Source organism: Myxocyprinus asiaticus, chromosome 36 (assembly GCF_019703515.2).
Source record: "Myxocyprinus asiaticus isolate MX2 ecotype Aquarium Trade chromosome 36, UBuf_Myxa_2, whole genome shotgun sequence".
Classification (NCBI taxonomy): Eukaryota; Metazoa; Chordata; class Actinopteri; order Cypriniformes; family Catostomidae; genus Myxocyprinus; species Myxocyprinus asiaticus.
The window spans coordinates 4,885,360-4,957,448 of record NC_059379.1 but is presented as its reverse complement, the minus strand read 5'-3'; the positions used below and the strand labels follow the sequence as shown (position 1 = coordinate 4,957,448).

Genomic DNA, 72,089 nt, shown 5'->3' with positions numbered 1-72,089 from the left:
TACAGTTCTGAAACAATCTTGACCTACAGTAAAAGAGTTTAGAGTCACTCAGTTTAACTTTGTAGACTGCATTTTTTATGTTGCACTCACTAAGCCTTGCCTGTCCTATACATTCAGACTAACCTGCCAAACAGTTCTGAAACCTGAAGATGGTTTGCCAAGTCTCTAGGATTAAGACATGGAAGTCCATTCTCTGTCCAGTTGCTGGGGACTGGAATGTTGTTCCTTTTTGCCAGTTCAAATGCCAGCTCACAACATGTCTTTGTAGTGAGGCCATAGAACCTGTCAGAACCTGTTTTTTGTTTTTTTTTATGTGGTCTGCATCTTCCCTAAATATCTTCTTCGCCTCAGAGGTTCCTTTGTATCCAGCTGTTAATGTCTTCCCATCCTCTGCGCCTTTTGTAGATATCTGCGAAGTGATGACCTATCAATATTTTTTTCTTTTGACACTTTTCTGATGGATTTTCCTCCCTTGACTTCAGCAACCGCACTCTTTAACTCCTCTAGGGGTGTGGAGCCCCTATCTGTTTTTCTACTGTAATTACGTGGCATGACAGCTAACATGAAATATAATGTCAGTTATTCATTGTTAGGGTGCAACACTAATTTAATCGCCAAATATTTTAATTTAACTTCATGAAAACATGAGGGGGTAAGGTGAACCACTGGTTGAACTTACCTCCAAGGCTCTGGCTCATTTTGCCCCACAGCCACCATTTTGGGAAAAGTATCTAGCAACCCAGAGCTACACTTTTGCTAATTCACTCAAATGTTTTTACACACTGCCAGTTCATCAGCATATCTGATATAACTTTTTAAACTGAGATAAATTACTTTTGATGTGAGATTGATTATACCTGATATGCCAAAAAAAAAAAAAAACTTTGACTGGCAAAAAAACAGTTTTTTGTGAAAACATATGCTTACCACTTCATCCACATGGTTCTTCCTTCCACAGCACGATGAAAATTAACTAAAACTAAATTTAAGGTCACATGACAAAAATTGTGTATGGTTGCACAGATACTGGTGGTGGGTCAATTTACCCACTGGCTCATCTTACCCCACTCTCCCCTACATCAAGTGCCATTCAAAATAAAAGAAGTACATAAAATTTGCATGCGCGGTACATGCTAAATACTAGTAAAATTAACCTTAAAATAAAAATATAGTAATCCCATAGTTATAAAACCTATTTTATTATTATAATACTAATATAATATGAATGTTAATACCTATTATGAAGTTCAGTGCAAACAAATAACATAACGGTCAACCTATTAAACATTAATGTAGGCGAGAGTGGTCTAATATTAATGTTGAATGAAACTTTTAATAGTATGGTAAACTTTATCATTTAAAATTTCACGCATTAATTCAGTATACTTTCCTTCATGCAATCTCTCAGTCCTAAACCAACACAGCTCCAATCACTACTACAATTGAAGACGAAATAATTCTCGTTTGCGTCATTAAAACGTCATGTTCCGCGTCACTGAAATATGGCCAGCATTTCATTTTAGCTTCTGTTTCCAAGGTGCCTCCGGAAATTGACGCTCCATCGACAATGCCTTTTTGTACTCACCGTGTGCGCGCGTTAACTCTGGGTCATACCTGCCAACACTCCCGATTTTACTGGGGTTCTCCTGTTTTTCCACCCTTCCTCCTCCTTGATTTACTCCCGATTTACAATTTCTCCCGATAAACTCACGATTTTCCGCATCCACACTTTGCTCATGAGAATGTATTAGACCCTCCATGTAGGGTTGTCACCACTGATATTCAATTTATATCAGTGACCACTGATATAAACTGAATTTCAGTGGTAACTGACGTGCACAGAACGGGGGCTACAGGGGCACAAGCCCCTGCCCCTTTCCTTCAGAAATGTAAAGGTGCCATTTAAAGCAGAGGTGCCTTTAAGAGCGATGAGACTGTCTTTCTCCATGTGAAGGTGTCTTTACAAGGCTACAGCACAACAAAAGTGAGGGTCCTTTCCAATGTGTTCTACGTTACAAATATTATAGTATTAAAAACTTCCCGTTAAAAGATAAAGCACAATGTACACAATTTATTCACTTTTGAATGCAAATCTGCAGAGTGTGAGACTGGAAATGTCAGAGTAAAGAAGATTTGTCAGGTAAACTAAAGACTGCAGTTAACCATAATAATGCTTTTTAAGTACAATATTGTGCATAATCTGAACATCCATGCCCACTGTGTCGCTATTAAAAGGGCAGGCATGCGCTGATAGCCTCTGAAACTTACCGTTACCTGAAATAAACTAACCCTGGAACATGACCTGCTCCGGAGCAAGTTATGTTCAGAGAGTAAGTTGCTATGGCAACTTACGTACATACCCTGAAAGTTACCTCAGTTTTTGGAACCGAAAGTTGAGGTTATCCACTTACTTTGAGTAAACTTACCTGTGTACGTTGCTTAACCTGCTTTCTGGAATACCCCACTGGGAGTGTTGCTAGAGCAGGCACTGTAGATAGTGACTGAAGTTTGTGTGCACTTAAAATAGTTTGTTATGCATCTCCACTGCTTAAGGCAATGCAATGAACTTTTCAGTTTAGGTCAGGGAACCTGTGATGGTAGGTGGTGATTATGCATGAGTATAAACAGTTTTTACCGTATGTCTCAGTTCATGTATGAATGAATTTCTGAGTGCGTTACTGTAAGTCATGATGTTAAAATGCTTAAAAGATTTCCTCAGCAGAACCATCAGGTTATCACAGGAGCGCCGAAATCACCCCAAGCCACAGGTGTGTGTGTGTGTGTGTAAGAGACAGATAATGGCCAATTTACACTTTTGGCTGAAAGCCAGATGAGGTGTGTTTCAACTCCCCCAAACCAATGACTGCTGATCAATATTAATGTCTCTTTAATCACAATAAGTGAGTTCATCCTGTCCCGAAGTGCTAAGAAGAATCCCTCTGTATGAAGGGCGGAAGGTTCACATTAAAGCGAGTGGACATGATCGAGAATGGTACATCAATCATTTCTGTCCTCATTGGAGTGGTCACATTTCCAGGATAACTCAAATAAAGAAGCAAAGAACTGTGCAAAACTAAAAACCTGCATGTGCAAATCCACATTGGATGATTTTACATGTCAAACCATTTAATTGACAGACAAGTTAAAGAAAAACCTGAATGCTTTTTATGTTGATTATGAAATTTCAATTAAGTGGTCTTAACTTAGTATTAGCATCAATCTCAGGTTACCGGATCACAAGTGGTCAAAGCAAAATTTGTCCGTAAACGTGGTCCAAAATGGTTTTTAATCTGAACATTTAAACCACATTCGGAAGTAGTAAGACATAAGAAGAATAAATGCATGTGCCCACATTGCACTTGTAGTGTAAATGCGAGTGTGTCTTGATGCGTTCTGGACAACAGCAAAGGTGTCCTACTACACATAATCATTGCATCAAAACAAGGGTTTTAAACCTCTGTCAGTTACATACATTGCATTCAGAAAGTATTCAGACCCCTTCATTTTTTTTCTTCATATTTTTTATGTTGTAGCCTTGTGCTAAATTGCTTTAAATTATTATTTTTCACATCAGTCTACACTCCATACCCCATAATGACAAAGCTAAAATTGATTTTTGATAACTTTACAAATGTATTAAAAAGAAAAACTGAAATATCACACTGACATAAGTATTCAGACCCTTAACTCAGTACTTAGTTTTAGCACCTTTGGGAGCGATTACAGCCTCAAGTCTTTTTGGGTATGATGCGACAAGCTTTGCGCACCTGGATTTGGGGATTTTCGGCCATTCTTTTCTGCAGATCCTCTCAAGCTCAATATTATTGATTTTGATTCTGGTAGCATCATGCTGTGGGGGTGTTTTTCAGCGGCAGTGACTGGGGGACTGGTCAGGGTTGAAGGAGAGCTGAACGCAGAGATATCCTTAATGAAAACCTGATCCAGAGCACTCAGGACCAAAGGGTCATTGTCCTGTTGGAAGGTGAACCTTCAGCCCAGTCTAAGCACACAGCCAAGACAACGCAAAAGTGGCTAAGGGACAACTCTGTGAATGTCCTTGAGAGGCTCAGCCAGAGCCCAGACTTGAACCCAATTGAACATCTCTGGAGAGACCTGAAAATGGCTGTCCACTGACGGTCTCCATCCAACCTGACAGAGCTTGAGAGGATCTGCAGAGAAGAATGGCAGAAAATCACCAAATCCAGGTGTGCAAAGCCTGTCGCATCATACCCAAAAAACCTTGAAGCTGGAATCGCTTGAATGTGGCACACCGGAGGAATGAACATTTGTTGAGATGACCATGGTCAAAAAAGACTGTAAGTTGCAGAATATTGTGTGTTGTGTAGCTGTGCTGAATACTGTTACACTGTTCTAAATACATAGTCATAGTGAGAAAATGCACATTTATAGTTCAGATTTTCTAAATGATGAATAGGATGAGTTATTGCTGTCTTACAAGTTTTAACCTGATATTACACAGCTAATTAAAATACTAGATTGTGATTCATTAATTTTTTGTATACAATTGAACAAGCTTGGGCCTCATATTCCACACTCAAAACCAATAGGTTGTAGCATACTGCAAAAACTCAAACGTATATTTTTATAATTTCTATATCTCAGTTTTTCAGATCTCAATTTACCAGTCTAGTTATGTTCCACCACTCATCTATTGTCACAAGACGAGATAGACAGGGACTAGCTTGTTCAGGACAGCCAGCACCAGTTATTGTACCTTAAATGCAAACTGAAGTCACTTATTTCTGAATTTCTAAAAAAAAAAAATTGTCAAGCTTATAGCCCTCTCATTATTCTGCTTGTTCTGTTCAAAACAAATCACTAATATGCAGAGCATTGCTGTATCTTGTGTAGGGTAAACTTGGCCATTTTAATAAAGGGTTCATTTGTTTCAGCATTTGTGAAAGTGTCCTTGATTTATTTACACATATATATATATATATATATATAATGCATGACTCACATATTGCTCCATAGTAGCTCTAGTACTGCTCATTTTCTTCTCCTAAGGAGAAAAAAATGAGCCATTAATGAGACTGAGCAAGATATCTCCCTCAAGTCTCAACTATGGCTGCTGCTGCTAAATGCTCTGTCTCACCTATTTCTCCTAGTGAATTTTAGGAGCAACGTATGAGAAACAGGTCAGACAACACTGAAACTAAAATGAGGCTGAAATGAGAATCACAATTTTGTCTCCTGAGCTTTAGAAGATCAACCATTGAGCAATACAATTTTCCTCTGGGATAGTTCGATGGCCTTGAAGTTCTGATGAAGCCGGTGTGTCGATTTCGGCAAATATCGACTATGCACGTTGATTGATGATGGAAAGACCAGCGGAGTCCTGGAAACGGCTGCAGTAGTAGTTTGCAACTTCTACATTCTAGAGACTTCACTGCCTTAAAGAACAAGAACACCCACGAAGGGCCTGGTGGTCTCAAGAGAGTTTCCCTTAGGAACTAATGCGATGCAACACGAGAACGCAAACTTTTCCAAAGAGAAGAGCCAAATGTGGAATGTTCTTGCTAGTTGTTGGGGTTCTCTTCAGCTGATGGTCAAGATACTATCAGTGTTGTCCTTTTTTCACAAGACAGTTGATAATCAGACTGACAGATTCCATGGCTTTTTTGGACTCAACTCATTTACACCAGGTTTTTGTAGACTTTTTGCATCTTCTCAGCAGAGTCCTTAATTTAGGTCTGAAGAATTTCCATAATTTCTCAATCTTCTTGTGCTTCCAAGCTCATCAGGTCCCACACCATTTACTTTCACAGTATTGCCTCCATATTTTAAAAGGAAATGGTGACTGAGACTGTCAGTCTCTAACATCCTAATATCTTTTGGGTTCCACAAAATAAAGTATTTTCAGTACAACAAGTTTCCTTAAGTTGGAGCTGCAATTCTAATCTTGAAATATCTGCTTGTCTTGGTATAATATGAAAGCATTACGTGACTAAAGAGTTCTTTGAATGCTTGCTGCTGTTGCAGTGGTGGACTCAAGAGCACAACGGTAGAAGTATGCCATCTCAAGTCCCATTCAAAAACCTCACAATAAATTACTAAAGCAGTAACGTAACGAAAGCTCCGCAAACGGTTGAAGGCATGCAACATAACTAAGGGATACATTTGAGTGGAAACTCACAAGGATATGCATTCATAAACCTTTATTGCATTTAATATTTTTAGCATAATAAAAAGGATGTTGCAGGTACAGATGGAGAAGTCAGCCCCTTAACCCCTTTACCGAGTATTGGCCAGAAGCAGAGCTTTTGGACAGTCTGTAGACAGGAGCACTCTGGCTATAGGTCAGACTATAGCCACCTGAGATGTCAGATGTTGAGCCACTGGACAGTCTCTGGCCTAGAACAATTAGATCATAGGTACAAATCTTGTTAAGGCCCCTGATGGAGACTAAATGCATCAGTAAGAATCTACAAAGAATCCGATTAACTGAAAGTCAAAATAAACTCCATTTACAGGAAATAATATCTTCAAGTGCAAGATTGACCAGAGAACATACCATCAGACACCACTTGGACAGCTGACCCAGGAGAAGTCATTGTGTCTGTGGGCTGAGGAAATGAAGCAGAGAGCCCAGGTGACATCTGGCTACCAATTGTGGAGCCAGATCCAACCCAAGAGGATCCACCTGCTTGACTGTACTGTTTGGACACAGGCATGGTTACATCTAGGGACAGAGAAGCAGGGACATACTGGCTGGAGATGCCTGGAGTCTGAAGTGCACCATCGGTAGAGCGACTTCCTCCCTGCATAGACGCATACAGACTGGATGGTGCCAGGGGAGCGCCAGCCCTTCTCTGGGAACTCGATGCATACAGGCTGTAGGAGCTCGGATCACTGATGGACTGGCTAGAAACACCTAGAGGGGAACCAAGCTTAGCATATGCAGGGGACCCAACAGTATACAGACTAGAGGCACTTGGAGACTGGGGGAACCAGCCAGATGAACTTTTGACACTGGGAGGAAGTGGCACAAATTGGTTAGGACCTCCTGTTGAGGGGGAAAACCTACTGGGAGTAGGAGAGCTACGTGAAGGAGACATGCTCAGTGATGCAGCTGTACTAGAGGTCTGAACACCTTGGGGAAACATCGAGGAAGGCTTCCAACTTGGCATCTGGGGAGGGAAGTACGCACTTTGAGGTGCTTGGCTAGACTGGCTGACAGCACCTTGGGGTGATGGCACAGACACACTAGTGTACTGAAAAGAACCTGGGACAAACTGACTTTGTCTGCCTGGAGACAAAAGGGTTGAGCTACTGGAAGTGCTACCCTGTCTGGAAGCCAACTGATACACACTCAGAGCACTGGCAGACTGAACCTTAACACTCGGAGTGGAGGACATTGGTTTGGTTAACTGGGTAGCTACTCCAGGGGCATACAGACCCAATATACCTTTAGACTGGCTAGAATATGCCCCATCAGGGCTACTCACTCTTGGAAGAGTGAGAAACTGACTGGAAGCTCCCATTTGAGGCCTGGAACGATCTGGAGAGGTCAGCCCAAAACTCGTAGAGAAAGACTGCTCACTTCTAGACTGGCTAGAAATGATGGGCGAGGAGCCTAGCTTAGTATAGGAGTCAGGGGTATACTGACTAGAGCTACTTTGAGACTGGGGGGAAAGCCACTGTAACTACCACGTTGTACCTGTGGGGAAGCAAAACCTCCTGGGGATGGAGAAGAAAACCTGAGAATCTGAGAGCTTGGAGAAGAGCTGCTCTGTGATAGCCCAGAGTCACCCTGGGAGACAGAAGTATACAAGCTCTGGTCAGTGGTGGACTGGCTAGAAACACCTAGTGGGGAACCCAAAGAACCAGGCTTGGCATATGCAGGAGACCCAACAGGATACAGACTAGAGACTCTCTGGGACTGGGGAGACAGACCACTGTAATGGCCACTTTCTCCCAATGGTGAAGCAAAACCTCCTGGGTATGGTGGAGAAAACCTATTTAGAGACAAAGCGCTCCGATATGGAACACTGCTCTGTGACACAGCAGTACCGGAGGTCTGTGAACTTCTGAAAGGCTTCCATTGAGATGGTTGGCTCAAAGACACTGAGGGACTACTTGGGGTAGTGTGGGGGTACGGACTAGACACAGGCACTTTTGCATGCAGGGAAGGAGATGCAGGAACATACTGGCTAGGTGCACCTGGAGGCTGGAGAGATAAGCCATTGGTGTAGCCATATTCTCCACGTGTGGGCACTTTACGAACATAACCTGCCAACTGAGCACCAGCCCTGCTTTGGGAGCTCTGGACATTAGCAGACTGGCTAGAAACACCCAGGGGTGGGTAACTAAGCTTGGTATAGGCAGTGGACCCAGGGGTATATGGACTTAAGGTGCTTTGAGATTGGAGGGACAGGCCACTGGAACTGCCACTTCCTCCCTTTGTGGAAACAAATTTACTAGAACCTCCTGTTGAGGACAGGGAAGACCCACTGGGACTCTTAAAGCTTTGGAATAAAGAGCTGCTCTGTGATGGCCCAGATTCACCCTGGGAGACAGATGTATAAGGTCTCCGATCACTGGTTGACTGGCTAGAAACTAGGGTTGAGGAACCAAGACTAGTATATGCAGAAGCCCCAGGAATATACTGGCTTGTGATAACTGGAGACTGATGGCGAAGACCACTGAAACTGCCACTTCCTCCCCGTGTAGAAACCAAAGGACCAGAAACTCCTGCCAATTGTGGCCTAGAGCTGCCCTGAGAAGTATATTGGGTGGGGGAACCCAGTCTGCTTGTGATCTGGCTGGCAAATTTCCCAGGCGAAGAGAAAAGCCTTGTATATGCTGGAGATCCAGAGGCATGTCGAACTGAAGTGCCCCGAGACTGGGAAAACAAGACACTGTAAGGGCTGCTCCCTCCCTGGAAGGTGAGGGACTGACTGGAGTCATTGGTTTGAGGCAGTGTGCCAACCTGGGAAGTGTACTGGAAACTCGGATTGCTAATAGACTGGCTAAAAAGACTCAGGGGTGAGGTCATATTCTCTGTAGTGATGGAAGATCGAGAGACATACTGATCAGAGCTGCTCTGGGAGTCTGCTGAATGCAAGCTTTGATCAACAGTGGACTGGCTAGAGGCATCAGGGGGTGAGAAACTAAGCTTTGAAGAGACTGCTGCATACTGACTAGAGGGACTTCCAGGCTGGATGAAGCCACTAGAACTACCATTTCCTCCTTGTGTGGAAACAAGTTGGCCAGGATCTACTGCTTGTGGCCCCAGGTGGTCCTGAGTCAAAGTATACTGGCTGTAGGTACCCTGTCCACTGGCAGACTGGTTGGCTATATCCTGGACACCTGAACTGGAGGAAAGTTGTACTAGGGATGCAGCATCATCTGGGTTGTATTGATTCTGGGCCCAGGAAGCAGAAACAGAGCCACTTTGGGTAAGAGGCATTGATCCATAACTATTTGAAGCACCACCTTGAGCATACTGGCTTGAATAAGACAGAGACCTGCTGGGAACCAGGTTCCCAGGAAGCACATTGGAGACCACTTCAACAGGAATGCTCCCAGCTGTTGGAGCCTCCAAAGACTGGACTCCCCGAGGTCCAAAGGCTAATGGAGATTGAACATGTTGTATCCACTCTAGAAAACAAAGTAATAAGAGTGAGAGAGAACACACCCTTTAAAGGGTGTTTCTAAACAGAAGTTCAATACCCACCTACATGTCCAACAGCATGTTCCCAAACAAGCATGATGATTAATATCAAGTGGACACTACAGGAAAAAAAAAAAAAAAAAAAGAAAAACCCCAGATGAATAAAGTCCTTTTGCACATTTCCCATCAATATTTCAAAATGAGTAATGCATCCAAGTTCAAACAAACCTTTTCCACCCCAGAGCCATTGCAGAAAACCAGTATATACACAAATCTACTTTGCCAACAGTTGTGTTGTTCTTATCCAAACTACAAACCAACACATCTACTGATGGTCAAACAATTGTCTTATATAAGACCTTGTCTGTCCAATTAGATCACATGACCAATTACACAAAATACTGTTCACCTGTGACCACTTTGTTGGCTATACAATCATCGTATTTGACCAAAAGAATTTATATTTACCTGTCTCATTTTTTAGCAACCATTAGACATGCTTTTCAAAAAATCTGACCATTAAAATAACGTTACTGAGTTTAAAATACACAGTTAAATTTAAAGGAGTATTTATGTGTGTTTCTTTGCAAGTGGTAAATAATTACATATAGTGGGTGCTGCTGAGAACCTCAAAAAACACTTTGTGTTTCATGGTAATTTCCCCATTTGGCCAGAAAAAAAGAAAAAAGAAAAAAAAACTTGACCTATCAAATAGCTGGTAAAATGAACCAATATTAAAGGCTAAATATATGATGTGATGTTTTGAGAGTCATCAGAGCAATATATTGCACACACACTGCAGATAACATGAGGATTGCTACCAAAAACTCCACTCAATTTATAAGTAGATCTGTTTTACGAGACAGTTCATTTGACTAATCTGACATTTTCATTAAATTACATGGCCTGCATGTTATCTACAGATGACATGTAATATCAATGTATGGCCATATGCTTGTTCTTAGTCAGGGTCAGGATGCAAATTATTTTGGCATTAGAGGAATGGTTTATGTGTGTGGGTATTGCAGAACGCATGTTAAGCGAATTACCTGGGTAAGTTTACTCAGAGGGAGCGGATAACCTCAGCTTTCAGTTCCAAAAACTGAGGTAACTTTCAGGGTATGTTAGTAGCCATAGCAGCTTACTCTCTGAACATAACTTGCTCCAGAGTAGGTTATGTTTCTCAGTTAGTTTATTTCAAGTAGATGTCAGTACATTTCAGAAGTTGTCAGCGCATGCGTGCCCTTCTGATAGCGACACAGTTGGCGTGGATGTTCACATTATACACAATATTATACTTTAAAAGCAATATTACGGTAAACTACAATCTTTACCTCACAAATCTTCTTTACTTCTTTACTTTACGCAGAATTGCATTCAAAAGTGAACAAATTGTGTACATTGTCCCAGATAGCAAGCACATTTGCGCCGATTCCGGCAGAAGTGCAGCACTGTCTGCGAAAAGGTAACTGGCCAGAGCTGTGCATACTGTACTCACAACTCCTGGCTGACAGACGGCTTTTCCCATGTGGGACAATCTCGGCTGAAAGCAGTTCTACGATGCAGATCCATACTCATGGTGTAGTTATGTATATCTACTTGCGGCCCGAGTCCGACACGTCACAAGCGGTCCACTGCTAAAATTACCAACTGATGGTTTTGGCGGTTACTCACATAACCCAGCTATCTTTAATACTCGGATCCTGCTAGTTGTGGATGCAGCAGGTATAACCTGACTCTTTTTTGAGAGGATCAAAATCAGTTGCAAAAAGTTAAGTCATGGTACTTTATGTTCAGTTTCCATTCTTGTTTTAACTATCAAGTGGAAAATAAATTTCTATATCTATATAGCCTAACGTTAGCTGTGATAGCCTGATAGGAGAAAGAATATAACTTTAGAAACCCGTTCAGTCTGTTCAGATTGTTACACCAACTGTTGTTGTGTATCTTTAGAAAAACATTCCTCAAATTACAATATATTAATTTTAATTAGCTATCTAACTTTGTACAATGACTACTGAACTTTATAGCTAACTAATTGACTTTCCACGAGCAGGGTTATATTAGCTATCTCGTTCGTTGCTGTCTCGTTTGTTAACGTTAGCTGAAATGATCTTGAATTAGCTAGCATTCTGTAATTAATCAATTCAGTAATTACATTTATTATACTTCACTGGAAAGTTGAATCTTGTGTGGATTATTTTGTGTAGGCTCCAATGATGTTGGATGTTGAGTTAGACAAGACAAGTGTATCCTATTGCTGCCAGAAGTTAATGTCTTTGATTTTTCTACATACAGGTGCATCTCAATCAATTAGAATGTCGTGGAAAAGTTCATTTATTTCAGTAATTCAACTCAAATTGTGAAACTCGTGTATTCAATAAATTCAGTGCACACAGACTGAAGTAGTTTAAGTCTTTGGTTCTTTTAATTGTGATGATTTTGGCTCACATTTAACAAAAACCCACCAATTCACTATCTCAACAGGTTAGAATACATCATAAGACCAATAAAAAAAAACATTTTTAGTGAATTGTTGGCCTTCTGGAAAGTATGTTCATTTACTGTATATGTACTCAATACTTGGTAGGGGCTCCTTTTGCTTTAATTACTGCCTCAATTCGGCGTGGCATGGAGGTGATCAGTTTGTGGCACTGCTGAGGTGGTATGGAAGCCCAGGTTTCTTTGACAGTGGCCTTCAGCTCATCTGCATTTTTTGGTCTCTTGTTTCTCATTTTCCTCTTGACAATAGCCCATAGATTCTCTATGGGGTTCAGGTCTTGTGAGTTTGCTGGCCAGTCAAGCACACCAACACCATGGTCATTTAACCAACTTTTGGTGCTTTTGGCAGTGTGGGCAGGCGCCAAATCCTGCTGGAAAATGAAATCAGCATCTTTCAGCAGAAGGAAGCATGAAGTGCTCCAAAATTTTTTGGTAAACGGGTTTTCAAAAGACACAATGGACCAACACCAGCAGATGACATTGCACCCCAAATCATCACAGACTGTGGAAACTTAACACTGGACTTCAAGCAACTTGGGCTATGAGCTTCTCCACCCTTCCTCCAGACTCTAGGACCTTGGTTTCCAAATGAAATACAATACTTGCTCTCATCTGAAAAGAGGACTTTGGATCACTGGGCAACAGTCCAGTTCTTCTTCTCCTTAGCCCAGGTAAGACGCCTCTGACGTTGTCTGTGGTTCAGGAGTGGCTTAACAAGAGGAATACGACAACTGTAGCCAAATTCCTTGACACGTCTGTGTGTGGTGGCTCTTGACGCCTTGACCCCAGCCTCAGTCCATTCCTTGTGAAGTTCACCCAAATTCTTGAATCGATTTTGCTTGACAATCATAAGGCTGCGGTTCTCTCGGTTGGTTGTGCATCTTTTTCTTCCACACTTTTCCCTTCCACTCAACTTTCTGTTAACATGCTTGGATACAGCACTCTGTGAACAGCCAGCTTCTTTGGCAATGAATGTTTGTGGCTTACTCTCCTTGTGAAGGGTGTCAATGATTGTCTTCTGGACAACTGTCAGATCAGCAGTCTTCCCCATGATTGTGTAGCCTAGTGAACCAAACTGAGAGACCATTTTGAAGGCTCAGGAAACCTTTGCAGGTGTTTTGAGTTGATTATCTGATTGGCATGTCACTATATTCTAATTTTTTGAGATAGTGAATTGGTGGGTTTTTGTTAAATGTGAGCCAAAATCATCACAATTAAAAGAACCAAAGACTTAAACTACTTCAGTCTGTGTGCATTGAATTTATTTAATACACGAGTTTCACAATTTGAGTTGAATTACTGAAATAAATGAACTTTTCCACGACATTCTAATTTATTGAGATGCACCTGTATGTTCATTAGATGCTGTCCGAAAGTATCCCTTGACATTGAGGACAACAAATACAGTAATAGAGTCCGTAATAAAAAAAACGGTGGCTGCAGCTGGCTTCAGACCGCGAAGGAGAAAGGAAGAGACGCAACAAGGAGTAATAACCTGCCCTTACCATGCACTCACACACTTACATTAATAAAATCAGTAAATTGATCAAATGAATTGTAATGGATAAAATCAGTAATTGATCAAATCAGTCAGTGCATTTTACTAGTAAACATCCCTGTTTTGAGTGTACAAGTAGAAAATATATCCACCCCATTCCTAGTCTATTTCTGTTCTACATGTTAAAAGAACTGTTTTTTTAAAAGTTAATTTATGCTATAGGTAAATTTATGCCTTGTTAAAAATAAATGAATGTGTTTAATGTTAGTATTCACAGAGCTGCTTTTAAGGGTTGCAACATCATTTTGTAGCATTTTACTATTCTCTGAACTGACAGCTGATGAACTTAAAAATCATTCATTTAAAGGAATAATTCACCCAAAAACGAAAATTCAGCTCACCCTCATGCCATCCCAGATGTGTATAACTTTCTTTCTTCAAAAGAACACAAACAAAGATTTTTTAGAAGAATATCTCAGCTCTGTAGGTCCATACAATGCAAGTAAATGGTGGTCAGAACTCAGAAGGTCCGAAAATGACATAAAGGAAACGTGGAAGTAATCCAGTGGTTAAATCCATATCTTCAGAACCGATATAACAGGTGTGGGTGAGAAACAGGTAAATATTTAAGTCCTTTTTTTACTATAAATCTACACTTTAACTTTTACTTTTACATCTGAAAGTCACATGTGAAGCCTGTTTAGTTTCACTTGCACATCTTAAAGTGAAAGTGGAGATTTAGGGCAAAATAAAACAACAACAAAAAAAAAAAAAAAAAAAAAAAAATTAAATATTGTTTTCTCACCCACACCTGTTATATTGCTTCAGAAGATATTAACCACTGGAGTCTTATGGATTACTTTTATGTTTCCTTTGTGTTTTTGGAGCTACAAAGGTCTATTCACCATTCACTTGCATTGTATGGATCTAATGAGCTGAGATATTTTCTAAAAATCTCCGTTTGTGTTCAGCAGAAGAAAGAAAGTCATGCACATCTGGGATGGCATGAGGGTGAGAAAATGATGGGAGAATTTTCATTATGGGGTGAACTATTCCTTTAAACTGCTTTGCACATCTCTGTATTGACAACTGATGAACTTCAACAAAAATAAAAATAATTCATTTCAGCTGATTGTTGTCATTTTATTTGAATATCACAGCCCAGTTAACATTATCAGGCCACATCTGAACTACAGTATAAGGTCAATATTATTAGCTTTCTTTGGGCCACATCTGGTCTACACCAGTTCCTCCTTCAATTCACACACTCTGGGCCACATTTGGGCCAGAACCATTCATTTAACAATCTCTGGGTCACACTCATAATTTCTACTCCAATAGTGCATGGGCCAGATCTGGCCCACACCCATAAGTTCTGCTCACTTTACAGTGTGTGGGCCAGATTAGGGCCGAGGACCCAGGCATATACTGGGCTAGAACTAAAACAAGTATGTTGCTAACTGGAGTGCTTAACTTTTATTGGGAAGTTTTTAATACTGTTATAATTTTAACATAGAACACATGGAAAGGCCTCACCACCCTTCACTGTAAAGACCGGGCTTTATGTATTTATATTTAGCCCTTCTAATATATATATATATATATATATATATATATATATATATATATATATATATAAATGTCATATAATAAAATTATTATAGCACCCACATTGTATTTACAGTTCCTTCAGTCAATAAATATTAATGTTATTTATAAAATGACACTCCATAGTATCAACATGCAGGTAATATCTGCCAATTAAAAGCTTAAGCAATTAATCACTTGTTCTTCACTAACTAGATAATATGTGATCTTTTCATGGACCACAGGTATAGCAGAGGTTAAAGATTTTATTTCTTATCAATTTAATTCATGTACCGTATATACAAATGCACACATTTCCAGACTTGTTCATTGTACTCTATTATCTGAAAATACAAATGAGACATGCTGTCATTTAGAGTCACCTACAGTGTCCTCCTTTAGCTGGTGGTCAAGTGATTTAATGAAAAGATGTCTTTCTGATGCTCAGCCTCCTCTACTCCATTAGAAGCTGTACATGGTCCTTCTCTAAATTCCATTTTTATTCTGCCTTTCAATATGGACCTTTTACAGCTCCCTGTTAACAAGGAAGAGATGAGTTACTTTACCCTAATGCTGAGATCATGAACATCTATAATGCATAATCAAGCACATAATCTTCAATTAAAACAACATCATTTCATTCAGTACCAAGTTGCTGGAGGTAGATGGACCCTACTGTACATGAATGCCATGGCCTTTTAGGGGACAAGACAACAAGCAAGTTTTAATGCCACATCAAATAAGAAAAGAACATAAAGGACATGTAACTCCTATCACAGTCCACCTCTGTTACAGCAGAGCTTCATCTTATAATGCACATGAATAATCATGTGTGGCGTACAGAAAAACATTACATTAAATCTATGGAACATAATGACAACTGTTGGAGATTCTACAATTGAAAGAGGGTCTGTTAATACAATGACACTATCAGCAACTATGGGAAATGGATGATGATATGATAATTAAAAGTAAGTTTTCAGAAACCCCAAATGTTTAACTGGGTAGGGGAGAGTGGGGTAAGATGAGCCATTTTTTGCTTAAGTCTACCAATAGCCAAGGGAATATGAGACAGGAATAAAACTAATGCATACACCACAATTTCAGGATGTGTGCCATCAATTAAAACCTTAGCAGTCTGCCTAACTCAAACAGACAACAAAATATGGGGTCCCAAAGAAAAGTGGTCTTGTGGCTCAACTTGCCTCATGTTAGGGGTAAGTTGAGCCATCTGAGAGAACAGTTAGGCCTACTAACTATTGTATTAACCAGATTTTAAAGTAGAACTCTAACTATAATGAAATCCCCCATTCTGCTGATATTATTGGTGTTCATGAAATAAATATTACAATTAATTTGTCTACAGTTCTGAAACAATCTTGACCTACAGTAAAAGAGTTTAGAGTCACTCAGTTTAACTTTGTAGACTGCATTTTTTATGTTGCACTCACTAAGCCTTGCCTGTCCTATACATTCAGACTAACCTGCCAAACAGTTCTGAAACCTGAAGATGGTTTGCCAAGTCTCTAGGATTAAGACATGGAAGTCCATTCTCTGTCCAGTTGCTGGGGACTGGAATGTTGTTCCTTTTGCCAGTTCAAATGCCAGCTCACAACATGTCTTTGTAGTGAGGCCATAGAACCTGTCAGAACCTGTTTTTTGTTTTTTTTTATGTGGTCTGCATCTTCCCTAAATATCTTCTTCGCCTCAGAGGTTCCTTTGTATCCAGCTGTTAATGTCTTCCCATCCTCTGCGCCTTTTGTAGATATCTGCGAAGTGATGACCTATCAATATTTTTTTCTTTTGACACTTTTCTGATGGATTTTCCTCCCTTGACTTCAGCAACCGCACTCTTTAACTCCTCTAGGGGTGTGGAGCCCCTATCTGTTTTTCTACTGTAATTACGTGGCATGACAGCTAACATGAAATATAATGTCAGTTATTCATTGTTAGGGTGCAACACTAATTTAATCGCCAAATATTTTAATTTAACTTCATGAAAACATGAGGGGGTAAGGTGAACCACTGGTTGAACTTACCTCCAAGGCTCTGGCTCATTTTGCCCCACAGCCACCATTTTGGGAAAAGTATCTAGCAACCCAGAGCTACACTTTTGCTAATTCACTCAAATGTTTTTACACACTGCCAGTTCATCAGCATATCTGATATAACTTTTTAAACTGAGATAAATTACTTTTGATGTGAGATTGATTATACCTGATATGCCAAAAAAAAAAAAAAAACTTTGACTGGCAAAAAAACAGTTTTTTGTGAAAACATATGCTTACCACTTCATCCACATGGTTCTTCCTTCCACAGCACGATGAAAATTAACTAAAACTAAATTTAAGGTCACATGACAAAAATTGTGTATGGTTGCACAGATACTGGTGGTGGGTCAATTTACCCACTGGCTCATCTTACCCCACTCTCCCCTACATCAAGTGCCATTCAAAATAAAAGAAGTACATAAAATTTGCATGCGCGGTACATGCTAAATACTAGTAAAATTAACCTTAAAATAAAAATATAGTAATCCCATAGTTATAAAACCTATTTTATTATTATAATACTAATATAATATGAATGTTAATACCTATTATGAAGTTCAGTGCAAACAAATAACATAACGGTCAACCTATTAAACATTAATGTAGGCGAGAGTGACCACTGATATAAACTGAATTTCAGTGGTAACTGACGTGCACAGAACGGGGGCTACAGGGGCACAAGCCCCTGCCCCTTTCCTTCAGAAATGTAAAGGTGCCATTTAAAGCAGAGGTGCCTTTAAGAGCGATGAGACTGTCTTTCTCCATGTGAAGGTGTCTTTACAAGGCTACAGCACAACAAAAGTGAGGGTCCTTTCCAATGTGTTCTACGTTACAAATATTATAGTATTAAAAACTTCCCGTTAAAAGATAAAGCACAATGTACACAATTTATTCACTTTTGAATGCAAATCTGCAGAGTGTGAGACTGGAAATGTCAGAGTAAAGAAGATTTGTCAGGTAAACTAAAGACTGCAGTTAACCATAATAATGCTTTTTAAGTACAATATTGTGCATAATCTGAACATCCATGCCCACTGTGTCGCTATTAAAAGGGCAGGCATGCGCTGATAGCCTCTGAAACTTACCGTTACCTGAAATAAACTAACCCTGGAACATGACCTGCTCCGGAGCAAGTTATGTTCAGAGAGTAAGTTGCTATGGCAACTTACGTACATACCCTGAAAGTTACCTCAGTTTTTGGAACCGAAAGTTGAGGTTATCCACTTACTTTGAGTAAACTTACCTGTGTACGTTGCTTAACCTGCTTTCTGGAATACCCCACTGGGAGTGTTGCTAGAGCAGGCACTGTAGATAGTGACTGAAGTTTGTGTGCACTTAAAATAGTTTGTTATGCATCTCCACTGCTTAAGGCAATGCAATGAACTTTTCAGTTTAGGTCAGGGAACCTGTGATGGTAGGTGGTGATTATGCATGAGTATAAACAGTTTTTACCGTATGTCTCAGTTCATGTATGAATGAATTTCTGAGTGCGTTACTGTAAGTCATGATGTTAAAATGCTTAAAAGATTTCCTCAGCAGAACCATCAGGTTATCACAGGAGCGCCGAAATCACCCCAAGCCACAGGTGTGTGTGTGTGTGTGTAAGAGACAGATAATGGCCAATTTACACTTTTGGCTGAAAGCCAGATGAGGTGTGTTTCAACTCCCCCAAACCAATGACTGCTGATCAATATTAATGTCTCTTTAATCACAATAAGTGAGTTCATCCTGTCCCGAAGTGCTAAGAAGAATCCCTCTGTATGAAGGGCGGAAGGTTCACATTAAAGCGAGTGGACATGATCGAGAATGGTACATCAATCATTTCTGTCCTCATTGGAGTGGTCACATTTCCAGGATAACTCAAATAAAGAAGCAAAGAACTGTGCAAAACTAAAAACCTGCATGTGCAAATCCACATTGGATGATTTTACATGTCAAACCATTTAATTGACAGACAAGTTAAAGAAAAACCTGAATGCTTTTTATGTTGATTATGAAATTTCAATTAAGTGGTCTTAACTTAGTATTAGCATCAATCTCAGGTTACCGGATCACAAGTGGTCAAAGCAAAATTTGTCCGTAAACGTGGTCCAAAATGGTTTTTAATCTGAACATTTAAACCACATTCGGAAGTAGTAAGACATAAGAAGAATAAATGCATGTGCCCACATTGCACTTGTAGTGTAAATGCGAGTGTGTCTTGATGCGTTCTGGACAACAGCAAAGGTGTCCTACTACACATAATCATTGCATCAAAACAAGGGTTTTAAACCTCTGTCAGTTACATACATTGCATTCAGAAAGTATTCAGACCCCTTCATTTTTTTCTTCATATTTTTTATGTTGTAGCCTTGTGCTAAATTGCTTTAAATTATTATTTTTCACATCAGTCTACACTCCATACCCCATAATGACAAAGCTAAAATTGATTTTTGATAACTTTACAAATGTATTAAAAAGAAAAACTGAAATATCACACTGACATAAGTATTCAGACCCTTAACTCAGTACTTAGTTTTAGCACCTTTGGGAGCGATTACAGCCTCAAGTCTTTTTGGGTATGATGCGACAAGCTTTGCGCACCTGGATTTGGGGATTTTCGGCCATTCTTTTCTGCAGATCCTCTCAAGCTCAATATTATTGATTTTGATTCTGGTAGCATCATGCTGTGGGGGTGTTTTTCAGCGGCAGTGACTGGGGGACTGGTCAGGGTTGAAGGAGAGCTGAACGCAGAGATATCCTTAATGAAAACCTGATCCAGAGCACTCAGGACCAAAGGGTCATTGTCCTGTTGGAAGGTGAACCTTCAGCCCAGTCTAAGCACACAGCCAAGACAACGCAAAAGTGGCTAAGGGACAACTCTGTGAATGTCCTTGAGAGGCTCAGCCAGAGCCCAGACTTGAACCCAATTGAACATCTCTGGAGAGACCTGAAAATGGCTGTCCACTGACGGTCTCCATCCAACCTGACAGAGCTTGAGAGGATCTGCAGAGAAGAATGGCAGAAAATCACCAAATCCAGGTGTGCAAAGCCTGTCGCATCATACCCAAAAAACCTTGAAGCTGGAATCGCTTGAATGTGGCACACCGGAGGAATGAACATTTGTTGAGATGACCATGGTCAAAAAAGACTGTAAGTTGCAGAATATTGTGTGTTGTGTAGCTGTGCTGAATACTGTTACACTGTTCTAAATACATAGTCATAGTGAGAAAATGCACATTTATAGTTCAGATTTTCTAAATGATGAATAGGATGAGTTATTGCTGTCTTACAAGTTTTAACCTGATATTACACAGCTAATTAAAATACTAGATTGTGATTCATTAATTTTTTGTATACAATTGAACAAGCTTGGGCCTCATATTCCACACTCAAAACCAATAGGTTGTAGCATACTGCAAAAACTCAAACGTATATTTTTATAATTTCTATATCTCAGTTTTTCAGATCTCAATTTACCAGTCTAGTTATGTTCCACCACTCATCTATTGTCACAAGACGAGATAGACAGGGACTAGCTTGTTCAGGACAGCCAGCACCAGTTATTGTACCTTAAATGCAAACTGAAGTCACTTATTTCTGAATTTCTAAAAAAAAAAAATTGTCAAGCTTATAGCCCTCTCATTATTCTGCTTGTTCTGTTCAAAACAAATCACTAATATGCAGAGCATTGCTGTATCTTGTGTAGGGTAAACTTGGCCATTTTAATAAAGGGTTCATTTGTTTCAGCATTTGTGAAAGTGTCCTTGATTTATTTACACATATATATATATATATATATATAATGCATGACTCACATATTGCTCCATAGTAGCTCTAGTACTGCTCATTTTCTTCTCCTAAGGAGAAAAAAATGAGCCATTAATGAGACTGAGCAAGATATCTCCCTCAAGTCTCAACTATGGCTGCTGCTGCTAAATGCTCTGTCTCACCTATTTCTCCTAGTGAATTTTAGGAGCAACGTATGAGAAACAGGTCAGACAACACTGAAACTAAAATGAGGCTGAAATGAGAATCACAATTTTGTCTCCTGAGCTTTAGAAGATCAACCATTGAGCAATACAATTTTCCTCTGGGATAGTTCGATGGCCTTGAAGTTCTGATGAAGCCGGTGTGTCGATTTCGGCAAATATCGACTATGCACGTTGATTGATGATGGAAAGACCAGCGGAGTCCTGGAAACGGCTGCAGTAGTAGTTTGCAACTTCTACATTCTAGAGACTTCACTGCCTTAAAGAACAAGAACACCCACGAAGGGCCTGGTGGTCTCAAGAGAGTTTCCCTTAGGAACTAATGCGATGCAACACGAGAACGCAAACTTTTCCAAAGAGAAGAGCCAAATGTGGAATGTTCTTGCTAGTTGTTGGGGTTCTCTTCAGCTGATGGTCAAGATACTATCAGTGTTGTCCTTTTTCACAAGACAGTTGATAATCAGACTGACAGATTCCATGGCTTTTTTGGACTCAACTCATTTACACCAGGTTTTTGTAGACTTTTTGCATCTTCTCAGCAGAGTCCTTAATTTAGGTCTGAAGAATTTCCATAATTTCTCAATCTTCTTGTGCTTCCAAGCTCATCAGGTCCCACACCATTTACTTTCACAGTATTGCCTCCATATTTTAAAAGGAAATGGTGACTGAGACTGTCAGTCTCTAACATCCTAATATCTTTTGGGTTCCACAAAATAAAGTATTTTCAGTACAACAAGTTTCCTTAAGTTGGAGCTGCAATTCTAATCTTGAAATATCTGCTTGTCTTGGTATAATATGAAAGCATTACGTGACTAAAGAGTTCTTTGAATGCTTGCTGCTGTTGCAGTGGTGGACTCAAGAGCACAACGGTAGAAGTATGCCATCTCAAGTCCCATTCAAAAACCTCACAATAAATTACTAAAGCAGTAACGTAACGAAAGCTCCGCAAACGGTTGAAGGCATGCAACATAACTAAGGGATACATTTGAGTGGAAACTCACAAGGATATGCATTCATAAACCTTTATTGCATTTAATATTTTTAGCATAATAAAAAGGATGTTGCAGGTACAGATGGAGAAGTCAGCCCCTTAACCCCTTTACCGAGTATTGGCCAGAAGCAGAGCTTTTGGACAGTCTGTAGACAGGAGCACTCTGGCTATAGGTCAGACTATAGCCACCTGAGATGTCAGATGTTGAGCCACTGGACAGTCTCTGGCCTAGAACAATTAGATCATAGGTACAAATCTTGTTAAGGCCCCTGATGGAGACTAAATGCATCAGTAAGAATCTACAAAGAATCCGATTAACTGAAAGTCAAAATAAACTCCATTTACAGGAAATAATATCTTCAAGTGCAAGATTGACCAGAGAACATACCATCAGACACCACTTGGACAGCTGACCCAGGAGAAGTCATTGTGTCTGTGGGCTGAGGAAATGAAGCAGAGAGCCCAGGTGACATCTGGCTACCAATTGTGGAGCCAGATCCAACCCAAGAGGATCCACCTGCTTGACTGTACTGTTTGGACACAGGCATGGTTACATCTAGGGACAGAGAAGCAGGGACATACTGGCTGGAGATGCCTGGAGTCTGAAGTGCACCATCGGTAGAGCGACTTCCTCCCTGCATAGACGCATACAGACTGGATGGTGCCAGGGGAGCGCCAGCCCTTCTCTGGGAACTCGATGCATACAGGCTGTAGGAGCTCGGATCACTGATGGACTGGCTAGAAACACCTAGAGGGGAACCAAGCTTAGCATATGCAGGGGACCCAACAGTATACAGACTAGAGGCACTTGGAGACTGGGGGAACCAGCCAGATGAACTTTTGACACTGGGAGGAAGTGGCACAAATTGGTTAGGACCTCCTGTTGAGGGGGAAAACCTACTGGGAGTAGGAGAGCTACGTGAAGGAGACATGCTCAGTGATGCAGCTGTACTAGAGGTCTGAACACCTTGGGGAAACATCGAGGAAGGCTTCCAACTTGGCATCTGGGGAGGGAAGTACGCACTTTGAGGTGCTTGGCTAGACTGGCTGACAGCACCTTGGGGTGATGGCACAGACACACTAGTGTACTGAAAAGAACCTGGGACAAACTGACTTTGTCTGCCTGGAGACAAAAGGGTTGAGCTACTGGAAGTGCTACCCTGTCTGGAAGCCAACTGATACACACTCAGAGCACTGGCAGACTGAACCTTAACACTCGGAGTGGAGGACATTGGTTTGGTTAACTGGGTAGCTACTCCAGGGGCATACAGACCCAATATACCTTTAGACTGGCTAGAATATGCCCCATCAGGGCTACTCACTCTTGGAAGAGTGAGAAACTGACTGGAAGCTCCCATTTGAGGCCTGGAACGATCTGGAGAGGTCAGCCCAAAACTCGTAGAGAAAGACTGCTCACTTCTAGACTGGCTAGAAATGATGGGCGAGGAGCCTAGCTTAGTATAGGAGTCAGGGGTATACTGACTAGAGCTACTTTGAGACTGGGGGGAAAGCCACTGTAACTACCACGTTGTACCTGTGGGGAAGCAAAACCTCCTGGGGATGGAGAAGAAAACCTGAGAATCTGAGAGCTTGGAGAAGAGCTGCTCTGTGATAGCCCAGAGTCACCCTGGGAGACAGAAGTATACAAGCTCTGGTCAGTGGTGGACTGGCTAGAAACACCTAGTGGGGAACCCAAAGAACCAGGCTTGGCATATGCAGGAGACCCAACAGGATACAGACTAGAGACTCTCTGGGACTGGGGAGACAGACCACTGTAATGGCCACTTTCTCCCAATGGTGAAGCAAAACCTCCTGGGTATGGTGGAGAAAACCTATTTAGAGACAAAGCGCTCCGATATGGAACACTGCTCTGTGACACAGCAGTACCGGAGGTCTGTGAACTTCTGAAAGGCTTCCATTGAGATGGTTGGCTCAAAGACACTGAGGGACTACTTGGGGTAGTGTGGGGGTACGGACTAGACACAGGCACTTTTGCATGCAGGGAAGGAGATGCAGGAACATACTGGCTAGGTGCACCTGGAGGCTGGAGAGATAAGCCATTGGTGTAGCCATATTCTCCACGTGTGGGCACTTTACGAACATAACCTGCCAACTGAGCACCAGCCCTGCTTTGGGAGCTCTGGACATTAGCAGACTGGCTAGAAACACCCAGGGGTGGGTAACTAAGCTTGGTATAGGCAGTGGACCCAGGGGTATATGGACTTAAGGTGCTTTGAGATTGGAGGGACAGGCCACTGGAACTGCCACTTCCTCCCTTTGTGGAAACAAATTTACTAGAACCTCCTGTTGAGGACAGGGAAGACCCACTGGGACTCTTAAAGCTTTGGAATAAAGAGCTGCTCTGTGATGGCCCAGATTCACCCTGGGAGACAGATGTATAAGGTCTCCGATCACTGGTTGACTGGCTAGAAACTAGGGTTGAGGAACCAAGACTAGTATATGCAGAAGCCCCAGGAATATACTGGCTTGTGATAACTGGAGACTGATGGCGAAGACCACTGAAACTGCCACTTCCTCCCCGTGTAGAAACCAAAGGACCAGAAACTCCTGCCAATTGTGGCCTAGAGCTGCCCTGAGAAGTATATTGGGTGGGGGAACCCAGTCTGCTTGTGATCTGGCTGGCAAATTTCCCAGGCGAAGAGAAAAGCCTTGTATATGCTGGAGATCCAGAGGCATGTCGAACTGAAGTGCCCCGAGACTGGGAAAACAAGACACTGTAAGGGCTGCTCCCTCCCTGGAAGGTGAGGGACTGACTGGAGTCATTGGTTTGAGGCAGTGTGCCAACCTGGGAAGTGTACTGGAAACTCGGATTGCTAATAGACTGGCTAAAAAGACTCAGGGGTGAGGTCATATTCTCTGTAGTGATGGAAGATCGAGAGACATACTGATCAGAGCTGCTCTGGGAGTCTGCTGAATGCAAGCTTTGATCAACAGTGGACTGGCTAGAGGCATCAGGGGGTGAGAAACTAAGCTTTGAAGAGACTGCTGCATACTGACTAGAGGGACTTCCAGGCTGGATGAAGCCACTAGAACTACCATTTCCTCCTTGTGTGGAAACAAGTTGGCCAGGATCTACTGCTTGTGGCCCCAGGTGGTCCTGAGTCAAAGTATACTGGCTGTAGGTACCCTGTCCACTGGCAGACTGGTTGGCTATATCCTGGACACCTGAACTGGAGGAAAGTTGTACTAGGGATGCAGCATCATCTGGGTTGTATTGATTCTGGGCCCAGGAAGCAGAAACAGAGCCACTTTGGGTAAGAGGCATTGATCCATAACTATTTGAAGCACCACCTTGAGCATACTGGCTTGAATAAGACAGAGACCTGCTGGGAACCAGGTTCCCAGGAAGCACATTGGAGACCACTTCAACAGGAATGCTCCCAGCTGTTGGAGCCTCCAAAGACTGGACTCCCCGAGGTCCAAAGGCTAATGGAGATTGAACATGTTGTATCCACTCTAGAAAACAAAGTAATAAGAGTGAGAGAGAACACACCCTTTAAAGGGTGTTTCTAAACAGAAGTTCAATACCCACCTACATGTCCAACAGCATGTTCCCAAACAAGCATGATGATTAATATCAAGTGGACACTACAGGAAAAAAAAAAAAAAAAAAAAGAAAAACCCCAGATGAATAAAGTCCTTTTGCACATTTCCCATCAATATTTCAAAATGAGTAATGCATCCAAGTTCAAACAAACCTTTTCCACCCCAGAGCCATTGCAGAAAACCAGTATATACACAAATCTACTTTGCCAACAGTTGTGTTGTTCTTATCCAAACTACAAACCAACACATCTACTGATGGTCAAACAATTGTCTTATATAAGACCTTGTCTGTCCAATTAGATCACATGACCAATTACACAAAATACTGTTCACCTGTGACCACTTTGTTGGCTATACAATCATCGTATTTGACCAAAAGAATTTATATTTACCTGTCTCATTTTTTAGCAACCATTAGACATGCTTTTCAAAAAATCTGACCATTAAAATAACGTTACTGAGTTTAAAATACACAGTTAAATTTAAAGGAGTATTTATGTGTGTTTCTTTGCAAGTGGTAAATAATTACATATAGTGGGTGCTGCTGAGAACCTCAAAAAACACTTTGTGTTTCATGGTAATTTCCCCATTTGGCCAGAAAAAAAGAAAAAAGAAAAAAAAACTTGACCTATCAAATAGCTGGTAAAATGAACCAATATTAAAGGCTAAATATATGATGTGATGTTTTGAGAGTCATCAGAGCAATATATTGCACACACACTGCAGATAACATGAGGATTGCTACCAAAAACTCCACTCAATTTATAAGTAGATCTGTTTTACGAGACAGTTCATTTGACTAATCTGACATTTTCATTAAATTACATGGCCTGCATGTTATCTACAGATGACATGTAATATCAATGTATGGCCATATGCTTGTTCTTAGTCAGGGTCAGGATGCAAATTATTTTGGCATTAGAGGAATGGTTTATGTGTGTGGGTATTGCAGAACGCATGTTAAGCGAATTACCTGGGTAAGTTTACTCAGAGGGAGCGGATAACCTCAGCTTTCAGTTCCAAAAACTGAGGTAACTTTCAGGGTATGTTAGTAGCCATAGCAGCTTACTCTCTGAACATAACTTGCTCCAGAGTAGGTTATGTTTCTCAGTTAGTTTATTTCAAGTAGATGTCAGTACATTTCAGAAGTTGTCAGCGCATGCGTGCCCTTCTGATAGCGACACAGTTGGCGTGGATGTTCACATTATACACAATATTATACTTTAAAAGCAATATTACGGTAAACTACAATCTTTACCTCACAAATCTTCTTTACTTCTTTACTTTACGCAGAATTGCATTCAAAAGTGAACAAATTGTGTACATTGTCCCAGATAGCAAGCACATTTGCGCCGATTCCGGCAGAAGTGCAGCACTGTCTGCGAAAAGGTAACTGGCCAGAGCTGTGCATACTGTACTCACAACTCCTGGCTGACAGACGGCTTTTCCCATGTGGGACAATCTCGGCTGAAAGCAGTTCTACGATGCAGATCCATACTCATGGTGTAGTTATGTATATCTACTTGCGGCCCGAGTCCGACACGTCACAAGCGGTCCACTGCTAAAATTACCAACTGATGGTTTTGGCGGTTACTCACATAACCCAGCTATCTTTAATACTCGGATCCTGCTAGTTGTGGATGCAGCAGGTATAACCTGACTCTTTTTTGAGAGGATCAAAATCAGTTGCAAAAAGTTAAGTCATGGTACTTTATGTTCAGTTTCCATTCTTGTTTTAACTATCAAGTGGAAAATAAATTTCTATATCTATATAGCCTAACGTTAGCTGTGATAGCCTGATAGGAGAAAGAATATAACTTTAGAAACCCGTTCAGTCTGTTCAGATTGTTACACCAACTGTTGTTGTGTATCTTTAGAAAAACATTCCTCAAATTACAATATATTAATTTTAATTAGCTATCTAACTTTGTACAATGACTACTGAACTTTATAGCTAACTAATTGACTTTCCACGAGCAGGGTTATATTAGCTATCTCGTTCGTTGCTGTCTCGTTTGTTAACGTTAGCTGAAATGATCTTGAATTAGCTAGCATTCTGTAATTAATCAATTCAGTAATTACATTTATTATACTTCACTGGAAAGTTGAATCTTGTGTGGATTATTTTGTGTAGGCTCCAATGATGTTGGATGTTGAGTTAGACAAGACAAGTGTATCCTATTGCTGCCAGAAGTTAATGTCTTTGATTTTTCTACATACAGGTGCATCTCAATCAATTAGAATGTCGTGGAAAAGTTCATTTATTTCAGTAATTCAACTCAAATTGTGAAACTCGTGTATTCAATAAATTCAGTGCACACAGACTGAAGTAGTTTAAGTCTTTGGTTCTTTTAATTGTGATGATTTTGGCTCACATTTAACAAAAACCCACCAATTCACTATCTCAACAGGTTAGAATACATCATAAGACCAATAAAAAAAAACATTTTTAGTGAATTGTTGGCCTTCTGGAAAGTATGTTCATTTACTGTATATGTACTCAATACTTGGTAGGGGCTCCTTTTGCTTTAATTACTGCCTCAATTCGGCGTGGCATGGAGGTGATCAGTTTGTGGCACTGCTGAGGTGGTATGGAAGCCCAGGTTTCTTTGACAGTGGCCTTCAGCTCATCTGCATTTTTTGGTCTCTTGTTTCTCATTTTCCTCTTGACAATAGCCCATAGATTCTCTATGGGGTTCAGGTCTTGTGAGTTTGCTGGCCAGTCAAGCACACCAACACCATGGTCATTTAACCAACTTTTGGTGCTTTTGGCAGTGTGGGCAGGCGCCAAATCCTGCTGGAAAATGAAATCAGCATCTTTCAGCAGAAGGAAGCATGAAGTGCTCCAAAATTTTTTGGTAAACGGGTTTTCAAAAGACACAATGGACCAACACCAGCAGATGACATTGCACCCCAAATCATCACAGACTGTGGAAACTTAACACTGGACTTCAAGCAACTTGGGCTATGAGCTTCTCCACCCTTCCTCCAGACTCTAGGACCTTGGTTTCCAAATGAAATACAATACTTGCTCTCATCTGAAAAGAGGACTTTGGATCACTGGGCAACAGTCCAGTTCTTCTTCTCCTTAGCCCAGGTAAGACGCCTCTGACGTTGTCTGTGGTTCAGGAGTGGCTTAACAAGAGGAATACGACAACTGTAGCCAAATTCCTTGACACGTCTGTGTGTGGTGGCTCTTGACGCCTTGACCCCAGCCTCAGTCCATTCCTTGTGAAGTTCACCCAAATTCTTGAATCGATTTTGCTTGACAATCATAAGGCTGCGGTTCTCTCGGTTGGTTGTGCATCTTTTTCTTCCACACTTTTCCCTTCCACTCAACTTTCTGTTAACATGCTTGGATACAGCACTCTGTGAACAGCCAGCTTCTTTGGCAATGAATGTTTGTGGCTTACTCTCCTTGTGAAGGGTGTCAATGATTGTCTTCTGGACAACTGTCAGATCAGCAGTCTTCCCCATGATTGTGTAGCCTAGTGAACCAAACTGAGAGACCATTTTGAAGGCTCAGGAAACCTTTGCAGGTGTTTTGAGTTGATTATCTGATTGGCATGTCACTATATTCTAATTTTTTGAGATAGTGAATTGGTGGGTTTTTGTTAAATGTGAGCCAAAATCATCACAATTAAAAGAACCAAAGACTTAAACTACTTCAGTCTGTGTGCATTGAATTTATTTAATACACGAGTTTCACAATTTGAGTTGAATTACTGAAATAAATGAACTTTTCCACGACATTCTAATTTATTGAGATGCACCTGTATGTTCATTAGATGCTGTCCGAAAGTATCCCTTGACATTGAGGACAACAAATACAGTAATAGAGTCCGTAATAAAAAAAACGGTGGCTGCAGCTGGCTTCAGACCGCGAAGGAGAAAGGAAGAGACGCAACAAGGAGTAATAACCTGCCCTTACCATGCACTCACACACTTACATTAATAAAATCAGTAAATTGATCAAATGAATTGTAATGGATAAAATCAGTAATTGATCAAATCAGTCAGTGCATTTTACTAGTAAACATCCCTGTTTTGAGTGTACAAGTAGAAAATATATCCACCCCATTCCTAGTCTATTTCTGTTCTACATGTTAAAAGAACTGTTTTTTTAAAAGTTAATTTATGCTATAGGTAAATTTATGCCTTGTTAAAAATAAATGAATGTGTTTAATGTTAGTATTCACAGAGCTGCTTTTAAGGGTTGCAACATCATTTTGTAGCATTTTACTATTCTCTGAACTGACAGCTGATGAACTTAAAAATCATTCATTTAAAGGAATAGTTCACCCAAAAACGAAAATTCAGCTCACCCTCATGCCATCCCAGATGTGTATAACTTTCTTTCTTCAAAAGAACACAAACAAAGATTTTTAGAAGAATATCTCAGCTCTGTAGGTCCATACAATGCAAGTAAATGGTGGTCAGAACTCAGAAGGTCCAAAAATGACATAAAGGAAACGTGGAAGTAATCCAGTGGTTAAATCCATATCTTCAGAACCGATATAATAGGTGTGGGTGAGAAACAGGTAAATATTTAAGTCCTTTTTTTACTATAAATCTACACTTTAACTTTTACTTTTACATCTGAAAGTCACATGTGAAGCCTGTTTAGTTTCACTTGCACATCTTAAAGTGAAAGTGGAGATTTAGGGCAAAATAAAACAAAAAAAAAAAAATAAAAAAATAAAATAAATATTGTTTTCTCACCCACACCTGTTATATTGCTTCAGAAGATATTAACCACTGGAGTCTTATGGATTACTTTTATGTTTCCTTTGTGTTTTTGGAGCTACAAAGGTCTATTCACCATTCACTTGCATTGTATGGATCTAATGAGCTGAGATATTTTCTAAAAATCTCCATTTGTGTTCAGCAGAAGAAAGAAAGTCATGCACATCTGGGATGGCATGAGGGTGAGAAAATGATGGGAGAATTTTCATTATGGGGTGAACTATTCCTTTAAACTGCTTTGCACATCTCTGTATTGACAACTGATGAACTTCAACAAAAATAAAAATAATTCATTTCAGCTGATTGTTGTCATTTTATTTGAATATCACAGCCCAGTTAACATTATCAGGCCACATCTGAACTACAGTATAAGGTCAATATTATTAGCTTTCTTTGGGCCACATCTGGTCCACACCAGTTCCTCCTTCAATTCACACACTGTGGGCCACATTTGGGCCAGAACCATTCATTTAACAATCTCTGGGTCACACTCATAATTTCTACTCCAATAGTGCATGGGCCAGATCTGGCCCACACCCATAAGTTCTGCTCACTTTACAGTGTGTGGGCCAGATTAGGGCCGAGGACCCAGGCATATACTGGGCTAGAACTAAAACAAGTATGTTGCTAACTGGAGTGCTTAACTTTTATTGGGAAGTTTTTAATACTGTTATAATTTTAACATAGAACACATGGAAAGGCCTCACCACCCTTCACTGTAAAGACCGGGCTTTATGTATTTATATTTAGCCCTTCTAATATATATATATATATATATATATATATATATATATATATATATATATATATATAAATGTCATATAATAAAATTATTATAGCACCCACATTGTATTTACAGTTCCTTCAGTCAATAAATATTAATGTTATTTATAAAATGACACTCCATAGTATCAACATGCAGGTAATATCTGCCAATTAAAAGCTTAAGCAATTAATCACTTGTTCTTCACTAACTAGATAATATGTGATCTTTTCATGGACCACAGGTATAGCAGAGGTTAAAGATTTTATTTCTTATCAATTTAATTCATGTACCGTATATACAAATGCACACATTTCCAGACTTGTTCATTGTACTCTATTATCTGAAAATACAAATGAGACATGCTGTCATTTAGAGTCACCTACAGTGTCCTCCTTTAGCTGGTGGTCAAGTGATTTAATGAAAAGATGTCTTTCTGATGCTCAGCCTCCTCTACTCCATTAGAAGCTGTACATGGTCCTTCTCTAAATTCCATTTTTATTCTGCCTTTCAATATGGACCTTTTACAGCTCCCTGTTAACAAGGAAGAGATGAGTTACTTTACCCTAATGCTGAGATCATGAACATCTATAATGCATAATCAAGCACATAATCTTCAATTAAAACAACATCATTTCATTCAGTACCAAGTTGCTGGAGGTAGATGGACCCTACTGTACATGAATGCCATGGCCTTTTAGGGGACAAGACAACAAGCAAGTTTTAATGCCACATCAAATAAGAAAAGAACATAAAGGACATGTAACTCCTATCACAGTCCACCTCTGTTACAGCAGAGCTTCATCTTATAATGCACATGAATAATCATGTGTGGCGTACAGAAAAACATTACATTAAATCTATGGAACATAATGACAACTGTTGGAGATTCTACAATTGAAAGAGGGTCTGTTAATACAATGACACTATCAGCAACTATGGGAAATGGATGATGATATGATAATTAAAAGTAAGTTTTCAGAAACCCCAAATGTTTAACTGGGTAGGGGAGAGTGGGGTAAGATGAGCCATTTTTTGCTTAAGTCTACCAATAGCCAAGGGAATATGAGACAGGAATAAAACTAATGCATACACCACAATTTCAGGATGTGTGCCATCAATTAAAACCTTAGCAGTCTGCCTAACTCAAACAGACAACAAAATATGGGGTCCCAAAGAAAAGTGGTCTTGTGGCTCAACTTGCCTCATGTTAGGGGTAAGTTGAGCCATCTGAGAGAACAGTTAGGCCTACTAACTATTGTATTAACCAGATTTTAAAGTAGAACTCTAACTATAATGAAATCCCCCATTCTGCTGATATTATTGGTGTTCATGAAATAAATATTACAATTAATTTGTCTACAGTTCTGAAACAATCTTGACCTACAGTAAAAGAGTTTAGAGTCACTCAGTTTAACTTTGTAGACTGCATTTTTTATGTTGCACTCACTAAGCCTTGCCTGTCCTATACATTCAGACTAACCTGCCAAACAGTTCTGAAACCTGAAGATGGTTTGCCAAGTCTCTAGGATTAAGACATGGAAGTCCATTCTCTGTCCAGTTGCTGGGGACTGGAATGTTGTTCCTTTTTGCCAGTTCAAATGCCAGCTCACAACATGTCTTTGTAGTGAGGCCATAGAACCTGTCAGAACCTGTTTTTTGTTTTTTTTTATGTGGTCTGCATCTTCCCTAAATATCTTCTTCGCCTCAGAGGTTCCTTTGTATCCAGCTGTTAATGTCTTCCCATCCTCTGCGCCTTTTGTAGATATCTGCGAAGTGATGACCAATTTACCCACTGGCTCATCTTACCCCACTCTCCCCTACATCAAGTGCCATTCAAAATAAAAGAAGTACATAAAATTTGCATGCGCGGTGCATGCTAAATACTAGTAAAATTAACCTTAAAATAAAAATATAGTAATCCCATAGTTATAAAACCTATTTTATTATTATAATACTAATATAATATGAATGTTAATACCTATTATGAAGTTCAGTGCAAACAAATAACATAACGGTCAACCTATTAAACATTAATGTAGGCGAGAGTGGTCTAATATTAATGTTGAATGAAACTTTTAATAGTATGGTAAACTTTATCATTTAAAATTTCACGCATTAATTCAGTATACTTTCCTTCATGCAATCTCTCAGTCCTAAACCAACACAGCTCCAATCACTACTACAATTGAAGACGAAATAATTCTCGTTTGCGTCATTAAAACGTCATGTTCCGCGTCACTGAAATATGGCCAGCATTTCATTTTAGCTTCTGTTTCCAAGGTGCCTCCGGAAATTGACGCTCCATCGACAATGCCTTTTTGTACTCACCGTGTGCGCGCGTTAACTCTGGGTCATACCTGCCAACACTCCCGATTTTACTGGGGTTCTCCTGTTTTTCCACCCTTCCTCCTCCTTGATTTACTCCCGATTTACAATTTCTCCCGATAAACTCACGATTTTCCGCATCCACACTTTGCTCATGAGAATGTATTAGACCCTCCATGTAGGGTTGTCACCACTGATATTCAATTTATATCAGTGACCACTGATATAAACTGAATTTCAGTGGTAACTGACGTGCACAGAACGGGGGCTACAGGGGCACAAGCCCCTGCCCCTTTCCTTCAGAAATGTAAAGGTGCCATTTAAAGCAGAGGTGCCTTTAAGAGCGATGAGACTGTCTTTCTCCATGTGAAGGTGTCTTTACAAGGCTACAGCACAACAAAAGTGAGGGTCCTTTCCAATGTGTTCTACGTTACAAATATTATAGTATTAAAAACTTCCCGTTAAAAGATAAAGCACAATGTACACAATTTATTCACTTTTGAATGCAAATCTGCAGAGTGTGAGACTGGAAATGTCAGAGTAAAGAAGATTTGTCAGGTAAACTAAAGACTGCAGTTAACCATAATAATGCTTTTTAAGTACAATATTGTGCATAATCTGAACATCCATGCCCACTGTGTCGCTATTAAAAGGGCAGGCATGCGCTGATAGCCTCTGAAACTTACCGTTACCTGAAATAAACTAACCCTGGAACATGACCTGCTCCGGAGCAAGTTATGTTCAGAGAGTAAGTTGCTATGGCAACTTACGTACATACCCTGAAAGTTACCTCAGTTTTTGGAACCGAAAGTTGAGGTTATCCACTTACTTTGAGTAAACTTACCTGTGTACGTTGCTTAACCTGCTTTCTGGAATACCCCACTGGGAGTGTTGCTAGAGCAGGCACTGTAGATAGTGACTGAAGTTTGTGTGCACTTAAAATAGTTTGTTATGCATCTTCACTGCTTAAGGCAATGCAATGAACTTTTCAGTTTAGGTCAGGGAACCTGTGATGGTAGGTGGTGATTATGCATGAGTATAAACAGTTTTTACCGTATGTCTCAGTTCATGTATGAATGAATTTCTGAGTGCGTTACTGTAAGTCATGATGTTAAAATGTTTAAAAGGTTTCCTCAGCAGAACCATCAGGTTATCACAGGAGCGCCGAAATCACCCCAAGCCACAGGTGTGTGTGTGTGTGTGTAAGAGACAGATAATGGCCAATTTACACTTTTGGCTGAAAGCCAGATGAGGTGTGTTTCAACTCCCCCAAACCAATGACTGCTGATCAATATTAATGTCTCTTTAATCACAATAAGTGAGTTCATCCTTTCCCGAAGTGCTAGGAAGAATCCCTCTGTATGAAGGGTGGAAGGTTCACATTAAAGCGAGTGGATGTGATCGAGAATGGTACATCAATCATTTCTGTCCTCATTGGAGTGGTCACATTTCCAGGATAACTCAAATAAAGAAGCAAAGAACTGTGCAAAACTAAAAACCTGCATGTGCAAATCCACATTGGATGATTTTACATGTCAAACCATTTAATTGACAGACAAGTTAAAGAAAAACCTGAATGCTTTTTATGTTGATTATGAAATTTCAATTAAGTGGTCTTAACTTAGTATTAGCATCAATCTCAGGTTACCGGATCACAAGTGGTCAAAGCAAAATTTGTCCGTAAACGTGGTCCAAAATGGTTTTTAATCTGAACATTTAAACCACATTCGGAAGTAGTAAGACATAAGAAGAATAAATGCATGTGCCCACATTGCACTTGTAGTGTAAATGCGAGTGTGTCTTGATGCGTTCTGGACAACAGCAAAGGTGTCCTACTACACATAATCATTGCATCAAAACAAGGGTTTTAAACCTCTGTCAGTTACATACATTGCATTCAGAAAGTATTCAGACCCCTTCATTTTTTTCTTCATATTTTTTATGTTGTAGCCTTGTGCTAAATTGCTTTAAATTATTATTTTTCACATCAGTCTACACTCCATACCCCATAATGACAAAGCAAAAACAGATTTTTGATAACTTCACAAATGTATTAAAAAGAAAAACTGAAATATCACACTGACACTTAGTTGTAGCACCTTTGGGAACGATTACAGCCTCAAGTCTTTTTGGGTATGATGTGACAAGCTTTGCACACCTGGATTTGGGGATTTTCTGCCATTCTTTTCTGCAGATCCTCTCAAGCTCAATATTATTGATTTTGATTCTGGTAGCATCATGCTGTGGGGGTGTTTTTCGGCGGCAGTGACTGGGGGACTGGTCAGGGTTGAAGGAGAGCTGAATGCAGAGATATCCTTAATGAAAACCTGATCCAGAGCACTCAGGACCAAAGGGTCATTGTCCTGTTGGAAGGTGAACCTTCAGCCCAGTCTAAGCACACAGCCAAGACAACGCAAAAGTGGCTAAGGGACAACTCTGTGAATGTCCTTGAGTGACTCAGCCAGAGCCCAGACTTGAACCCAATTGAACATCTCTGGAGAGACCTGAAAATGGCTGTCCACTGACGGTCCCCATCCAACTTGACAGAGCTTGAGAGGATCTGCAGAGAAGAATGGCAGAAAATCACCAAATCCAGGTGTGCAAAGCCTGTCGCATCATACCCAAAAAGACTTGAGGCTGGAATCGCTGCCAAAGGTGCTTCAACTAATTAATGGGTTAAGCGTCTGAATACTTATGTCAATGTGATATTTCAGTTATATATATATATATTTGCAAAGTTATCAAAAATCTGATTTTTGCTTTGTCATTTCATGGTGTGAAAAAAAACAAAACATTTTTTTTAAGCATTTTAGCATAAGGTTGCAGCATAACAAAATGTGAAGAAAAAAAATGAAGGGGTCTGAATACTTTCTGAATGCACTGTACATCTTTAAAAGAAAAGAGACCAATCGAAAACTTGGAAAAAGCCCTTACATGCTCAAGACAAAACAGAACATCTTCAGTATGCCTGATAAAAACATGCAGCGAAACAGATCAAGTGAGGCACATCTGAAGTTCAAGTAAATAAAGATGATGTCACATTTGAGAATAAAATTTTTATATTTGGCATAAAGTGTGCCAATTTATCTGTACTTTATCAGCATGCCGTAACACAGTGATGTAGACATTACAAATGTAGTGACATAATCACAAGTGGGCACAGGAGATACCAGAAATAAACTTCAATCCTTCTAGGCTAACCACTTGTGATCAATCACACAAGACATAAACAGGTCCTAAAACATGTCAACCCAACATAAAACTGACTGAATCACACTTGGCTTTATTGGATTACATCTTCAACATTGCATGGATGGGTTTTGGACAATTTGTCTCCGTATAAAAGGTTAACTTGAATGAAATAGGACTAGTGTAAGTCCTCTGATCCTGAGGTTAAATGTGTGCAGGTTACAGGTAATGATGTAATCCTTGTGTTCTTCAGTGCTGGAACAGTTTAGCTCTCCCCCTTCAACACCGACACCAGCTCACCATTCTCATTCAGCTCCTGTTTAAAGATATAAACATACTGTATATCTCATCCGTAATGATACTTTCTACATCTAGAGGTATCATACAGTAAACAAGATAGGGTAAATGTCAATTTGCCAACTTAATCTCATAGAATTACATTCCTATACCTACATTTTTGCACAAAAAAAAAAAAAAAAAAAAAAAAAACACTTTTATTCACTTTCACACAAATCACCAGTAAAACTTAAGATTATTAGTTCATTAACACTTTTCACTCCTCACAATGCTATCTTATGCCATCTAAACACTTTTACTATAGTGCATGACTTGAAAGGCGATACATTTTAACGTTTGCATTACATAACCAAGTACATTTACAAGCTTGTTCAAGCACAATAAAATTGTGCGGCAGCTCGACTGATAGAGCGTTGCACTTGCGATTCAAAGGACCGGGGTATGAGTCCTGAAGAGCACACGAGTCGACACGTGAGCCATAAGTGTCATTGAAGCACCACAAAATGATGTGCTTGCTTCAGCAATTGTGGTTTTAATCAAACATTTGCTTTTAATTACATTTTCTGTTAGGTTTAAGGTTTAGGGTAGGGAGGTTGGTTTTGTTGATTTAAAACTTGATAGAGCATTAACCTTAAAAACCTCATCTGTTTGGGAGAACTTTAAAGTCGCTTTTAGCTTCACCAAGTGGATACTTCACCTCGGAACTGCCGCTATACCTGTAATAAACCACGTAATATTCCTGAATCATAGTATGTTGAAAATAGGAAGTCAAAAGGGGCCCTGATTGCATGTTTTCAGTGGATTTGTACAGTATATGCATACATGCATGCTTTTTATGGTAATAATAGCAACAAAGCCTAGGGCTACACAGGAGGATTGCTTTCAAATGGTTCTATAGTCCTATAAAGTTAATGAATTGGGATTCAGACAAAATGTTTTAATGTTTCAGTGTTAACAGTTCTTACTAAAGTTGTTCAAAAACCAAGGGATAACATCTTTTTTACATTAGTATACTTTGCTCTCTTTCACTCTAAACTGATTGTCAGATTTACATGGCAGTAGAGCATGATGGTGATGACAGTATACAGTCTTGAATGCTGCATAGGATGCATAATAAGGGGGGTACTGATCTTGTCTTTGCATTTGTTTCTCATTTGTGGCCAGGTGCTGAGGCAGTCTTGACAGCATTGTCTGCTGTTAATTTAGAGCCTTTGCTGCCCTCTGCTGGACTAAAACATTATTGCTATGCACAGTCATCTCTATTAGTTTTAGTTTAAAATGCTTATCTGTTCTTCAAATATGTCATCTGTAAATAAGGCAAAATAATAAAACAAAACAGATCATTCTTATCAATATTCCTGATTTCTTATACAAGTTGCATTCAATCTTTGTAAACATGATGCCATTTGGAGTGACTAATGAAGTGAGCCTGTGTCTCAAAACAGCCGTACACTCCTAATGATTTCATCTAAGCATTTTGCAAGTCTCACCTTAACAATGTCCAGTCCTCCAATTAGATCTCCTTTGACATACAGCTGCGGGTACGTCGGCCAGTTGGAGAATGTCTTTAATCCTTGTCTAACCTGTGGTGACAATCAAAACACCAAAAACACAATAACAATAACTATAATAATAATAAATTATCTAAAAAAACCTAACTTATGAAGCTGAATTAAAATATTTATAACAGATCTTCATACTTCTTTTTGAGCCAACAGGAGCTAAATTTTTAGCAAGTAATACATTTTAGATCTAAATAATTGGTAACACTTTACAATAAGTTTCCATTCGTTAATATTCGTTAATGCATTTGGTATCATGAACAAACAATTAACAACAACTTTTGACTTAAAAAAATGTATTAGTATGTTTAAATGAACATCAACTAATATTAATAAACACTTAATAAGTATTGTTTATCGTTAGTTCATGTTAACTAATGTTGTATCACTAATGTTAACAAATGTAAGCTTATTGTAAAGTGTTACCAAATAACTGAACAAAGTCACTAAGTTACATCTGGCACGACATCATTACTATATCATATCATAATAATATTTTTCTTGGTGTCATTAGCTTTCTGTCTAGGTAATGGTCACTAACCAGAACAACATTCTGATTGGTCAATTATGTAGACAAAAGGCTTTCTGTCTAATGACATTTAAACTACATAACTGACTGTTGCCACAGGCAGCTGATTTCTGTGCTAGTTCTATCTTGCATCACTCCACTGTCTTATTCGTCTCACAAAATAAAGTACACTATATGGTCAAAAGTATGCAGACACCTGACCATCACATCTATATGAGCTTGTAGGACATCCCATTCTAAAACCATGGGCATTAATTTGGATTTTATGCACCTGCTGGCAATGGGTGTGGCTGAAACACCTGAACTCAATAACTGGGCATGTCCACATACTTCTGGCCATATAGAGTCATTCAAACTTGAATAAATATCTCATGTCCACTGATTTTTTAATTTTGCATTAGAAAAAAAATAAGCAATAAGCAGGATAATGTGCATTCAGATGGTAATTGTGGCATCATATTTTGCCATGTTGACCAGCTGACATTATCCTTTACATATACACTTCCTTGAAGTGCTTTAAAAACATGAACGTAATATAAACTTCAGACTAAAGAAACTCTCACCTCTTCATTTTCCAGTACGTCAAATGTGTCATATTCAACCCTGAGAAGTTAATAACAGCAGTTAATAACATGCATTCTTTGGCTTTCAACAACGAATGTTAAAATAACATTCTCCAAAATATATCTCACCCTGTGCTGTTCATTATTTCAAGTATCTGACGACTGAATCCACATTTTGCAGTCTGAGAATTCACAAAGACACAAGTTATGAGGGTAAAACGCTACAACGTTTTTCATATCATCAAAAGGCTACGGCTAGTGCAACTAGACTATTAAAAAACTCAAAGAACATAGTACATCAGACGCAAACTGTTCCTTTGGGCCTGAACCGGTTTCATTTAGAAACTTTCAACTGCAACCACCTACAAAAGACATTCTGAAATGTGCATCGACTACGAGAGAGAAAAAGCGCTAATAGCACAAGAGAGAGAGAGGGATCTCTTGGGAATGACTTTAAACTACTGCAGATAATGTCTTTTGCAAGTGTGAGTGTTAAAGATCAATACAGTTATGAGGAGAGAGGTAAGGGGTCTTTCTCCTCCATTAAAAAGAGAGAGAGATGCAGCTCCATCAGTGCCGGTGTCATGAGAAATCGAGACCCCTCTGAAAATCGGGTCTCCTTCTGACGTCACAGCAATTCCATTCATTTTATGATGTATGTCGACATAAGTTTGTAAATAAGACATTGACCTTTAATCCATAAGTTACACATAATAGTATATAACTGAAGTTACAGATTGTGAAATTAAAGATGTGTCAGTTAGCCTAAACTTCAACGACATGCTATCACGATAACTTGATAGGTTTTTCTCTGGCATTACAAACGGTTACTCCCATGGGGACGCGATTTACTGGTTGGACTCAATTTATCATTACACCAAAGTAACCCAGCATCGATTTCCAGCCCCACTTTACTTCTGCATGGATTTACTTATTGTAAGTTAAAAGAACAGTTCACCCAAAAGTGAAAATTCTGTCATTATTTCCTCACCCTCATGTCATTCCAAACCTTTAAGGCCTTTGCGCACCTTTACGATTTCTCGCCGCGATTAACATTCTGAATCGAAACAATGGATTCCTAACAGGCCATTCTCATGTGAAGCAAATATTAGAGCCAATTCGCGTGCCGCCAAAGCAACGCATTTTTTACAGTGAGTGTCAATTTATTTTTTCTTCGCTGGGTGATGAAATGCCCTGACCAATAAAATATGAGCTTTGGATCACATGTCAGGAGCTGCTGCACAGGTGGCGCTAAAGCACAGGAGGCTGTTTTGACCACTGACGTTAAACGCTGAAGGAACTCGAGGAATATATCCTGAACCAGCAGTGAGGACATGTAGCTCATTTGCATCAAATGCCTTAAAAAACTGAAACATGTTTTTCTCATGTGGGTTCCCTTAACCTGTAAATGATATTGCTGCATCACTGCCTCGCATCCGCTTGAAAAAACTTAATGTGGATTGTCTTCATAAAGTTCTCTATATTGCTGCATCTTTTGCCTTTGCATTTAATCTTACGTGATTTATCTTATATCTCAAATATAACACATATCGTGGCATGTTTGCCTTTGTATCACCTGTTTAATAAGCAACTTCACAGATCTTAAGTGTTTTTCTTTACCAAATATTAATCATATTAATACTTTTGCTGTAACTAGCACTATATGCTGTATATGTCTTTATCAAAATGCCTTTGTACAGCAAAAATGTAGTGATGTCTCCACAAAATCGTTATTTTTTTATTTTTATTGTTCATAGTCGTTAATAGCTGTGCTGTTGTTGGCAAGTATTACAGTGTCTAATAATGGATCAGACTGAAGATGGGATCCGTGTTTTATTGCTAGCATAATATTGGCTCTTGGAGCTTTTAAATGCCATCATGTTTAATAAGTAACATGTTTTGAGCAAATGTACAGTAGATATACATGCACTAAGATACATTCAGTATAATTCCAACTAACAACATCTGTTTCAACAGTCATTAGATGTGTGCATTACACACTGATTTTAAACAAATGTAATTAACACAAGTACATTATATAGAGAATGCCTGGCAGAGGCATATAACCACTCTTGTTCCAAATGATAACATGTTTTAACCATTAATATTTTTTTTTACACTCGATTCTTTCTAATCCCCCTCAGACTGTTTACGTATGATAATACTGCCAGTCAACCTGTCCAGCAGGTGAACTGAAATTTTATTCACATAGCAAGCGTTTCCATTCAGGATTTCTTATATGCATTTTCAAACGTGCAACAGTTAAATGGAAACCCAGCTACTGCTGCAGCTTGTCAAGAAATCTGCTTTCTTTTTTCAATCTGCTTGTCAAGTTTTTCTCCTTCTAATGGACCATCATAGGCGGAGGGCAGACCAGCTGAAAGGTGCTTTGCGCCACCTAACGTACCAGGGTAAAATTGCTTGTTGATTGGCGCCACCTAATGGATAGATGTAAATGTGCTAACAGCGGTCATTCACATCACTTTCTATGTGCAAGGGCCATTCGTCTGCGATTCGTCTCTCATAAACACGTTGCCTTTGGTGTGTAAAGGCCTTTATGCGTTACTTAGTTGAACAAAAAAGTAGACCTTATGATGAATGTTCATGCTTGTTTTTTGTAAATGAAAGCAAACAGTAACCAGGGGCTGTCAAGCTCTTGAAAAGGACAAAAATGACCAAATAAGCACCATAAAAGTAGTCAGAATGACATATATACGATATTCCAAGTCTCCTGATGCCATATGAAAGCTTTGTGTGCGGGGTTAATCTCATCAATGAAATTGAAATGTTTGTTAATGGCAAAAATGTTTGTTGACAACGGGTTTTCTTTTTTTGTCAATGCTAGTAAAGACAAGATGAAAAAGACATCACGACGATAATTAAACTGTTTTAATTAAAACATACTGTTGACGAAAATATGATGAAAATAATAATACGGCATAACATCGGTTAGTACAATGTAATAATAATAATACATTGTGCTAACACTGTTTTTAATTAATTAACTTTTTTAAAAGAAAGAAATATCTTGAAAGAATGGATTCCAATAATCAGTCATAGCATTATGGGGATTTTCCCATTTTAGCAGAGTTAATTACCTCACTGTATACATGAGATAAATCAGCTATATCCATACAACATAAACGTAACATTACAACTTGCATCTGCACAGACAATGAAGCAAATTAATAGGTGTACTTAACGAACCCGGCAGTAAGAATGCATAACTTCGTTATCGTTTCCTTAAAAACTTGCTGCACAACACTTAACACAACATCCTAAACTTACTAACAACATGAGGAATTCACAACAGAATAACTTCTAAAAAGTAAACAATACTTCAATATATTGATTATATGCTGTTATTTCAGGAGCTCAGGTTTTCAAGACAATAGTTCTCATGTTGTTTAATTTTACATATCAAACATTAATCTATTCATTGAAAGTATGTTCATACATTTATTTCAAAATATTAATAACTGGTTAAAGTTTGGTCTCTTACATTTTGATGTTTTTGTCATTTTGCACATTATCCTCAACTAAAATGTTATATTTGTTGACCTAAATGGTATGCCATTTAAGTCAGAGTAAAGCTGACTACAATGAATCAATATGACATGATGAAATATTGAGTAAATTTAAAGGACGTTTTCATCAAAAGACTAAAATTATGACTAAAACAAAGATCTATGGAAAAATGAACAATGTTTGTGTGAGGAGCCGACAGTGACATCAAACCTAGTTTGATGCGTCCAACCGAGAGATGTTATAAAATATGGATACATAGATTTTTGATCGGCACGTTATTTTCTCAAAATGTTTTTGAGGCATTGATATATTAACAATAGCCGACATTTCAATTGGATGCCTAATTTGTATGCTTTCCAATTCACTGTCAGTTGGCCTTCAATTTAATGTAGTATGGTTTAATAGCTTTGGGAGACCACAAGAGGGGTTATATAACATTTACTGTACTTAATACTGAAGGACGCATCCATGCGGTGCAGGTGGCAGTCCAAAGTTGTGAATCTAGTCACCATACACACAAAGGTTACGAAGGGTTTTGTACTGCTTCAAGAATGAACAAAATGACGATGAGTTTGCAGGTTAGTGTATGAAACTGGTGTAACCAAACTGAACGAATAGAAAGGGTAACGTTTATTGTGCAATTTCTCTGTATGTAGCCTTGAATAGGTTTCATTCTCTCAAACCACATACTTTTAACTGAAAATACATTGTGTAGGCTATATGAAAGATACATATACACAATTTACTGTTACTCCAGTGATGGCTAGAGTAAATAATGTCCTTTGATAATGATTTGTGTCGAAATTAGTGGGAAATTATGTAAATTGCGTGGCGCTGCAGAATTTTGAGCATCCTTTGAAGTCGTTGCCCAGCGTCTGTCTGCGGCAGTGTGCAAACCTTCATAGAAAATATTTTTTTCTGATTTTAAAATGCACCATGCCATTTGCCAGACGTGTCCGATGTGCGACCCTGCCACAAGTTGTGTTGAGAAATATGTATGAAAACTATTATTGTGCAATGATTAGCCCTATTTACATCTGAAAAAATGCAGATATAAATTGATAATTACATAGAAAAACTTTTGAATATCGATGCGTAAAAAAGTCAGCAATGCCAAGCCTTCCAAATGCACCATGCTTCAACTGAACACAAGTGTAATTTAAATATGAGAGCTACGGCAGAGGGGTATTATCAGTGAATAACAACTTTGGTCTGTTCCTCAGGCAAAGCTATCGTATGGCAAGACTTGGATTATAGTGCATGTCGTTGTGTGGACTACGTTTATGGTACTTAATGTGTGTTCGTTTTTTTTCCTTTATGAAGCTTGACACCTACTGTATAGAAAAGAGTGGGTGTTTTTCTTTTTCTGTTTTACTAAAACAAAACAACAGCACACAGATCAGGAACTTCATGAGGGTGAGTAAATACTAACATCATTTCCTTTTTTGGGGTGAACCATTCCTTTAACACCCACTGTTCTCTCCTTTCTAAAACTGTATATAGGAGGGTGAAAAGTCAAGAGAGAGAGTATCTAAGTTCACTCACCTCTTTATTGCCTTTCATGAAGAGCATGATGGGTGATTTATTGATTAGTGATTTCAGCCTGTTAGGAGAAAATGTTTTTACACAAGTGCAATCTCATAGACTGTTTATGTATGTGAGTAACTGTCTTTACCTGTGTTCCAGCGAGACAGTTTTGGGGAAAGTATTCTCAAGTTCACCAGACTCGACCAGCTCCTGTGCAGGAATTAAAATACCTCTGAATCCAAAGATCCAATTCCCATTTCAACTCTAACACACATACACGCACATAGACATCTCCTTTCAAGAGTAACAACACCCTGCTGAGATATTTTACCTCTCAGTAAAGGTAAATTCATAAATAAAACCTTAATGAGGAAGACCCTTTAGGGCCCTTTGAAAGGGAGACAGAGAGAAAGAGGAAGACAGGATGGAAGGCTAATCTAGCCCTCCTCTCTCAGCAGGGGTGCTCTGGTAGCTTTAAGCAGTATCGGCTCGCTGGGAATGTAGAGCAACAGCTAATAACAGCTAGCCAAGAACACACATGCTGTTGAAAGTCCTGCGATATGAACACTTAACATAATACACATGGAATAAAATGCAGAACATCTAGCGATGAAGAAATTCATGTTGGGAAAAATAAGAAAATCTCCAAGACACTGCTATGCGAAGATTTTCATTGAACGCAGTCAATTTCCTAAAAGATTCTCATTGCATCCCATTGGTGACGGCAAATTTACGCACCTTTACAATGTCCAGTCCCCCGAGGAGATCTCCGCTGACATAGACCTGTGGATAGGTGGGCCAGTTGGAGAAGGTCTTGAGTCCCTGTCTGACCTCTTCGTCCGAGAGGATGTCAAAACTGCTGTACTGAATGTTGTGGTCCTTCAAGATCTGAACAATTTGACGACTAAAACCTGTGAACAATGCAACAAATAATTAACTAAAAGCACACCTGATCACTTAAGATAAAAAGTTATTTAAAAACAGTTCACCTTGTTTAGGTTGCTTGTTCACTAGTTTGCCTTGGTCCGTCAAGTTAAAGTTTTGAGGAAACTGTGATTTCTTTCACAATCAAACGGAAACAAAAATCAAAGCAAAGCAATTCATTTAATTTTAATTGATTTAATGTCACTGCAATAGCAAAAATGTTCAAATTTTAAAATGTTTATTTATTTATTCTTATTTTTTGAAGATTTGTTTTTAACTCCATGGCAGCTTCTATGGCTATTTTCATGGCAGACTCCAGATTAAAATCAGGTATTAAAAATAAATTAATACATTATAAAAACAAAACAAACCTAAGACAGGGAATGTTTTCTACGATTAAATGTCAGTAATTGTGAAAAAACTGAGTTTAAATGTATTTGGCTACAGTGTATGTAAACTTCTGATAACTGTATATATACTGTGTTTATATACACACACACACACACACACACACACACACACACACACACACACACACACACACACACACACACACTGCATATGCATGTTTATTTTGTATATACAGTATATATATATTTGTAAATTATTAATAAAGTAAACTTCTTTTACATTTAGGATTAACAATGTTATAATAATTATTTAAACATTATATTTAGCCTATACATTAGGGGTTAGTTACATTTTCCCATTGTTTGGATTTCATTTTTCAAAGAGCCACTTTCTACCACATTCATTGCAATAAAAAAACACAAAAAAAAACCCCCAGATATGATCAGTTTGGTTGTTTCTGTAATAAGCACCATGAGTGTTTTACATCACACTCACCTGAGCTACGTTCAAAAACAAAAGAGAGATATCCAGTATTAACTCCAAAACTGCTCCAGTGAGAAGTAATAAAGATTTGTTCACCCTCTTTAGCATTTTGCTGTGAAGTAATGCAGATCACTAATAAGCAATTGAGTGAAGATGTCTGTCTCGACGCTGTTATTGCAGGATAAACTATTATTTCCCTGTAATGACTGTTTTCATCATTATCCTTTAGCAGTTTATTTTGCTCTCTAACTGTTACGATTTAGCAATACAGAGAACTACCATAAATCCTCTTGAAAATGGACACCTCACAATTCATACACATTTGATATTGATATTTTTGAGATAAAAAAAATATATCGCCGCACGCAGCCCGCGTGTTACGTAGCGCCCCTCTAAAGTATGGTACATTATCAGACAGTTTTAGAATAAAATTTGCAATTATAATTTTTAATTTGTCCATTAAAGCTCAAATGAGAAATGAGAAGAGTGTGATGAAGAGGATAAATGAGAGAGAGAGATATTAGATGGGAGGAGACAAAGAGAACGAGACACAAGAGGAGGAGGAGGAGCGAGCGAGAGAGGAAGGGAAACAGGATCAGGAGTGAAAGAGAGAGACAGAGAGAGATAGATGTGTAAGGTGATGTGTAGAGTTTGCGTAGCCCCTGCAGTAAAACACCCATTTTCATCTAGTGCGGCTCATGTGGGAATTCATTATAAAATAGCTCCAGGCGGCTCACTTGCACTTATGCATTTGCTGGTATATTAGCTCTATCAGAGCGGGCAAACAGGTGGGCAGCTGCTTCCTCTGGCTCCGGGCAAACTCCACCAGACACGCTGCATTGATTGCCGAGTTCTTTCCCCCTCTACGCCTGCACCTACAGGGGCCAAAGAGCGCTCGCTCTGTCCGACTCCGCTCCAGGAGAGGGGCGATGTTGAAGCCTGGTACCTCTTTTGAAGGACGGCCCATTCAGAGCGAGAGAGACCGCGAGACCCTAATTGACATACGAACCCTTAACCTTCTAATTTGACATATATAGTTGCTTTAGAGTTAGTGTTGGCCAAACACTTGATCATTTGGCCCTGTGTTTTTTAAATGGAACAAAAGATTACAAGCGTGTGCACGTTTTTTTTGCGTTTAAAAACCCAAAGCACGCCATCAACAGGCATGAATCGCTCTTGATGCATTATTTCCCAATCTGGATATGAGCCAAGTGAATGAGAACATCAATAAGTTCCAACATTTTAATATCTCCAAGCCGGACCGACCCGATGACACCTGGTGCGGCTTCAAATAACATCAACGCCGCTGAGCAACAGGTTTCAGGCTCGGAGACGAAATGGCTTCAGGAGGAGCTTCTCGTCAGAGGAGCTTCTATTAATAAAGCAGAGCTTGAGGAGCTGGCAGCCGTTTAAAGCAGAACATCACGTTTGAGATTAGAGTTCAATATTGTTTTTATTATGATCTAAGGATGGCAAATGGCATCTTTCCTTAGACCCTGTCTTCTGTTCTGTAGACCTCTCTCTTTGCACAGCTAAAAACATCGAACGCTTAACTATGCCTCACTCCATGACGAAATATGCACTTTGAACTATCAGAAGAATTTAGTTTTGAATGGATAAAATTACTGCGAAGATGCTTTGGCCAGTTAAACCAAACATCTTTGAAATGAGGAGGACGTTTTAGTAGTAGAAAAAAAAAAAATAGCCCAGAGACAATCAGCCAATCATAGATTAAAATGACAGTATAAAATATAAAAGTCTCTCTTGCTTAGTTACTATAAACGAAGCATTCTTAATTTTCTGGTTCATTTATTCACAATATACACAAATGTAATGGTAGTGTTAGCTGTGACTGTGAAGATTTAACGGTTATAATTTTGACACACAGCAGTCTAAGGGGCCGTTCAGATCGAACACGTTTTGCAATTTAAATTAAAAAAGCTAGATGAATTGTAACGAATAGAACAGAATGCAGGTGTCGAGAGACAGGTTTTTTCTTTTCTTTTAAAGTTGAAGTTTGTTTTTAAAGGAATAGCTCACCTAAAAAGTAAAATTCCCCCATTATTTACTCACCCTCATACCATCCCAGATGTATATGACTTTCTTTCTTCTGCAGAACACAAATGATACAATGCTAGAGAATGGTGATCAAAACTTTGAAGCTCCCAAAAAAGTACATGAAGGCAGCATACAAGTTATCCATACTACTCCAGTGTTTTAATCCATGTCTTCCGAAGTGATTCAATTGGTTTTGCATGAAAACGGACCAAAATCAAACTCCCTTTTCACTGTTTATCTGGCCATTGCAGTCTCTAGGCACGATCATGATTTCAAGATTAATTACGCTAACTAGCGATTAGGAAGTGGATTAGGATTTCAAATCGAGCTTGAAATCATGATCACTAAAGAGACTGCAATGGCAAGATTTATAGTGAAAAAAAGAGTTACATTTTGGTCTGTTCTCACCTAAAATCGATTAGATAGCTTCAGAAGACATTGATTAAACCAATGGAGTCTTTTGGATTACTTTTATGCTGCCTTTGTGCTTTTTGGAGCTTCAAAGTTTTTGTCACTATTCACATGCATTGTTTGGATCTACAGAGCTGAGACATTTTTTTTAAATCTTTTGTGTACTGCGGAAGAAAAAAATCATACACATCTGGGATGGCATGAGGATGAGTAAACGATGAGAGAATTTTCAGTTTCGGGTGAACTGTTTCTCTAACTTAACATGGCGTCTCAAAAAACGCAGAGCTTCAGCGCAAGGTGCTGAAAAAACAGCAAGACATGGCGCAACAGTCAAAAGCATCCGCCTAGCACAGGTTTACTAGAAACACAATTGAAAAATAGCATAGACAGACACAAAACTTTGCGCTCGGTGTGAACAGCCCCTTTATTTATAGTGGCAGAAACAAATTAAAGAAAATGGGAACAGAAATCAGACATGAGACTGTAAATCACCATCTACTTTCATTACATATTTTTCCATAAAATGAAAGTGAATGGTGACTGAGAATAACAAATGGCCTAGCATGTCCTTTTGTGTTCCACAAACTATTCTTGTGTTCCAAGAAAACCATACAGGTTTGAAACAACAGCAGGGTGAGAAAAAATATTTATTGTGTGAACTTTCCCTTTAATAGCACCCTGACCTCTGCGTGCGTCTGCTTGGTGCGTGTGTCTGATGTGTGCATGTTAATTTATGCGAGCAGGAGTAAACTTATGTTTACCGCAGCGAGGCTCCTGGGGCGTCCCCTTCATGAAGAGCATGCAGGGTGCGGCGTTGATCAGCCTTTTCAGTCTCTCATTAAGATCCTCTTTTGGGACGTCCCCCACCCTGGCAGCTCCGCCCCCACCGGACCCCAACCGTTGCACCTTATTGGTCAGCTCAGGGGCATGCGCACCATCCAACCTGTCAATCTTCTCACCGCCCTAAAGGTTGACGGTAAACAAATAAATAAAAAAACACTCAAGAGTGAGTAGTGATAGAGCGAGAGAAAAAAAGAGCATTACATTTTTAGATTGCTTGCCGGTTTGTTTATATTTGGAGGGAGGGAGAGAGAGAAAATGGGCCGCAGGCTCTCTTGACATGTTATGCCAAGAGAGGGAGAGTCTTGCCAAGCCGTGAGTTTGTTTAACCTCCGATTACTTTTCAGTTTCGTGATTCTAACATGAGGAGATTTTGCAGTTTAGATTACTTGATCGTTAAACTCAACCTTCCCTACAGGCTGTTTTGCTAATCTCCCCCCCCCCCGACAATAAACAGCAACACAAAATACCATCAAAGCATATCTTACATAAATACAGACTGTGCAAATATCTACAGAAAAATCCAGATTTAATGTCTTGCAAATCATCACACTTTATGGAACACAGAAAATATGCCATTGACACAAAATCAAAATTGGCCCTATTTTCTTCCCTAGTACTAAACATTCGTGGTCTTATTAAGTGCAACAGTGCTCGCCCACATTTTCTGAGCCATCTTGGTTACGGAAGTATGTTTCCCATGCTTTTTTTCCCATAGGGATTTCATAAAATCCTTCATAGGAGAGTTCTAAGCCATGAACTAAACCAACCAGCTCCAAGGCAAATCACAACATTATAAGCTTTGATTTGAAGCTAAAAAGTTTTTGAAAATTAAACGACAAAGGTAAAAGACTGTGCAATTAACGTCTTTTATGAGGGAATGATGTACAATACCAACAAGCACTCCAAATGACATAATACATTTTAAAATGATGCCGTTGTTTATTATATGTGTAGAAACAATATATATTTAAGTTTATTGCAAAATATTAAAATACATACAAATATATTAGTAGTTTGGGAGTGTAGGGAATGGAGACGACTCCACGGTGTCATTCGCAGTGTATCGTGGGAGTGGGCAGTCACTGCAGAGCTCTTTAGGCTTTGTTTGTCACGATTCTCTGATTGGTGGATTGTTTCATTTTTTGGATTATGGGTAATGTAGTTCTTCATCAGAAATCCCACTAAACATGGTTTTAATAAAAAATTAAGCTGAAATAAGAACTTCAATGGATTCAACAGGAGCATATGCCATCGATTAACAAGCTCAGAGCTCACGTCAGGTCTGTCTTTAAAGGTTTATAGGATAGCATTAAAAATCTATTTGCCTATGGAGAAAATGTATGTGATTTTTACTTCTGGAACCAAACTGTTGCGCTCCACTGTTCATGATTCATCAGTGAACTTTATTGAGAAGAAACATTGATTACAAAAATGATAATAAAAACATTATTGGTTGCATTTTCATTAGGGCTGTCAATCAATTAAATGTTTTAATCAAATTAATTACATAATTTGCAGATTAATTAATCGCACATAAATATTTGCTGAGAAATAATTCAATATATGATTAAATAATTATACATAGTTATATTTAAATAAATATAATATAAAAATAATACTTGCATTACATGTTTGTGGCTGATGAGTAAAGCACTGATAACACTTTAGAAGGCAATGTCTTGTTTATTTACTTATTATTGAAGATAAGGCTACAATTGCCATACAGTCCACAGAAATCCATTTTGCAATTGAATTTGTCAATCTGTCCGAGTTAAACGTATTTTGAAACTTAGAAAAACACATCTAGAGACACCTGCATTCGGAAAAGCACTCCTTCCAGCTGTTTTTGATCGCAATAACACATTCTCATCTTGTGATGTTGCTTGTGTCAAGCCTGAGTGTGGTCTGTTCTCTGTACAGCTGCACATTGCCTATACAGCTGGAGATACGCCTACTGCCCCCTGCTGAAAGCAGGTAGCTTTTCTAGCTTAAATTGCTCCGGTGGTTGAAATATTGCACATTACAGTCCAGGGGCATAACTACAGTGGCATGCAAAAGTTTGGGCACCCCTGATCAAAATTTCTGTTGCTGTGAATGGCTAAGTGAGCAAAAGATGGCCTGATTTCCAAAAGGCATAAAGTTAAAGATGACACATTTCTTTAATATTTTAAGCAATTTTACTTTTACTTCTACAGTTTCAAAAAAAACAAAAAAGGAAAAGGGCCTGAAGCAAAAGTTTGGGCACCCTGCATGGTCAGTATTTATTAACACCCCCTTTGGCATGTATCACAAACGCTTTTCGTGGCCAGCTAAGAGTCTTTCAATTCTTGTCAGGGGGATTTTCGCCCATTCTTCTTTGCAAAAGGCTTCTAGTTCTGTGATTCTTGGGCCGTCTTGCATGCACTGCTCTTTAAAGGTCTATCCACAGATTTTCAATGTTTAGGTCGGGGGACTGTGAGGGCCATGGCAAAACCTTCAGCATGCGCCTCTTGAGGTCGTCCACTGTGGATTTTGAGGTGTGTTTAGGATCGTTATACTGTAGTAGAAGCCATCCTCTTTTCATCTTCAGCTTTTTTACAGATGGTGTGAGGTTTGCTTCCAGAATTTGCTGGTATATAATTTAATCCATTCTTCCTTCTACCAGTGAAATGTTCCCCATTCCGCTAGCTGCAACACAAGCCCAAAGCATGATCGATCCATCCCTGTGCTTAACAGTTGGAGAAGTGTTCTATTCATGAAATTCAGCACCCTTTTTTCTCCAAGCATACCTTTGCTCATTGTGGCAAAAAAGTTAGATTTTAACTTCATCAGTTCACAGGACTTGTTTCCAAAATGCATCAGGCTTGTTTAGATGTTCATTTGCAAACTTCTGATGCTGCATTTTGTGGCGAGGACGCAGGAAAGGTTTTCTTCTCATGACTCTTCCATGAAGGTCATATTAGTGCAGGTGTCGCTGCACAGTAGAATAGTGCACCACTTCTCCAGAGTCTGCTAAATCTTCCTTATGGTCTATTGCAGTCAAACAGGAGTTTTGAATTGCCTTTCTAACAATCCTATGAGCAGTTCTCTCTGAAAGTTTTCTTGGTCTTCCAGACCTCAACTTGACCTCCACCGTTCCTGTTAACTACCATTTCTTAATTACATTACGAACTGAGGAAACGGCTACCTGAAAACGGTTTGCTATCTTCTTATAGCCTTCTCCTGCTTTGTGGGCATCAATTATTTTAATTTTCAGAGTGCTAGGCAGCTGCTTAGAGGAGCCCATGGCTGCTGATTGTTGGGACAAGGTTTGAGGAGTCAGAGGATTTAAAAAGCTTTGAAATTTGCAACACCTGGCCTTTCCAAACGATGATTGTGAACAAGCCATAGCCCTAACAAGCTAATTAAGGTCTGAGACCTTGGTAAAAGTTATCTGAGAGCTAAAATCTCTTGGGGTGCCCAAACTTTTGCATAGTGCTCCTTTCCTTTTTTCATTCTAAAATTGTGCAAAACAAAAATAATACACTAATCTTGTTTAAAATGATGAAAAGAATGTTTCATCTTTAACTTTATGCCTTTTGGAGATCAATTCATCTTCTACTCACTTAACTATTCACAGCAACAGACATTTTGGCCAGGGGTGCCCAAACTTTTGCATGCTACTGTAATTGTGTTTTGTGTGTGTGTGTGTGTGTGTGTGTGTGTTATCTTTTATATAATTAATTGCACTGAAAGTGTTAAATTGACAGCCCTAGTTTTCATATTTGCTTTGACAATTCCCAACTGTTGCTGTACTAACCTCCTACACTAGCAAAAGTAAAAATTGTGCCTTTATAAAAGTCATTACTTAAGGTAAATCTGAGCACAGCTGAAGTCAAACAGCACTGCTGACATGGGGTGAAGTTTTACCTTGAAGAAGAGGAAGGTGGGAACTGAAGCGATCTCATATTTCTCAGAAACCTCAGGGACTGCCTCTGCCTCCAGCTAAAGAGAGACAGAGAGAACTACTGAACTAATGATTCTTTATAATTCACTTAAAAAAAAAAAAAAAAAAAAAAAAAACAACACACACACTGACAACTTATTTGGCAAAAAAAAAAAAAAAAAACATTTTAAAACAAACACAAAAATGTTTTACATGTAATATACGTAAAGTGTTGAATGAAAAGTAACCTCAGTCCGCACACAAATGGACCATCCACAGTACGACCGTCTGATGCATGATGTATACAAAAATGGCAAGACAGAAAATGCAGGATGTATGCAGTTTGGTTCATTGTGGTCTATTATAATGGGGTCAGTACACACTAGACTTTAGAAAACATAAGGATCAGGCCATTATGTCTCAGAAACAGACCTGTTCACATCAACCTGCAGGTTTCTGTTTAGTTTCAGTCTCAGACTGAGACCTCAGGGCAAAGAGACAGAAACAAAATGCATAAAAGGCAAGGCAAGGCAAGTTTATTTATATAGCACATTTCATACACAATAAAACAACACGGACTCAATTTCCTGTCATATTCAGCCACCAGATATTAAAATCCATAAATCTGTGCCGTTATGTTTACGATTACACAGGCTCCTTTGTGCTCTTGGTCAAGGCTACAGTCAGGACACTGGAGTGAACTAATGAAGATTAGGAGTACAGGTGACATCATCCAGGTTTTAGAATCATCCGGGGGTGAATTCAGTCTTGCATAGCCAGACTTCTAACTATGGCATAAAGTCTGGTCCACATTGCAACTTATTCTGGCCAAAAACTGAGACCATCTGATTGACATGTGAGGTGACCACGCACAGTTACATTTGTTTTTAGGTGCAGGTTTAAGTGAAATAGAATAGATGACACCACAATAGACCAGAGTGGAGAAAAATTAATTTTAAATAATGGTTTGCCAGTCTGTCTGTACAGTATGTTTGTACAGAAAAATATAAAACAAGAAAGAAAAATTAAACTTTGTGATCAGAATTTCTGTCTATTCAAAAGTAATATGTACAGATTATTTCCCAGACATAACTCATGAAATAAAAAAAAATAAAAAAATGCAGTAATACTAATGTTTACATGCAGTAGTACTAATCACACGCAGTGACGACGCCCTCTTACTCAATTTAGGTGGAGATGATAGAATGAAGAAACATATATTCAAATACACACAAAATCTCAAAGGTCTTCCTTATGTGAAACAAGGGCTCGTGGGTTTAATCGGACAGCCTTAAAACAGACAATTAATCACTATATTTAAATTATTTATTTGTGGGGGCCTGGGTAGCTCAGTAAAGACGCTGACTACCACACCTGGAGTCGCAAGTTCGAATCCAGGGTGTGCTGAGTGACTCCAGTCAGGCTTCCTAAGCAACCAATTGGCCCGGTTGCTAGGGTGGATAGAGTCATGTTGGGTTAACCTCCTCGTGGTCGACATAATGTGGTTCTCGCTCTTGGAGGTGCGCGTGGTGTGTTGTGCGTGGATGCCGCAGCGAATAGCGTGAAGCCTCCACACGCGCTAGGTCTTCGCGGTAACGCGCTCAACAAGCCACGTGATAAGATGCACGGATTGAGGCGAGTCACTACGCCACCACGAGGACTTAGAGCACATTGGGAATTGGGCATTCCAAATTGGGGAGAAAAGAGGAGAATAAAAAAATAAATAAAATGTATTTGACAATTAGGCTAATCATCAGACAAATTTTATATTCGTCAATCGTGACAGTCCTAAAAGGCAGTATTAACCCTTGACAGAGGGTAAAATTGCTCTCTGCTGGTTTAAAGCCATGAGGAAGGTAAAGTCATTCATAGCCTCAGGCGCTTCATTGTGCTCCACTGGGACCCAGAGCAGAGGGAAGAGAGCAGCGGGAATGTGTTACTAGAACTACAGAACCATTCAGTCCAGGGTTATTCAATGAATGCTCCAACAGATACACACTGGCGGCCAAAAGTTTGGAATAATGTACAGATTTTGCTCTTATGGAAAGAAATTGGTACTTTTATTCACCAAAGTGGCATTCAACTGATCACTATGTATAGTCAGGACATTAATAACGTGAAAAATTACTATTATAATTTGAAAAAAAATAAAAAAATTCAGAACTTCTTACACTACTTCAAGGAGTTCTCATAAAAAAATCCTCCACGTGCAGCAATGACAGCTTTGCAGATCCTTGGCATTCTAGCTGTCAGTTTGTCCAGATACTCAGGTGACATTTCACCCCACACTTCCTGTAGCACTTGCCATAGATGTGGCTGTCTTGTCGGGCACTCCTCACACACCTTACAGTCTAGCTGATCCCACAAAAGCTCTAATGGGTTTAAGATCCATAACACTATTTTCCAATTATCTGTTGTCCAATGTCTGTGATTCTTTGCCCACTCTAACCTTTTCTTTTTGTTTTTCTGTTTCAAAAGTGGCTTTTTCTTTGCCATTCTTCCCATTAGGCCTGCACCCCTGAGTCTCCTCTTTACTGTTGTACATGAAACTGGTGTTGAGTGGGTAGAATTCAATGAAGCTGTCAGCTGAGGACAAGTGTGGCGTCTATTTCTCAAACTAGAGACTCTGATGTACTTATCCTCTTATTTAGTTGTACATCTGGCCTTCCACATCTCTTTTTATCCTTGTTAGAGCCAGTTGTCCTTTGTCTTTGAAGACTGTAGTGTACACCTTTGTATGAAATCTTCAGTTTTTTGGCAATTTCAAGCATTGTATAGCCTTCATTGCTCAAAACAATGATTGACTGATGAGTTTCTAGAGAAAGCTGTTTCTTTTTTGCCATTTTTGAACTAATATTGACCTTAAGACATGCCAGTCTATTGCATACTGTGGCAACTCAAAAACAAACACAAAGACAATGTTATGCTTCATTTAACGGACCAAATAGCTTTCAGCAGTGTTTGATATAATGGCAAGTGAGTTTCTAGTACCAAATGATCAATTTAGCATGATTACTCAAGGATAAGCTGATGGAGTGATGGCTGCTGGAAATGGGGCCTGTCTAGATTTGATCAAAAATGACTTTTTTCAAATAGTGATGGTGCTGTTTGTTTACATCAGTAATGTCCTGACTATACTTTGTGATCAGTTGAATGCCACTTTGGTGAATGTAAGTACCTATTTCCCTCCGAAACAGCAAAACCTGTACATTATTCCAAACTTTTGGCTGCCGGTGTATAAATACTTTACATTTTCTTCCCACCAGGGTCCAAACAATTAGAATTCAAAGTATTGTAACAGAGTCAATATGTTATATAATATAATATATTGCTTCATATAGCTGTTATATTCAACAAGCAATGTGCATTTAAGAAATATTCATAATACATTTCCAAGTTGGTTGCTATTGTAAAAGTAAGAAATAACAAACACTAAAGTCACACACACACACACACACAAAAAAAACAAATTCTCTTGACTGCTGCCTTGTGCAGTATAGAACAGTAAACAAATACACACATGCATTTATATATATATATATATATATATATATATATATATATATATATATATATATATATATATATATATGGTATTTAATCATTCTACCCAAGTGCAATATTTTCCAAGTTTTTAAAATCTTAAAGGGATATTTCTCTCCTCATTCATGCCATCCCTGATGTGTATGAATTTATTTCTTCTGATGAACACAAATAAAGATTTTTAGAAGAATATCTCAGGTCTGTTGGTCCATACAATGCAACTGAATGGTGACAAAAACTTTGAAGCTCCAAAAAGCACAAAAGCATAAAAGTAATCCATAAGACTCCAGTGGTTTAATTCATGTCTTCAGAAGCGATATGCTAGGTGTGGGTGATAAACAGATTGATATTGAAGTCTACTACTCTCAAATGTTAGTCTGGACCCCTGCCAGAACTTTGAAGCTCAAAAAAGGACATAAAGGCAGCATAAAAGTAATCCATACGACTCCAGTGGTTTAATGACAGGGAGAGTTGGCCAACTCTAAAGTCGCACCAGTGCGACCTATATAAAAAATATTGTCGCACCTGTGAGGAAAAACTGTCGCAAAATGCATCCATTTAGACCTCATTTACACCTGGTATTAAAATGCATTTTTGGTGATCCAATCACATGTGGTCATCACTAAATACAGGTCTAAAACGTTTTGTGATCGGACCACAAAAAACACATACGAATGTGGTCAAAAACGCATGTGACCACATCGCACTTGAGATGTAGACGCTAATCCATCCTGAATGTGTTCCGGACAGCAGTGAAGCTCCACCCTCACCTGTCAATCAACCACTCCACTAAAACAAGAGTTTAAACTTTGCCGGTTAGTAGCGGCATTAAAAGAAAATAACTCTCCGATTGGAAAATGTAAAAAAGCGGATATACACAAACACAAGAACTACACGGATTTTCTTTAGTGTGGTTGACATCAACACAGATGAGAAGCACAAACATTAAAGCTCCTTTAATACAGGTAATCCACTAAAATAACATATAATTCTGCTCGAAATGTTACATTGGTGCTTTGATTAAATTTCAGATGCATCTAGGAGAAACAGCATACCATTTTTTTTTGCGCTTTCTTTGTCTTTTATGATTTGGTTGAGCTTTAATATCATGCAGTAGTAACACACTGATGCATGTCGTCATAAACAGATCATCCCCCTGAAATCCAAACACAAGTTGTTACAGGAAACAGTGATGAGTCTCATATGAGCACTTGTGATCGGATCTTAGTGGCAGTTTGGAGCCCTGTCTGGCCACAATCCACTTGCACTGAATTGACCAACAGAGCTGAAATATTCTTCTAAAAACCTTTGTTTGTGTTCAGAAGAAGAAAGAAAGTATTACACGTCTGGGATGGCATGAGTGAGTAAATGATGAGAGAATTTTCATTTTCAGGGGTAACTATCCGTTTAACAATCACTCTGATCGACTGAACTGCATTAAGTGACCCTAGGTTTACTTTACACTTTAGATTCACAATACAACTAGTTCCAATTGAAATTCACAAAGAATATAAAATATAAATATATATTTTTTATTTTTTAAACAAAACAAACTTTTGTGATGTACATGTGCATGTCACAATTTCTCCAACTCTGGATACCAGAGCGCCGTCAAATCTAAAGATCTACAATGCAGTGATGGTCAATGGTCCACCTACTTTCACAAACATGGTGTGTTCGTGCTCCTTGGCTAACTCGGCCATCACATCGTTCATCTGCGAGCACTGCGGAGCCCATGGTGCATGGAAATGGACAATGGTGAGGGACCTGACAAGACAGAGTATGGGTGAAGATGAGCCTTCAGTGTCAACTCTCAGTTCTACAAGTATAGCGAGGATGGTTTCACGGAAATGCACATTTAAGTGAATCCATAGCGTTATGAAGAGAACATTAGATTTCTGAACCTGACATGACAGAACAGCTTTTGAAAATGTACTGAAGTTTGTCAGAAAACTAAATATGTTCATACAGAATGACATATATATATATATATATATATATATATATATATATATATATATATATATATGGCTGTCAATTGCTTAAAATTTTTAATCGAATTAATCGCATATATAAATATATGCTTAGAAAGCCCTTCAAATAACAATAATTCAATAAATAATTATGAAATACTTAAAAATTGTTATATTTAAATAATTATAAATATATATATATATATATATATATATATATATATATATATATATATATATATATTATACAAAATAATAATATAATTAAAATGCATTACATCATTGTGGCACACAAATAAAGCATTTAAAAAGACAGTAACACTTTACAATAAGGTTTTATTTGTTAACATTAACAAAATTAGTTAACATGAACTAACAATGCACAATACTTTTACAGCTTTTATTAATCTTAATTTCAACATATACTAATACATCTCAAATCAAAAGTTGTGTTTGTTAACATTAGTTAATTTACTATAAACTAACATTCAACAATTTTATTAAGACGAATAAATGCTGTAAAAAATATATTGTTAATTGTTTGTTCAAGATACCTAATTAACTAATGCATTAACTAATATTAACGAATAGAACCTTATTGTAAAATGTTACCAAAAAGACCATTCAAAAAGTGGCTTTAGTATGCAATATTTTGTTTAATTCCATATTATTGAACTTATGTCATCTGCCTATCATTGGCCTACAGTTCACAGCAATCTATTTCGCAATTGAATTTGTCAATCAGTCTGAGAAAGATTTATTTTGAGGGATTTCTAAGGACGTGTCAATGCACACCTGCGTCAGACGCTTCTGGGTGTCCCGTTTGTGTCACGTCATAAACATACCATAAACAAGCAGTTTTTAGGTCGCTGTCAAGTTAAACATAGTTTGAAACGTGGAATAACATGTCTTGAGATCCCAGTGTTCGTATTTGCGCTGCAACAAGCTGTGTATAAACGCAAAAACGTGTTTTATATATATATATATATATATATATATATATATATATATATATATATATATATATATCCAGCTCTAGAGACCACTGCAAAATTAACAGTTTCTCTGGATTTACTATTTGTAAAGTTATGTGTTTGAGTAAAATGAACATTTTTGTTTTATCCTATAAAGTACTGACAACATTTCTCCCAAATTCCAAATAAAAATATTGTCATTTAGAGCATTGACAACTGGTCAAAATAACAAAAAAGATGCAGTTTTCAGACAACAAATAGCCAAAAGTGACTTATTTAATAGTGATTTTATTTAAGTACACTTATTAAAGAGACAACAGATAGGCTAGTATGTGACATGCTTTGCACAAGAAGTTCATAGAAAACCTACAACCTTTCAGTTACCAGCCCAGATCTATAACACCAAGCTACACAACCTAAAACAGCTGAATTACCTGATCAATTATTTATCTGTACATAACATTCCTGCAGCCCTGAGGTTGACAATCTGGGCAGCTAAATTTGAACCCCAAAAAGGGGTGATCCATGAACCACTGCACTCTTGTTCGGGAAACTTTTAACCTCTCATGTTAAGAATTGTGCCTTTAGTAGTTTAATATCAGCAATATAATAATGAACCAACTTCAGGGACTGTGACTCTGCATACTTAATGTGAACTATCAACAGAATAAGTGATAACATGTTATAAAAACCTCAGATCCCCTCTTTAAGACTGAGTTAGGTTGAAGGGAGATATTTATGAGAACAGACTAATTAATTATTATTTATGATAGGCTAATGATAACAGACGTTGACAACAACCAGCAGCACACAAACAGCATGAATTTCTCAAATGTGCCTTAAAACCAAAGAGACAACCATCTAAAATTAAAGCTGAAATTTAATTTAAGATAGTTAGCCCCAGATACTATGGTTCTAGACAATATACAAGCATTTTGTATGAATCTGTATCACATTTATTTGGGTTATCTCAACAGGCCATCAGTTATGAGTCCTTTCATATAAAAGCCTTCTGTGAACGATTCATCCTTACGCTTATGTGTTCATTCAGTTCCAGAGCTGTTCGGATTCAATTCTATTTCATGACAGACTTGACAAACGATGAATATTTCACTTACTTGCTGTTATTTTTCAGTAATTCCTGAAACTGCTGGAGTGATGTCGCGTCCGTGAAGTTCGCCATGTTGCCAGACATTACTAACCGATTACAGATCCAGCACGAGACTACTACCGGCGCAAGACATTACTAAACGTTTTTCGATACCACTGCTATCGAACACATACCCCTACAGTTCTGTCATAACTAATGGGTTGAATTCAATAGCATACTCGGCGTTTAAGTCTATTTTCTTCATTCAGCATGTTGAAAAGTTTTTATGAGTCATCTTTCGGAGGGTATATAGCCTACAGTGTACATAGAAGGGATTTTTGTGGGGAGACAAAAATAAATAACATGAATTTCACATTTCACAACAATCCCTCAGCGTTATGTTCATACTTTTAATACTTACGCACTGTTCGGTCATTTTTGACCGAAACCAATTTTGTTTCTTCAATAAAACTGGTTTCCTTAATCTGACGGTACGAGACTTAGTGACATTTCGTCCATTTCATATCTGAACACACACACACACACACACACACAAAAAAAAAAAAAAACTCGAGTTGATTTGATCATTCTGTGGAGAAAAAAATAAAAAATAAAAAAAAGGAAAACAAATAAATAAATCACACGTGTACTGTTCCCGGTCAAAAGTGACCACCATAGGAAATGAATGGGAAACACTAAAAATCAGATTTTTTTTTTTTTTTTTTCATAATTAATTATATAAAATCACAAAAAAAAGGCCACAATGCAGGAAAAAAAAAAAGAAAAGAAAAACATACAGACATGAAGGAGTGAGACTACCAAACATCAAAAGTGCAAAACAAACACAAACATTCACACACACATAGCCTAACTGGTCAGACTATAAAACAAAACAATTCTTTTGAAATTTGTCAAAAAAATAAAACAATCAGCCACAATGCAGAACACGCACACACCAAAATAAACACATCTACAATGCTGAACATGTGCACCCACGCACGCACGCACGCACACACACACATACTGATACTTTCTCTATATATGTCCTCTCTTTGTAACACCATGTTCAGGGTTGACTGTAATAATAATGTGGCATTATTGCAAAAACTGACAAAAATAACCTCAAACAAACCAAACAAAATGCTAAACTTTGACAAAAGTAGTCTCTGATAATGTTTAATATATCTGAATGCAGAGCTTGACAAAATCTAGAAATCATCGGCTGTGTCTCGTTTGGAAGGATGCGTCCTCCGGAGTTCGCATTTGTCGGCCGCATACGTCATCGAGGCTGTCTCGTTTCAGAAAAGCGAGTAGGACACTTCGAATGCATTCTTCGAATGCGACCTTCTTTCACAGGAAATCGGAGGATGCATGAAGTGTATCCTTCATGGGCACTCACAACCCACAATTCTTTGCTTCAACGGAAATGTCTAAAACAAATTACGCCAATTTGCCCGTAAGTATGATGTTCAAACGCAAGGAATGTTAATTCCCATGTTGAAGTACCTCAGTAGATGGGTGCAGGGTATTTAATATCTATAATTATATTAATATATAATTAAAATAAAGTATTAGACTAAATGTACACCTATAAAATCTATTTTCTTTTCTCTTTACATCATTATAACTCTCCTAAAATGTACCTCATACATTCCCTTCTAAAGGGACTTTGTTCCCTTCTCACTCAAAGCGCTCGCGCTTGTTGAAGAGTGGCGTGCTATCATAGCAACCATGTTATGTTCCGTTTCCGTTTGTCCTAAGAAGGCCGTCTCATTTAAATGAGGCTTGTTTAAAGGAGGACGCTCGGTATACTGAAGTCTTCAAAGGATACATCCTACCTAGCACACAGCTTTTGGAACGAGATACAGCTATCTTCAACCAGGGATGAATAAGTAGCTCTCTGTAGCCACCTAGTGCTTATACTTGGAATTTCATCTGGTTTTTATATATTTTATATTTTTAAAAATGGACACCACAGTTTGTTTCTTGAGACTTTAAGCTTTCAAACAGTATATGACTTATGAGGATTGATTCAGTATTTGAGAAAATATAAATGTTTCGTTAATTCGTTAATTCTTTATTTGTGGAGTGGTGGTGGTTTAGTGGGCTAAAGCACTGAACTGGTAATCAGAAGGTTGCTGGTTCGATCCCCACAGCCACCACCATTGTGTCCTTAAGCAAGGCACTTAACTCCAGGTTGCTGCAAGGGGATTGTCCCTGTAATAAGTAAGTCGCTTTGGATAAACGTGTCTGCCAAATGCATAAATGTAAATATTAATAAAAAAGTCCATTTTTAATGTCAAGTTCAAGATCCCTTAGGTAAATAAATTAGTAAATAAAAAAATAATAAGGTCTAAATACCCAAAAACCCACTCAAAATGCATAACTCTAGTGCTTTTACATGATTGAAGTTATCGTTGTTAAATTTCTTTTATAGCAATTTTAAAAAATGACACTCTTAACGTTTCCGGTCACTTTTGACCGGGCACAACTGCAATGTGGTTCAATAATGAATGAACAAGGCATATATTTTTAGACGTCACATTATTGGCCCACTCATTCGCGCCTATACTATTGTGTCCAATGATAAGGCTCTATTCACTACAGTCCCGCCTCCGTTAGGCTGTAATGTTCATTGATTGGCTGGATTAACAGTATGTCAGGTATCTTGAACAGTACAGGAAACAGAATACGGAATTAAAACCGCTGGAGCGGACGATCAATGCTGGCTTTGTTTTAACTTTCAAAATGCACTTTTTTTATTTTTTGTTTTTTACTTTACATTTTATACTAAATCCTCGATGATCGATGGATTAAAGAGCCCCTGGATGGAGCCCCTGAATGCGTTTTTTTTTTAATTTTTATTATTATTATTATTTTTATATATATATATATATATGCATTGCATACTGATCTTTTACGGTATTTTTGTGGGTTACATTAATTCTCTAAGTGTTTTCAATGAAATGCAAGCTGTATAGATAAAGCAATACTTTATTTGTTGTGAAGAAATCAATGGATTGCATAAGTCCCATGCAGAACAAGAGAAGGCGCAGTGGAGAATTGGAGCAGTGGCACACTGATTCGGTAAATAGGCTTGATGTTATTTCCTGTATCTAACATCACATCATGCTTTATACAGGTCAAATATGTATTAATATAGTGTATGTTTTATTGCATTGATTTATCAAAACTCAGTTTGGCACTCTGTGGCAAGTGCATGATCTATGAAAGAGTTATTATTAGTACAAACATATTAAACACCCAGCTGTATGATCATCTCTGGAAATAGTCATCTGTTTTGATTTATGGAAACAGTGAGCTATTTTCCCTGTGCACATGCATAGTATCATGGCACGGCAGCCGCATTTGCTCTCATTGGTATTATCACAATACATAATCAAGCTACAAATTGTTTGATTCATGTTAATCTTTCTGAATTTCACAGAAAAGGTTGTGCAATGGACTGGGAGGCTGTGCCCAGGTTGAATATGGTGCGGTGATGGACACTCCAATGGACACGTGGGATCCCCCAAATCACAGCCCCCAAAATGGACATGGTGCCAGTGGCCACGTCCCTGGCATGGTATATGATCTTGGATGTTTATGCATTTTCTCCCTAGTCACGTTTTTCTTTTTTTTTTTTTTTCTTTTTTAGGGTTCCAACAGAATACAAGACAACAACAAAAAATATTTATTTATTTATTTATGTTTTTTTTTTTTTTTTTTTTTTTTTTTTGGGACATATTCTAGCTCCCAATAGGACTGTTAGGATCCCTTTAGGATAACACGTCCCTGTAAGGCATTCAAGTAATATTCAGGGTTTAATTCAATGAGGCACTTACAATGGAAGTGAATGGGGCAAATCTATAAACAATAAAACATTTTAAAAGTATTGCCACAAGATGTAAACAATATATGTGTAAACTTGATTTTAGTGTGATAAAATTGCTTACTAACCTTTTCTGTGTAAAGTTCTATCCAATTTTACAACTTTGTTGCCATGACGTCGTAACGCTGTAAGCCCTAAAACAACCATAAAATTAACCGTAGAATTAATGTAAGTGCTTTTATAAAACAAGCTTAACATTTCTGCCTTTAAAGCCTCAAAAAGTGGCCCCATTAACATCCATTGTAAGTGTCTCACTGTAACCCAGATTTTTGCTTTTTTAAAGAAAAGGAGGGACGAGTCTAAATTAATTTTTGTGGTTATCAACATAATGCCACAAATGCTGTCAATTGAGCTTAACTTCTTTTGAACCTGGAATATTCCAGTTATATAAAAATGATTTTAAAACCCCTGTAACTCCTTTCTGGTAGCCCATTATTCCAATGCAATACAAGCAGGGTTAAAAATTAAACAACATCCGGTAGGACTCGAAGAGTATTTAAAAATATCCTGTAAGAATTTGTTTATCCATTATGATCTTATCCCATTAGGATCCAATAGTATCGGTTGCAAATTATGACTAATTACACATTCCTGTAGGGATTTTTAACTTATTTTCCTCCTCTTGTTTACAATGTCATGAGGAACATACTTATTACTCTTATCTGATGTTCTTGTGTTAATGGTGCATGTGGAATGCAGGGGTTAAAGGTCATGGTCTATTAGGTGTTCTGTTTTATTGCCCTGATGTGCTTGTTTTAGCCCATAGAAAGTCAGTAATAATTGACCACTAATACAATCTTAGTGCTGTTGGAGTTCTTAAGTAAGGGATCAGCCAGTTGTTATCGCAAAATAAACCCTGACAGGGAGATTAGGACCCCAACACGAATGCGTTCTGTTGATGTGCTCATCAACTAACTGCTCATTATGCATCTTATTACAAGAATACTTGCCAAATATGTGAATAAAATGCACATGAAACTTTGATTTGAGTTGAAATTATTTTATTAGCTTACCTGTAGAGATCGCACAGTGATCAGAGAAGCAGGAAATATGGCTTGCAATACCTAGATGATCAGTTTGATATGTGAAGGTGCGGTTGTTACTGGTCAATATCAGACAGCTAGATGGCGCCATTGACCAATGACAATCGAGTATTCCAGAGAGCCGTATAATAATAAAAGAAAACATTTCGTACAAGAGGAAAACAGGTTGTTTATAACAACTGTTTTAGTCTTCCAGCATGCTTACTTAAAGGGGTCATGAAATGCTCTTTTTTTATATAGTTTTATTATCTTTCGTGAGGTCCACTGATAATTTTAGTAACGTTTTTTTTTTTAGTTTTGTGCATTAAAACAGTCATAATTTAGTAATACATGATCATTTTCCACCCATTCTCAGGCTTTCTGTCTGAAAAGCTCGGGTTTTGGCCTCAGCTCCACCTTTAATCAACGTAAACACCCACTGTTCTGATTGGTTAACATCGTGCAGCCCTTCAAATTTAGCCATATTTGAAACTCATTCTGAAGAAAATGAACAAACTCCACAAGACCACAACATTTATACAACTAAATTTCAGGGTTTACAGATAACACACATCCAACAGATTGCATCCGAATATATAAAACTGTTCATCTCAAGCACAACTGTTAACACTCACACCCTGTCTACAACAGACGCGAGAGTCGCATCAAAGGCAATGGAACCCATTATAATCGATGATGCTGTATACCATGGAAGCGTCCATTGCGGCGTGTTGCACTGCGTCGTGCAGACCGTAAACAGTTGTCCCTTTCCATTTTGCGCTGCTCCCGCTGGCGTTACTACTGCCGACAACACAAATAAACGGTTTAGAAAGTTTGTGTCAATGCGCCTGGTGTAGACAGCCTCAAGCTGTTGTGTCGCGTCAACAGATGTGCCATGTGTAAACCGTGTGTCAGCACCATAAACGATCAAACAGTCATGACATTTGAAAAATTCATGAATGGAACTGTTTACTTACATTTTTGATCCGGTCCAAGTGTTTTAACTTCCTCATCCTTCAATAACAATTCCTTTGCAAAGCTTGAATAATTTAATGACTGGTTCACAAGCAATCCACGCTGAAATACGCTGAAGACATATCCATATGACGCACACACATAGTCCAAAGCACAATGAAGACGCACACATCCAGTTTCCAGTATCATCCTGCACTGACGTGCACATCGCTGGAAATGCATCAAAACTGTCAACGACGTCCATCTAGTGCCTGTTTACGTACACCAACAATAAAAAATAGCGCAGATGGGTGGTCTTCAGGAATAGTTAGTCCACACTAGGCCTGTTTGTCCTGTTCTCTCTCTCTCTCTGAGTACAAACTAATCCCCCAGTGGGCAGTGCCAAGGGTGCGATGATGTAAAGTAGGCATTGATGTTGTTGCTGTAGAGGCAGTCATGAATTAATGAGTACCCTATGTGACATCACAATATTACGGAAGTAGAGAACGAAGCACTTTGGCGGCTTGATTTCAATAAATGCTTTTATTGCATTGCGGATTAAGATTTGAGTTCTGAAATTCACAGTATGTTTTTATAGTAGAAAGACCTCTTATTTGTCAAAATATCAAGGAAAATCTGATTCCTCATGACATAACCTCTTTAAATATCTTTTAGCAAAACTTTAAACTGTATGTGTTTGGACTTGTCAGCAGGTGTTAGCAGCCCCAGGACGTGGTGCAGGACAGTGTTGCCCCAGGTGTATGGCAGGTGAACCTGTGAGTAATGTAGTATTTTGTTTTCCATTACAAGCTCAGTGTTAAGGGCCGTTCACACTGCCCAAAGAATAGATCGCATAAAAATGAAAATGTTATCATTTACTCACCCTCATATCATGTTCCTTGCGGGAAACACAAAAATGAGATGTTTGGCAGAATGTTTGAGCTTCTGCTTTCCATACAATGAATGTAGACTGAAACTCTGGTCTGGAACTCACACTTTTCATTTTCCAATCAATCCTGATAAGATCAAGGCCCGCCCTACATATTTTGTTTCGTGGAATATCCTGTTTCGGAAGTACGTCACATTATGTCTTGTCATGTTGACTTTAATATTTCCCAATTTTAAGTCATTTAAGTTCAGACAAAGCCAAGAATATGTGGATTATGCCACTTTTTATATGACAGATTTATCAAAAATGTCTGTGTGCAACACAAACACAAGATTCCTACCTAAAGCATTTTCATACACACCGGACAATGTTGATATAAGCAGTCTAATTGCCTTTGGAAATTTTGTACTTCCTGCAAATCAATATTTATTCATGACGATAAAGAAATGCACATTTTGAATGGTTTTCCCGCAGGCCACGGTACCTGCCGGCTAATCTAACCGCTCTGCTTTGCCTAAGACACGGGAACAGTCAGCATTTATGAATATCAATTTATGAAGGGTTAATGAACATTGTACATACAATGCATTGTGTGTTGAGTGAAACTGACCTGTCACATCAATGTTTTTCTCTTTCTCTCTCCTCTGGCAGGGCCATATAAACCATATCATGAGGTATTGATCTGCCGGGCCGATGACTCCTGGAGAAAAAAATGAATTGACTGAATAAACGGGAAGGGAAAAGGCGATGCAATGAAACTGGAGTAGCTGTCTGCACTTTATTTGTGCTGTGTGGGTTTTTCCGCATACGTTGTGCCTTTCATAGATTTCAAACATACCTCACTTGTAGTACTTGTAGTTTTGTAGCAATATGCAGTTTACAATACCAAGCGCAATCCAGTTATAAGAATAGCAATGAATGAAGGTTTGGATCACACTGCAGTTAAATGTGTAGACACATTTTTAATGCGCTGCTTAGCACTATATGCATAATAATTTATAAATAAATAACCCTGTAATTCTAATGTAAACAAAGTCAATGCAACTAAATAATATTATAGACTATTTTTCTAAAAAATATAAATTGAATTTTGAACTATAATGCATGTTAATCCAAGTGTATATTTTTATTTTTTTTAACTGCGTCCTTGTGAAGTCTCCATGGTTTTGTACCATAGCAAAAATTTACAAATTTCAACCTCATTTAAATATAAGGACATTTTTTTAGATGGGTAAAAACCCTGACAGTGTTTTGTTTTGTTTTATCCTAATCAATATGTTTTGTATGGAAGCCCATTTCCGCCACATTCAAAGAAAAAAATAATTGTGCTATGGCAAGTCATTATGAGATACAAATTCAGAATTTTGAGATTAATAATTTTGATATAAAAAGTAATTGATTTGAAATAGTCATAATTATGAGATTAAAAGTCAGTATTATGAGATACTAAATCAAAATTACGAGATGCTTAGTCAAAATTATGAGATGTGAAATCATAATTAAGAGAATAAAGTCAAAAGTTCAATTATGAGATTAAAAAAATCTAAATTATGATTGCCATAATGAGATAAAAAGTAAAAAATTAAGATAAACAGTCATAATTATAAGATTAAAAAGTAAATAATTTGAGAGAAAAGGTAAAAAATTATAAAATGACTGTTATATTTTCAATTATATAATGAAAATTATGAGATAAATCGAAATTATGAGAAAAGGTCATTTCATAATTTTTATTTAGTATCTCAAAATTATGACTTTGTATGTCAATTTTTTTGACTATCTTATAATGACTTAGTTTCTCATAATTTTGACTATTTCATAATTTGAACTTTATCTCAAAATAATGAGTTTTTATCAAAATTATGAATTTGTATCTCATAATTATGGCTTAACTAAGCACATTATTTTTTTTTTTTATTTGTTTATTAACACTATGAAAGAAAAATGTTGGAACACATTTCAATGTGTTTAAGGATTTAATCTAAACGTATCCTTTAAAAATAAAAATGCAGGATAGTTTATAAAGTCTAATTTGAGAAAATATTTTTGTGTTCTGTATTTTCTGAGTTTGAGTGGCACATTCAGACTTTAAAAATCAATATATGGGACAATGCTCCGCTCTTCCTAAAAGTGCACACAAGATGGCAGTGTCTCACAGGGAGACTTGGGTCAGTCAATAGTACAAAGCACATGTACCAGAATAGTTATCATAAACTGCTAAACAGAGATGCATGGTAATGCACTTGAAATGTACCTGGCACTTTACCAATATCAAAAATGTTTGCTTAATCCACATATGTAACAAGTTGTGCAATACACCTGTCAATGTATAGCCTATAGGCCACATGTTACTAATTTTTTGCCTAATGGAGATGTATCTTCTCAATGGCTCTGGTTAATAAGAAAAACACCCGCATCATGTATTGATGCTTTTTCCATGCGGAGCAATGACTTTTAATCATCTATTCCCCTCAGATGTGAAGTTTTAATACTCGTTTTGACACGAGCAGCTCTTTTCACAGATATGACTTCTTCAAGCTGTGGCCCAGCTCATAAAACAAGCTTCTCCGACAAGAGGAGACTTATAATAGTGGCCCAGTGACCGTGTATTCATAAGCCATAGTTTCTGCTCCTGTAAGTTATAAAGGAATTACCTCAGCTCAGGAGGAGCCGTGGGGACGGGCCGAAGTTTGTGCTAAGTCAACCAAGATGGATTTAAGAATATTACCAGCTCAATCTTCCTCACCTTCCCCGAGTGTTAGCTTTTGTCGGTGGAGAAATGAGAGGCAGCCTTCAGACAAAGCTTGACCTCTTGGGGCCGGCTCTCAGAGCCTAGATTTTCAATAATGTAGGACAATAAAGCTTAGTCCTATAACCTACTGCAATATGCTACAAGTGTAAAGAGCTTAGCTGCTAATAAAAGAGGCCGTGAGGAGAGAGGACATGGAAAACAACAACTCATCTTCAAAATTCATATTTGGAGATCAAGTGCGGCCCATAAGAGCATTTCATAAGGACAGTAATGAGATGCTGAGGAGCAAGATGAGGAGATCAGACCGGTCAAGCCTGACAACTGCAGTTTGACAGCGGATATGAATGTGGGGTCTTCTTGTATTCCCACCGAGCGCTTGTGACAGGTGCATATCTGTTTGTTTAGATGTTGGTGTGATCGCCCTCATAGATGAATTATTATTTTTCTCTTCCACTCCCTCCGCTCTCCATATGATCCGCCACTGCGTAGGCCCGCTCCTGCTTTTTTCTCCATAAGTGGCCCAGGTTGCTGGTGTGTTCTCCTTAGGGAGACAAAGGGCTATTATGGGTTTATTGTACAGATCCGTGGGGTCATGGTACACGGTGTGCACATGCAGAGGAAATTTCCAGTCCTCTTTCGTTTGTCAGCAGAGAGAAAAACCAATCAAACGGTCAAACTTGCTGACTAGTTGCTTTGTTCATTATACATGCGTTAATGATGATAGGAACATTGGCTGTGTTCAGAATGCCTTGCAAGTTACTGCTTACTAAATACTAGTATTTCAATAACTGAGTGAAAGCATGCTATCATACTACTCTTACTATATGCGTTATACTGCCCGTACAGTTCAAAGTTTCTTTAGCCCATAGAATACCTGTCTACATTAGCCAAAATGCACAGTAGCTATACAACAGCTTTTCAAACAGGGGTCCGGGCGGGGACCCCCAGAGGGGGCCGCAAGCGGACATAGGTGGTCTTGAGGAAAAAGTAAGCTTTTACCAAATCTGACATTATTGGTGTTTTGTTCTGTTTTCTAATGTCTAATAGATTTCAGTTGAATTGAAAATGTTTTTATTCAGGCTTATACATCTAACAATTCTCCAATAGTGGACAGAAAAAAGATATGTGGTAAAATTTATATATGTGACAATTTTTTTATTTGATTTGACAATATAAGTAAGGGATAATGT

At 38.4% G+C, this 72,089-nt stretch overlaps 2 protein-coding genes across 3 annotated transcripts; one reads left to right on the top strand and one right to left on the bottom strand.

Annotated features, from left to right (window-relative positions):
• Positions 1-36,682: 36,682 nt before the first annotated feature.
• LOC127427310 (glutaredoxin 3) lies at positions 36,683-61,503 on the bottom strand. Its single transcript, XM_051674839.1, has 11 exons — positions 61,419-61,503; positions 59,012-59,120; positions 53,795-53,869; positions 49,825-50,026; positions 45,575-45,747; positions 44,985-45,046; positions 44,855-44,912; positions 39,911-39,963; positions 39,782-39,821; positions 38,618-38,710; positions 36,683-37,146 (listed from the first exon to the last, which is right to left on the bottom strand). The coding sequence occupies exons 1-11, from the start codon at positions 61,493-61,495 to the stop codon at positions 37,096-37,098; spliced, it is 993 nt and encodes a 330-aa protein (XP_051530799.1). The 5' UTR covers positions 61,496-61,503; the 3' UTR covers positions 36,683-37,095.
• Positions 61,504-64,088: 2,585 nt separating this feature from the next.
• si:ch211-221j21.3 (uncharacterized protein C10orf143) lies at positions 64,089-69,890 on the top strand. Of its 2 annotated transcripts, none has more exons than XM_051674385.1 (4): positions 64,089-64,477; positions 64,839-64,976; positions 67,972-68,034; positions 68,799-69,890. In XM_051674385.1, the coding sequence occupies exons 1-4, from the start codon at positions 64,406-64,408 to the stop codon at positions 68,826-68,828; spliced, it is 303 nt and encodes a 100-aa protein (XP_051530345.1). In that variant the 5' UTR covers positions 64,089-64,405; the 3' UTR covers positions 68,829-69,890. The 2 variants fall into 2 exon arrangements, with proteins under 2 accessions (XP_051530345.1, XP_051530344.1); XM_051674384.1 differs by having other exon boundaries at positions 67,969-68,034.
• Positions 69,891-72,089: the final 2,199 nt, after the last annotated feature.

What these genes read in the sequence shown, in the direction of transcription:
- LOC127427310 (XM_051674839.1), bottom strand. Translation starts at nt 61,495, where the DNA reads ATGTCTGGCAACATGGCGAACTTCACGGACGCGACATCACTCCAGCAG. An exon ending in GCCCCAGGAGCCTCGCTGCG is followed by an intron (nt 45,748 to 49,824) that starts GTAAACATAAGT and finishes CATTGTTCACAG; the next exon opens with GTTTTAGTCGTCAAATTGTT. An exon ending in ACTGTCTCGCTGGAACACAG is followed by an intron (nt 44,913 to 44,984) that starts GTAAAGACAGTT and finishes TTCTCCTAACAG; the next exon opens with GCTGAAATCACTAATCAATA.
- si:ch211-221j21.3 (XM_051674384.1), top strand. Translation starts at nt 64,406, where the DNA reads ATGGATTGCATAAGTCCCATGCAGAACAAGAGAAGGCGCAGTGGAGAA. An exon ending in AGCAGTGGCACACTGATTCG is followed by an intron (nt 64,478 to 64,838) that starts GTAAATAGGCTT and finishes TGAATTTCACAG; the next exon opens with AAAAGGTTGTGCAATGGACT. An exon ending in GGTGTATGGCAGGTGAACCT is followed by an intron (nt 68,035 to 68,798) that starts GTGAGTAATGTA and finishes CTCCTCTGGCAG; the next exon opens with GGCCATATAAACCATATCAT.